The following is a 72,089-nucleotide window of genomic DNA, read 5'->3' as shown; positions in this document are numbered from 1 at the left end:
GGCCAAAAGGGTTGCCCTTGTGCGAATAAGTCCAAATCAGACCCTCCAATCCGCCCATGTGTGGCCGCCCTTGAGAAGACAAGACCGCTTTTAAATTCGTCCACCGGCCATTGACTTTTGACCACCGGCCAACCGACGGTTGTTTTCCGACCACTTTCCGGCCGCTGTCCGGCCATAATATTTCGACGAAAAGGAATATTCCGGCGAGGCCCCTAAAGTTGCCCCTGATTCTTGGCCGTGAAAATTTTGGTTTCCGGTGAGTGATTTTCCTTCACGCACGATGGCTTCTCCTCATAATGGGGGCCTTACAAATGTACGCTTTTACCATAGAAAATTACAAGGGTAAATCAGGCTCCATACTTAACAATCTCCCACTTGGAGACTGATCTCCAAACCAAACCTGTGACTGCTTTCCATTCTGGCTTCTTATCCTTGAATGCAGATTGAAGATGAGCAAAAGCTCAACTTATCCTTGTTGACCACCTTTGTAAACATGTCTGCAGGATTTTCACTTGTATGCACCTTTCCTAGCTTTAGCTGTCCCTCTTCCAAAAGAGTGCGTATGAAGTGATATCTTACCTCAATGTGCTTTGTCCTTGAATGAAAGGCTGAGTTCTTCGCAAGATGGATAGCGCTTTGGCTATCACTGTACAAGACACAATTGTCTTGTTTGAATCCAAGCTCTTCTAAGAATCTGTGAAGCCACAGAATTTCTTTGCTTGCCTCCGTCATTGCTACATACTCTGCTTCCATGGTAGAAAGTGAAACCTCTTTCTGCAGCTTTAAAGCCCAGCTTACTGCTGTGCCTCCAACTATGAACACATAGCCAGTAGTGCTCCTTCGAGTATCTTTGTCACCTGTCATATCTGCATCAGCATACCCTTCTAGAAAAATATCAGTTCCTCCAAAATACAAAGCATTTGTTGTTGTCCCTTTTAGATACCTAAGTATCCACTTCACAGCTTGCCAATGCTCTTTACCTGGGTTGTCCATGAACCTACTCATAACTCCCACTGCATGTACAATGTCTGGCCTTGTCTAGACCATAGCATACATTAGAGAACCTACCGCTGCAGCATATGGAACTTTAGACATATAGGCTATCTCCTCTTGTGTTTTTGGACACATATCCTTCGTTACTTTAAAATGACCATCCAAAGGTGTAGAAACTGGTTTTGCATTTTGCATTGCAAACCTTTCTAGTACCTTCTTGATGTAATCTTCTTGAGATAGCTTTATTGTCTTCTTCGTCCTGTCCCTTGATATTTTCATACCAAGTATCCTCTTTGCAGCACCTAAATCTTTCATTGAAAAAGATTTAGACAGCTCCTCTTTTAGGTCTTTGATGTCCTGCATGTTAGCACTTGCAATCAGCATGTCATCAACATACAACATTAGGATGATGAACTTCCCATCTCCCAAATTCTTCGTGTAGACGCAGTGATCCGAGTTGCATCTTGTGAATCCATGATCCAACATCCATCGATCAAACTTCAAGTACCATTGTCTTGATGCTTGCTTTAAACCATACAAGCTCTTCTTTAATCTGCAAACCATTTTCTCCTTACCTTTTACCTCATACCCCTTTGGTTGAAGCATGTAGATTTCCTCCTCTAAGTCACCATGAGGGAATGCCGTATTTACATCCATTTTCTCGAGATTTAGATCATGAGCAGCCACAAGGCTTAAGACAAGCCTAATTGAGTTCATTTTTACAACAGGAGAAAATATTTCATTGAAGTCAATACCTTTCTTTTGAGAAAACCCTTTTACCACAAGCCTAGACTTGTACCTTTTCTTCCCACCTTCTTCTTCCGTCAGCTTGGACACCCATTTGTTTTGAAGTGCCCGCTTACCTTTAGGCAACTCAACCAACTCCCATGTTTGGTTGCGATGTAGTGAGTCCATCTCCACTTGCATGCTCTTCGTCCATTCTTCTTTGGATTCTTGTTGCATAGCTTCTTCATATGATTCCGGCTCTCCAGAATCTGAGATCAAGAGATGGTTGAAGGAAGGAAAAAACCTTTCTGGAGGTCTACTTGCTCTTGTAGATCTTCGGGGAATAGGTTGAGGCTCCTCATTTGGTTGACGTTGTTGCACATTGTCACCGTTTGCAGTCTTTGAGTCTTCACTGTCCTCAAGCTCCATGTACTCATCACCTGTTTCTTTTGTTTGTTTTCTTTCCAAGTAATCTTTGTACATATTTTGTTCGTTAAAAATTACATCCCTACTCCTTAAGATTTTACCATCTTCAGGATTCCATAGGCGATACCCAAAGTCACCTTCTCCATAGCCAATGAAGAAACACTTTTTGGACTTTGCATCTAGCTTTGATCTTAGGCTTCTATCTATGTGCATGAAAGCCTCACACCCAAACACTTTGAGAAATGCATAATTCACCGGTTTACCTGTCCATGCCTCTTCTGGAACTCCCGCATCCAATGCCGTTGAGGGTGACCGGTTGATTAAGTACACATACGTACTTACAGCTTCCGCCCAAAGCTCAAGCGGTAGGCCTGCATGTAGCTGCATGCTTCGTGCTCGCTCCATGATTGTCTTGTTCATCCTTTCCGAAATCCCATTTTGTTGAGGTGTCCTTGGGGTTGTCCTTTGCCTCTGAATGCCATTGCTAGCACAAAAGCTTTCAAAAGCTTGGCTACAATATTCGCCTCCATTGTCGGATCTGAGGCATTTAACCTTGGTACCTGTTTCATTCTCCACAAAGTCTTTCCACCTTTGAAATATGGAAAATACATCGGATTTATTCTTCATGACATAAAACCATGTTTTTCTAGTCGCATCGGCTATGAATGTTACATAGTACAATGAGCCACCAAGTGATGGTGTACTTGCAAGACCCCAAACATCAGAATGAACCAACTCAAGTTTTTTAATTTTTTCTTTCATTTCCTGATTTTTGAAATTTTACCCTCTTTTGTTTACCATAAACACAATCTTCACAGAACTCTAAGTCCACTTCTTTCAAACCTGGTAGAAGCTTCTTTGTTTGAAGGATTTGCATTCCTTTGGCACTCATATGCCCAAGTCGGTAGTGCCACACCGCACTGTCAACTTCTGTAGTTGCTTCACAAGCTGAAGGTTGCGTGCTAACAGTACACAAGTAAAGTGTACCAACTTTTTCTCCCTTGGCAACCACCAAAGATCCCTTTGAGATCTTCCATCTTTTGTTTCCGAATACAATGTTGTGACCTTCATCATCCAATTGTCTTGTAGAGATCAAATTGTTGTGAAGAGAAGGAACATGCCTAACATCTTTAAGCTTCCACTAATTTCCATTGGCAGTTTTGACAGAAACTGTACCTTTGCCGACAATCTCACAAGCTTCATCATCTCCCAAGTATACATACCCAAAATTACCTTTGGTGTAGTCTTGGAAATGTTGCTTGTGTGGTGTCACATGGAATGAAGCCCCGGAATCTACTATCCAGGAATTAGACACATTGTCTAATGAGAGTTAGAGCATCTTGTTGTACTTTACCTGCCACATTGGCCTCCGATGTTGGCTTGTTGTCTTGAGACTCTGCCTCCTTCTTCTTCTTGGACCAGCAATCCTTCTTGACGTGGCCCTTCTTGCCGTAGTTCCAACATTCAAGAACTGACTTTGTGCGTGACTTGCTCCGCCTTGAGCGATCACGACCCTTTTGGTTTTTGAACCTTTCCTTAGGCCTTCCTCTTGTTTCCACTGATAGTGCAGCACTTGGTGATTCTCCTGTGCTTCTCCTTTGTATTTCCTCGCTTAGGAGAACACCCACAACATCATCAAACTTAAGAGTATTTGTGCCAGAAATAGAATTACTTACAGCCATCACAAGGCTGTCCCAACTATCCGGTAGAGATGATAGTATAAGGAGAGCTCGCACTTCGTCATCGAAATTGATTTTCACCGATCGAAGTTGACTTATATTTGTGTTAAAGTCATTTAGGTGTTCTTCAACTGAACCATTCTCTGCCATCTTTAGATTGAACAAGCGCTTCATAAGAAATACCTTATTGGATGCCGATGGTTTCTTGTAGAAGTCGTCAAGTGACTTCATCAAGTCCTCCGTGGTCTTCATCTCCGAAACATTAAATGCCACCGTTGACGCCAAGCTTAACCGGATTGTTCCCAGTGCCTTTCGATCAAGGAAAATCCATGCTTCATCTGCCATTGTTGCGGGCTTCTTCGCAAGACCGCCTAGTGGCAAATAGAGATCTTTCTGGTAGAGATAGTCTTCAATCTGCATCTTCCAATGTTGGTAGTTTTTGCCGTTAAGCTTCTCAATCTTGAGCTTCCCTTCCTCCGCCATAACTCCCACTCAATTCAAGGAATCCTTTCCTTCAGATAATTTAGCTACGAGCAAACCTTGCTCTGATACCAGTTGTTAGGAAATAAGACGTAGCTAAAAAGATATTTGACTAGATTACTTAATGGAGAGAGATAGATTTCACACACAAGAGATTATAGAGTAGAGAGAGAGAGAGAGAGAGAGAGTACACACGATATACGTGGTTCACCCAATGTGGGCTACGTCCACGGGAAAGTAGCCTCTCAATGGATTTAGTACTTCAAAAGAAGAAGTAGTTTACAAAGGGATTAAACCCTTAATAGAGCTCCCGCCTTGCTTCACTCTCACCACCTCACACTCACCTTGTTGCATCAACTTCACACTATGAAATGTGTGTAGAAATGGCCTCCTTTTATAGGCCAAAAGGGCTGCCCTCTCTTATGAGAGGCATCCATGTGTAGCCGCCCTTGTGCGAATAAGTCCAAATCGGACCCTCCAATCCGCCCATGTGTGGCCACCCTTGAGAAGACAAGTCCGCTTTTGAATTCGGCCACTGGCCACCGGCCATTGACTTCCGACCACTGGCCACTGGCCATTGACTACCAGCCACCGGCCAACCGACGGTTGTTTTCCGACCACTTTCCGGCCGCCGTCCGGCCAAATATTCCGGCGAGGGGAAAAAAAAAGTCTCGGGGGCTTCCGCCCCCGGGGTCCCTAAAGTTGCCCCTGATTCTTGGCCGTGAAAATTTTGGTTTTCGGTGAGTGATTTTCCTTCACGCACGATGGCTTCTCCTCATAATGGGGGCCTTACAAACGTGCGCTTTTACCACAGAAAATTACAAGGGTAAATCAGGCTCCATACTTAACAGTTTTTTGAAAAACATTTGCTTTGGGGGGTTTCCATATTCCCAACTGCTAACATGGCAGCAGTTTTGTGCCAATCACCCACTCAGACAACGCTTGGCCTGAGATAGGCACTCGTCCATACCCTTCTCAAGATTTTGGCAGGCGCGCGACAACCACAGAAATACTATGTTATCTGACTGAGTCCAAGTAAGAATAATTCTGCATCGTTCCGTACATAGTAGGTGACGTTATCACCCCCCTTTACTTTGTCAAAGTACAATGTGTTTAAATCTGGGGGTTCCAATCCTTTGCGCTTATCATGCACACAAGCAAACACATTGTTGAAGTCTACAATTACTGCCAAATCTCTATGGACTGGGAAGTGAGACATTGGTTCGTAGGCAAGGAAGCTGGCAATCAATGTGCTCTACCTCATCAGTGGGGCGTTTGGGGTTTTTGAGGCCACCACACTACAGAGCACAAATGGAGAAAAACTAAGAGAGAATATTTAAATTTATATTTTCGGGGAAAAAGATACAAAGTTGCAATTTAAAAAAGATAGCATGAAAAAAATATATACAAAGATTCAAGAGTATGCGAGTACTCTTTTCGGGATCTTGGGATAGGTAGTCCTCCATCTGCTTCTTTCTCTTCTTCCGCATCTCCATTGCTACAAATTGTAGGGTTGATTCCATTTCAGCATCCTCTACCTCAGCTACAATGTCCTCCTTACAGGCATCAGTACATGGGCAGCATATTGTGACCACAATGAACATGGTGACCATGATTCAGACATGGGAGGAGACAGATATACAAAACAACTGAACCAACACACACAATTAGTCTCCACAATAGATTAGCATACGTTTTCTGTTGAATAAAATGAACAACCTACCTTCAAGCTCCTCATAAGAATTCCCAAGTGCCCAGAATCTTGCTATATGGGGTATATCCCATTTACAATCTGGTACAACACACTTGGGATCAGTCGCCCTGACCACTGAAAAGCAGAACGGATGGTATCTATGGACACATGGCAACTGAAAGACACCAGCCGCATATTTTCTTGATAGTTCTTGACCACATGCCACACAATTTCCAGACAATAAAACAACATCCACACTAAATTTAGACTTGGAAGGTGGAGTGGGCACTAGAAGGGCCATACCCTCTCTTTTCATGAACTTGCTGGATCCCTTCATGAGGCCTACCTTCTGAACTCACCAAGCTCCTTGTTCATTTCTTGAGCTATTTTTTGTACAAAATTAAAAACAAAGGAAGATTATTGCACAACCAACCATGATGGGGGACATGCAAGCCCTAGCAGCAGCAGGCACTTTCAAGCACCTTGGAACACTTGGTGGAACATTCAAGTACTTGTAGACACTTGTAAGTGCCTGCAATGCTCTATTTGTCCACTTGCAACACTTTTAAAGAAACTTGCTAGCACTTGGAATCTCTTTTTAGCACTTTGAAGCACTTTCAACCACCTACAAATGCTTGCACGGTCTTAAAAGAGGTTAAAAGTGCTTGAAAGTGCTTAAAAGGGCCTCAAAGTGCTCTGAAGTGATTGTAAAATAAACTTTTAAGCACTTTGAAATCATTTTGAAGCACTTTGAAGCATCTTCAAACACTTGCTGGACTTTGCAAGTGGTTGAAAGTGCTTCAAAGTGCTTTAATTTGCCTGCAAGTGGTTTAAAATGCTTGCAAGTGCATAAAAGCTAGGCACTTTTTAGCACTTACTGGCATTTGTAGGTGTTTAAAAGTGCTTGGAAGTGCTTGCAGGTGCTCAATCTGTCCACTTCCAGCACTTTGAAAGGAACTTTCTAGCACTTGGAAGCTCTTTTTAGCACTTTGTAACACTTTCAACTTCCTGCAAGTGCTTGCAGGGTCTTAAAATTTCTTCAAAGTGCTTTAAAGTGGTAAAAAGTGCTCTGAAGTGATTGCAAAAAGAACTTTTAATCACTTTGAAAGCATTTTGAAGAAGTTTTAATCACTTTGAATCTTCTTCAAGCACTTGCAAGAGTTTGCAAGTGGTTGAAAGTACTTCAAAGTGCTTTAATGTGCCAAATGGTGGTTCAAAGTGCTTGCAAGTGCATAAAAGTTAGGCACTTTTTAGCACTTGTTGCAGGCATTTTTTGGTGTTTAAAAGTGCTTGTAGATGGTTTAAAGTGTTTGCAAATGATAAATAGTCAAGCATTTTTTAGCACTTGCAAGCACTTTTAACCACTTTTATGCACCTGCAAGCACTTGTAGGCATTTCCAGGTGTTTACATGTGATCAAAAGAGCCTGTAGGTGACTGAAAGTGCTTGCAAGTTCTTAAAAGGTGACCACTCTCAACCTTTTTTAGCAGTTTCTAGCACTTTATACACTTTAAAGACAGAGAAGGCTGGAGTACCTGCATGGTTGACACCTCCCCCTTCATCCTTGCAGTATCATTGAATCCAAAGGACTTGGAGAGTACCCTTGTAAGGGCCCCGATTTTAGCCTCCTTTTTGGCAATCGCAGTTGCATTTTCTGTTGGAGACGCTTTCAATTTCTCCAGCTCCTCTCTGAGGCTCTCCACCTCCGCAGTGATGGGTGCACAAGCTAAGGATGTACCTTCGTTGCACAACCATAAGTCCTGCTTTGCAGCCACGAATGCCTTTACAGACAGACTTCACCTTCTCTTCTGCCTTCACTGTCTGCTGCTCAAGATCATCGGGAAGATTATCCACCCATGCTGTGTAGAGGGGATGAGAGGCTGTCCACATGTGTTGTAGAGGGTGGTTGGACACCCCAGGACCGTCCACAACATTCTCTATTAGTCCTTCAAATGTGGGGGCTTCTTTCACGCCATAATCGGACATGAACTTCTGTATTTTTCGATTGAAGCCCTCTTTCTGGCTCTTGACATTTTCTAATACTCGATCCCCACCGAAAGCCCATACAATCTTATGGCTATCAGGGTCTGCTTTGGCAACATCACAATATTCGTATGCAAACCCCCTCGCAAACCTTGTCATGAGCTCGCCGTTGGAGGGGGTAGCCTGGTAGACCTTCTGATACAGAAGCATGCATGCATCGTAAAGGTGGTCATGCACTTGGTGGAGGAAGATCTTAGTCTTCTTCTTCTCTGGAACCTTGAACACTATCACTGTTCAGGTGGCAGGTCCTTGTCTGCTAAATCCTTGGGCAGCTTGCCCTCCATGCTCAGTCCATATTTCTCATGCAACTATAATGCAGAATAGCAAAACCTAGAAAGTACCGGATACTCCACTGATGCTGCAAACAAAGACATAGAGAAAAATGATTTGCAACCAATGCTAAAAAATAGGTTCTTTGGCCATGCATTGCCATGAAGCGCAAAGACACGACCAAAAAGCGATGTAGAACTCACCTTTCTAAGCATATTTTTCAACCGACAACATGCATTTGGAGAGAGAAGTTTCGACAGTCGTGTTTGTTACTGGGGTCTGTAGCGTCGTGTTGGGTGCAGGGGACTGCTGTGTCGTGGTCGTTGAAGGCGTCTGCTCTGTCGCATTGTTGCAAGGGTCTGCTGTGTAGTGTTGTTGCAAGGGTCTACTATGCTGTGGTTTTTTTTGCAGGGACCGCCTACCGTACCACCTCCGTGCTCTGAGTCGGGGTTTTGCGCTTCCTGGAGGGAGTGTTCTTCTTGGGAGTCATCTCTGTAGAGGGTGCTTCCGTGCCGGGCAGAGCTCCACTAGGGCTATGGCAAAGTGGGAGCCAGATGCTAGGAGATTTTGTTGGGTGTTTTACACTAGGAGATTTTGTTGAGTCCCACGTACTATTGTATAACAAGTCTTCTTTACTCGCTCATAGTAAGATACAATTTCCCCATCAAGCGTCCATTCTAATTAACCCTAGTGTATTTCCAAATGATCATCATATCAAGCCCAACTCCCTAACTCCCTAGTGTCTTCATCGTATCGCTCCCAATCACCTGGACTAAATAATCTCTCTCAATTTCAATTATAAAGCTCCACTGAGTACCCATCACCTAAAAACCCCAATGATTTTCTTTTATATAAGAGTTCAAATAACAAGCTCGCAAGAAACCTGTTGTAGGAAAGTTGGCCCATGTTCGAACACTAGACTTTGGATGAATATTCTCACCAAAACTATCAATTCTAACTAGCCTTTTGATTGTTATCACGCTATTGGTCTCATTTTTTTTAAAGTACAAAGAGGCGGACCTTTTTTAGTTTTCGTTTCATAGCACATAGCTTTATTGGTCTTCTCAGTCATGATCATGTATTGGTTTTCAGCCATTTCACACTTTTGTTGTGTGTGTGTGTGTGTGTTGGTGTGGGGGGGGGGGGGGGGGGGGGGGGGGGGGGTTGTTGTTAATGTATAAGGGTGAATGGGCTTTACCTAGGGTAAAGGGGCCAATAAAAAACCGGCCCCCTCTAATGGGACCTTGGACCCCCCAAATTTAAAATTGTAAAGGTCCAATATTGGGACACAAGTGGCCTTGTGGTGAGGTGGTTAGCTCAGCTCAACTGTAGATCATAGCCGTTGGATCCAGGCTGGCTGCCATGTCTCATAATACCCCCTTGGTGTGGCTTTTAACTCACGTCCGCTTTTGTTACACATAAAATCTTCGACGTTATTGCGCGTCGTCGTCGAAGCACCGTTTGTGGGTGAGATTTTTACTGTAGGTAGGCATTGATGAGCTCTTCCAATTGCACACATCCAACCTGAAAACGATGGAGTATGCTGGCAACATTTTGCAATGCCCCTTAGGTGGCCTTAAGTTGGGGGTTTTACCCTAAGTGACCTTAATATAGTTTACGACTTCCTTGATTGAGTGGACCTACCTACCTTCCCTAGAATTACTCACCCTTTGTAAATTAAACGTGTAGATCTCCTATGTAAGATACTCCCCACACGGATTGGATAATCGTGAAAAAACTATCGATGGGATTGATATGACCTCAGGCTTTATACCACCACTAAAATCTTGACACACAAACCCCAACAACCACAACCCCCCCCCCCCCACAAAAAAAAAAAAAAAAAACATGAAACTACAACATGGGGCCCTATCCACATTCCAAAACTGTAAATTCTTATTCTCCTTTTGTATGGTTTTATCTATCTCCTTAATGAGAGTCCCAAAAAACCCCTTTTCTTTCTCTTCAACATATCATGCAGCGACCAATAGCACCACAAATTAGCATACCTAGAAACTCACATACAGGGTCTGCGAAAAACTCCTATACAAACCAATGAAATTACCTACATACCCAAATTTTAGCCGTGATTTCTTGTTGATAACCGGTTGTGAAGGGTGAACCATAATACTATCCGGTTTTGAAAAGAAAAGGTTAAATCTTATCCCTTTTTTTAAAGGCTCAAATATCAATAAAAACAACATCAACACGAAAAGCGTAAAAGCAATATCAATATGAAAAGATATAGAAAGGAGGGTAGCCATACTGACTAGACATACTGAATAGAACCGCGAGACCCTAAACAAACTGAATGGTCCCGACTCCTCTTTGTCTTGATTGTAGCCACTGGCGCATTCACATCCTTTGACACCACATCTCTGATGTACATCAAACACCATGCCATGTACTTTCCATGCCAGTACTTCTGCCAACAGCATGAAACACAAGGAAACCTTGAAGCCCAGTGCAATTGTCGCCAACTTTTGGATGTAGTCAAGGCAGAGGTCTACAATCTCTTTTCCAACCGCATTCATTACAAGTAGTTTAGATAAAGCAACAAAGCCAAAACGAGTTCCCATTATCATATGCATATAGCTTTGCAAAGCAAACTAAGTGACATGAAACACAAGAGAGGGTTGCGGTTGGTAAGACACCTTCCTGGTGTAATGATCGTGAGCTTGGCAGCATCCTTCTTGCCATTACTAAGTTGCCTAGGATGGAAGAGCTCATAGTAAGTGCCTGTCCTCACCTCATCTATCACGTAGGCTCCATATCCAAAACCACAACACGTGGCACATGCTTTCCTGCCCCCGTTTCATTGATGAATGTGTTAAAGCATCCACCTCCAATTGTCAACAACGAAGCCATTATTGAGTAAACTGCAAAAAAACGGCATTACAAAGCACAACACGTAGTTGGCACAGATTGTAAGAGCTAAAGAATCTAAAAAACTTGGAAAACAATTCCATATCAGGTAGACAATTGTGGGATAGAATATGGTTGTAAAATAATTGCCATTAAAGCTCCAAAAATGATACTAGCATTGCAAGGAAGACAAAGCGAAGCCAAACTTATGATTCTACACCAAACAGCACTACAAAGAACAATGCAGGTCGGCACAAATAGATTTTTAGTTGAAAGAGCTAAGAACCTAAAGAACCAAGCTTGATCATAGATGTATACCTTGCACTATAGTCCACCGCTTGTACTCAAGTGACCTAGAGTATGGGCAACTCAACTTGTTTTTGAGCGACCTTGAGCATGGAGTCAAAAGAGAGTTGGGGATTTGAACCCCATGACCATGGGTTAGAAACCAATGGCTACACCATGCTCTCTGCGGGAAGAGGATAGTGGGCCTACTCGCAAAGCGAGTGAGACAACTATCCTCCCCCCCACTAAACATAACAGAACATCAGTAGGAAAATGAATTTAACAAAGAAACTAAATTACAAAACTTAATTAAAAAACTTACCACCATTACTCTTGAAGAACAAAGAAACTATGATTTTTGCGCAGCAGCCATGACGACAAAGCCTCTTGAAGAATAAGGTAGTCATGTTTTTTGCATAGTAGCAAAAGAGAATGTGACCAATTACTATTGTCAAGTGTGATTAGATGCCTCTTGAAGAATAAGGCAGTCATGAGTTTTGCATTACCAAAGAATAGCCACACCAAGAATGTAACTCATTACGACTCTAAAGCCTCTTGAAGAATTTTGCAACCATGAGTTTTGCATAAGAGAGTGAAACCAGTTACTCTGCTCAGATAAATCTGATCCAAAGCCTCTTAGAGAGAGTAAATATGCTCATATCAAATCTCATACACACGATTGTATTCTCTCTATTGCAATCAAGAATTTTTTGTGAACCATAAGCAAGAACCATGTGCAAACAAACAACCATGCTTAGTGCAATAGCCAGGGTAGCTTAGCAAAACCAAACAAACCAGGAGATCAACATCTCCTCGAGCACTAGTTTTTACCTATAATCATTAGAATCTTGAGCAAAATGTTAGGAAGACCAAAAGTCGAGGAGACTAGCATCTTGGTAAGGAGACCAGCATCTTGACTAGGAGACCAGCATAAAAGATAGGGAGATTAGATCTTGCATACCAAAAAGATCAGGAGACCAGCTTTTCAACTCCAGCATCTCCTTAAAAGCACTAGTTTTTTACCTGTAATCCTTTAGAAGCTGAGCAAAATGTTAGGAAGACCATAAAAGACTAGGAAACCAGAAGCTCGACAAGGAGACCAGCATCTCGACCAAGGGACCAGCATAAAAGACAAGAAGACCAACTCTTGCACCAACACATTCTCTAAAGCACCACCATACCAAAATTAGAGTATCTACTCAAAAGCACCAGCATACCAAAATTGGAGCATCTGCTCAAAAGCGGAGAATACCAAAATCAAACCATCTTCTCAAAAGCAGCAGCATACTAAAATCTTACAAAAACTGTGATATATTGACAACCAGTTGTGTGACTAGCATACCAAAACAGCAGCATATCAAAAGTGTGAACCATCGAGTAATACTCCATTTACCCTGCAAAATAAAATAACACATGGTGAGCTCTAAATTTTCTACAACATCAAGAAAAAAATAATTTAATACCTTTTAGATTCACTGAAGATGTGACGACTAGTCTTTTCTCCATTTCTCCACATCAAAATAGCATCATCAAATGTACAAGCTCTCAAAGGAGGACCTTCAATGGATATGCGCATGAGTGCATCTAAATTTTGAGTACTCAAATGACTGCGCAATCTAGTCTTTATGAGGTTTTGAACACTAAAACCTCGCTCACATGCAGCTGTGCTAGAACATTGTAACATAGCAAGTTCAGCTAGTTTCAACAGCATTGGATACTTCTCTCTAGTGGTAGGATTTCTACCAATTGAAAGCCATGCATCCCTCAAACTTCGACCCTTCCATTCATACGGTGCTTGCTCTCTAAAGACCTCAAACTCTCTATTTGCACAAACCTTGTCAATGAGAGCCTCCATAGGCTCTCCATTTAACATCTTTTGCTCACCATAGAAAGCTAAGAGCTTGTCAATCATGTCATACCCAAAGTGTTTGTATGGAATCCCAGAAGGAAAACAACATGGTGACAAAGCTTTAAAGCACTCAAGAAGACCCATATCAGGAAACCGCTCATGGAAATTTTGAATCAAAAACTTAGAGAACTGCATTTGGAAAGCTATTGCATTTTCCATATTCTTACCAGATCTTACCCTTTTGATCTCCACAGATCTATACATGTTGCTTCGCATGGATGCATGTAGTGCTGCAAGCTGTCCATTGCGTGGTCCATAATCTGGAATTATTAGATATTCTAGACGATCAAGAATGCAAGCATTCACATCCATGATAGGCATTTCTACAAACTGTGCAGTGATTATACGCATTTCTGCTTCAACAAGACCAACCACAATTGTTACATCAACAAATGCACTCTGAAAGATCTTTGACAAAGTGGCCAACCATTGCAAAATGTCAGCCATAAAGTGCAAACTGTACATAAATTGAAAGTTTCTAACCTTCTCAAAGAGAGACAAGTTATTCTCTTTCAAAAAGATTAACAATGGCTCAAGAGACTCGCACACTTTATGAACGCATAGTGATTTGCTCAACCATCTCACCTTATGAATGCGACTCATCTGTAAGGCTACACATCCAAACTCAGACTCTAACTTTGCCAATTTTGCGCTTTTAGCAGAACTCTTACTAAAAGTCGCTGCAATTTCATTTACGACCTGATCAATAAATTGTGCATATTCACTTGCTTTCACAGCATCAACAAGACATAGACTAGTGCGATGAGAAATACAATGAATGGAAGTCATGAATGGATTCTCTCGTTTAAAACGGGTTGTCACCCATTATGCCAACCAACCATGGCTGAGGCACCATTAGTGCCTATACATGCCATTTTGGATCGATCTAATTGCATCTGCGACAAAAAGAAACTTGCACGTTCATGTAAATGGTGAGAAGTACCTTCCTCAATCTCTAACAAACCTAGAAAAACTGTAACAGGCTCTAAGTCTTCTATGAAAGATGCATACACAATCATATGCTGATCCAAACTTACATCAAGTGACTCATCAAGCATGATGATGTAGAAATTTGAAGCCTTAAGATGTTGCAAGATTTTTCTTAGCAAATCCTCACTAATATACCGCACAAAAGAGCTGCATGCTTTATCATTTTGATAAAGGTCTCTCAACAACTGAGGACACTCGCAATACTGTAACAAGTCAAGAGTAGATATGAACTTACTAAAAGCCAAATCTTCTTTCGCAACATGATAAGCTGCAGCAAACAATTTTCTAGTGCTTACCATTCCAACATATTGATGCCTTTGAATCCCATCATCCACAGTCATCTTGGTTTTTCCAAACATGTAGCGTGCATCCTCATGAGATCTGGTAACTGCATGCTCTGTTAATGCACTATGGTGTATATTGATGGATCCATTCTTTCCAAATTCACTTCTTGAATTTTTTACTTGCTTACAATACTTACAAAAAATTCAAGCACTTACTGACTCAAACTCTGCCCATTCAAAAGCACCATTGCTTCCAGCCCAAGCAGGATTCCATGCAAGCCTACGTAGTGCTTTTTGAGATTCGGTATCTTTTTCATGAACATTAGGTGCATTCTTACTATTTGTGGTGTCATCATTAGTTACTCCTAAGCTATTGCTACCATGGGCAAGCAGCTCTGTGTCCTCCTCAATAGAGAGACCGTCTTTGATACAGCGTCTTTTTTTTGTTTTCTTTGGAGGTGGTTGTTGTTTTGTGAAACGGGGCATAGCCCACAACGTTCTTTGAGACATTGCAAAATCTAAAAGAAAAAGCCAAACACCCGCATCAAAAATCCAAACTTTAAGCTTGAGAGCAATTTGACAACCGGACACAACACATGAGATCAACGCAATTGCTAATTGACAAGGCTGAGGGGCACTCACAATATGAGGATTATGCACAATCAGCCAAAAACAACGCACAAAGTCTCTGCAATCTGCAAGAAGGCACGCCTCTGCCCAAAAACAACAATAGATAAAAACTACATTTCATTTTTTTGGCACACACTAGCATTTTTCTTTTCCAAGAAGATGTCACACTTCCAAACAATACAAGCAGATTCATAGTACAAGTCATGATGAAATTGCCATACCTTCTCCAAAAAATGTTCACAAGATAAAGTTCAGACAAGTAGTAGCGATTCAAAAGAATCTGCACATGCAAAATCAACTCAAAAGTTTGAGAAATTCATCATGCAAATTTTTTATTTTGCTAGTGCACAAATTTATCAAGCTGCCATATCTTAGATTTTGCTGCCATACCTTAGACTTTGCGAGAAGCAATAGTTGTCATCCGTGAGAATTTTTTGCACTATGTTTGTGAAGTGCAAGGGTAAAGAAGGACTGAATCGCAAGAGTCTCGGGGCTGAATCACAAGGGAGACTCAAGTTACTCGAGATGGACTCATGCCTTGAGCTTGCTGATTGCTGTGACGTTGTTGTAGTCTCCAGACCAAACTTTGTGTTTGTGAATCTTAGAGTCGGTAAGAAAGGCTTGATTGGTTGTGTTGGTGTCCCTACTTGCTGAGTGAGGACCCTTGAAACTCCAGCATCTAGACCAACTACCAAAAGGCCATTATAAGCATCAACAAAGTAGAGATTGTCATCAGCCTTGTTGAATTGCATCCCCAATGGGCTAGCACATCATTCCTTGTATTTTGTGCGTTCGTTGTCTCTCGTCGATGACTTGCTTGGGGCCTTGGGTTGGTGAGGCAGCTTGTATTCCTACACCATTCCCATGAGAAAAGAACTCAACATTGGTATCCTAATCAAGGGATGACAAGCAATTGACAGTCCAGAACGAGTATGCAAAAGCGAATATGCATTGAGTGGCGGATTCATCGCTTTGCATCATGAGACAGTCAAAAGCAAGATAGGTGCTTAGTGCTCACTACTATCACACTTCAGAAAAATTGTTCACTTACGTGTATTAGAGGATGTGCCATGGACCATGAACCAAGTTGAATATCATAAGAAGGTGAGTAACGGGTTCAACTCCTAACTGTGTATCCATGTAGAAGCTCCTTGCCACAATAGTCTATCATCTCATTCAGTGGCTACCTAATAGCATGCAAACTCCAAAATGCATCTGCCGCCTGTGTTCTCATGGGCCTCCTTAACCACCTCCCCGAGCGCTCGCTGTTTCCTTTTCCAGCTCGAGCTCCATGTGGCACTTTGGGAGCTTGACTTCCCTCGAGTATAATCTTGCAGAGTCGCAGACTTGCCACTCTTCAAAAAGGACAATGCAGGTCACGACTCACAATGATGGCGGGAATGAGTGTCCCCTTCATGATCGCACTAGAGTCGGAGTCTAGACTTTGGAGTCGACTTGAGCTCAAGCCTCAAACACCTCCTCTAGCTACAGCCAGGTCGCTCATTCTCCCCGTCTTCTACAGCCAACCCGGGTCCCGACTCCCGTTACCCACTATGGTGAATATGCACGTAACGCTATGGCTAGCAGAGCTGCAAAAACAACGTGTTTGTCGTCGACTCGTCCCGACTCCCCACTCTCCAACTACCAGTAGAATCGCAGATGTATCCCAATTCCCATGCCTTCTGAAGTTCTGAGTCCTCAATGCTCACAATTGAGGATTCATGAGGAGCTTTCTTACTCCAGTCAACCTGTCAGGCTGTCACGTTTTGAATTGAATTGCATGTCGCAAACTTCAAAAACTGTTAGCGCTGAAGCTCCAATTTCTTCAAAATGAGCATTCTTTAGTATTTAGTATTTACTAAGGCCTTGTGCAGCTGGACGACAACCTGAAGTTTACAATTTACTTTGCCACCTACAGCTCTAAATCGAGACCCCTACCTCTAAGCTATAGGTTAATGTTACCTGCCCCTTCAAGATCTAACCTTGAAAATAAAGACATGCTCTTAAGAAAACCATTTAAATAAAGCGTTCATACCTTTTGGCGTTTAAAGTAAAGGTTTCTTGCATTTATGGGGCAGTTGTATGGAAGGGCATCCCCTTCGGAGATCCGGTTTTGAAAAATTTAAGCCGGTTATTTTACATGTAACCCCGGTTTTTCTCGAACACTGCTCACATACATGCATAATCCTTCTTGAGATTAATCAGAGAGATAGAGAGTAAGATTAAATACAATGAAAGTGTGTGCATGTAAACCTCCTAGAGTAGAGTGTTATCTATGCATGCAAGAGAGAGGAGAGGGGAGAAGAGAGAACCGGGACACATAGCACTAGGTACAATCTCCCCAATGTAAGAGTGATCATTCTTTTCTTGCACATATCTATAGATCTCTTCAATGTTCAAAATAATTACAAATATCTAAATGTCCACCCAAACATAAAATTGATGGCCCATAATTCAAAGTGCCCCCCTAAACTGTCACCTAGAGCCTTGCTATATCGCTCTCTTCGTAGTTACCAACTCCACCCCACCGATTCATTAAGCTCTAGGAGATTTGTTGAGTCACACATACCATTATATAACAAATCTTCTTTACCCACTCATAGTAAGATACGATTTTCCCCATCAAGCATCCATTCTAATTAACCCCTTAGTGTGAGTGTGCCGTCTTTTGTTGTGTAGAGGTAGCTTGGAAGTAGATTGTACTTGCTAAGTACCTTTTAGGATTGTAGGATTGTAGAATTAGATTAGGATCTTGAGAATGATTAATGGACGAGACAAGTCTTAACATCAAGTTTCATAAAACCATAAAAAACAAGAAAACGAGTGTTTGTGGACACTTCCCACAACCCCATTACAGTAGAACCTAGGAGTAGGGTAAGTAGAATCTGAAGTTGGATCTCAGAACATTGCTCTCTCCAAAAGAATCAATTGTGAGTTGTTTATGTGAAGTTGTAGAATTTCAGGTCTACGACTGGAAGCAACACCAAAAGACTGTCAACCATTGAATCCAGCTAGAGATTATGCTTTAAAAGTTGTATGAACCAGTGGGTAAGCTTAAGGATGCATTTGAGGTAAATTTTCAAGAGTTTGCAAAAACTCAGATTATTTACTTCTTCTAGAGATTTTAGGCCAAATTAAGTTTTGACTTGACTGACTCAGAGGCTTAAAACAGGTCATAAAAAGACTGTCCACCACTGAAAAAATTGCAAAAAGTGTTCATTTTAGGCTAAAAGTAAATAATCGTGATTATTTATTTTCAGTTCAAAACTGACCAAGGTTGATACCAAAGACTCTATCTATGATTACAAATATCTTTTGTAAAGGCTCATAGAGTTTGGATCACAAAATAGACCAAAACCTTGATGAAAACTGAAATTTTTATTGATTGTCGAGAAATTGATTTTGACTTGATGAATCTTGTTCAAATTCTGTGAAACTTGACTCAGAGGCTGAAAACATGTCACAAAAAGACTGAGTATTGGCAAAAGTGCAAAAAATGTTCATTTTAGGTCAAAAGTAAATAATGGTGATTGTTTACTTTTAGCCCAAAACTGATCAAGATTGATACCAAAGACTCTATGCATGATTACAAACATCTTTTGTGAAGGCTCATAGAGTTTGGATCACAAAACATGCCAAAAACTGAAGTCTGTACTGATTGTCGAGAAATTGAGTCTGACTTGATAAATCTTGCTCAAACTTAGTGAAACTTGACTCAGAGGCTTAGATTGAAGTGTTAAACATGTGTATATGCTCTGATGACCAAAAAGATGAAGATATTTTCCTGAAACAAATAATCACGACTATTTACTTTTGTCCTAGTTTTCAACTTTTTTGACCAACCTAGCATACCACCAGTTTTATCATGTTATATTGAGCACACAAATCAAGTTTGGTAAGATTTGGATCTATAAAGTAAAAATTGTGTCCAGATTTGTAAAGTGAGTCTGCAGACACAAAACTCTTGACCAATTGAACAGGGATTATCCAAACTTGGTGAAACTTGGCTAGCAAGCTTAAGTTGAGTTGCTTAACCAGTTGGTATCAACATTTTGACAAAAAGTTGCAAAAAATGCGAGAAGTAAATAATCAGAATTGAATATTTTTGCACGTTTGGGTATACCACAAGGTCAAGCATATCAAATAGACTCCACAAATCAAAGTTGGTGAAATGTGGATCACAAAATTGAGCCAGATTCTTGGAATCAGAGTCTGCGGATACTAAACTGTGGATAGCTTGGGAAAATCTTGTTCAAACTCAACCAAACTTGTCCAGAGACTACATGGTAAAACAAGCCTAAAAAGTGTAGAAACTGAGAAAAGTAAATAATTGTGATTATTTACTATTGGGACCCAAAGACATAACTTTGGACTTTTGAGCTTGTACAATGTTTGAACAACATAATACAAGACCACTGGTCAAATTTGGGTTCAATCGAATCCAAATTGGTATATGTTAACTCAGTTTTCAAGTTGCAGATTAGTCCTTTAGTTCCTTGCAAGGATAGAATTTAAAAATCTCATTTACTGACTCACTTAGCTCAGATTGAAGAACCAGGTTGCAGGTAAAGGATTGGGAGCTTGATAGAAGCTGAATTCAAGTTGTCGAAAAACGGATAGCAATCTAATCTGCAGGTTAGGTTATTCAAGACCTAGATTTCTATCATTTCAAAGGCTACAATTAGTTTTTATAATTTCGAGCTAGAGTTAATCAACTCTTGTGAGTCTAAGAGCAATCAACTGCCAAAAGTACTTTGGAAAAAGCAGTCTTATCAAACTCAAGCTGGAGTAATTCGGCTAATCAACACCAGGATTTGCTAAGAGATAGTTCTTAGAGACCAAGAGGACATGGAGTCAAGTTGAGGTGAGAGTTCAAATGCACAAGAAAAAAGCTAACCAGTAGTAGTAGCAACACATGCACAACTGCAACGGACCAAATTTTATAGCTCTATGGATACATTGGAGATAAGGTTTTGTATACATATTCGGAAGGCCATAGATACTCGAGCAGCAAAAGAAACACATGAGCCATGATTCTATTGATCAGAGTGCAACCCGATTCAGAGAACTCCCAGATGTTCACAGACTTCAGTGGATCTAGGTATTGCAAGCTCAAAGATGAAGTGCAGATAGAAATTCAAAAATTCAACCCAAGTGATTATCCAGAAATCTGCACAAGGCAGCAAAACATAAAATTGGTGCATATACAATCAGGGTCATTGTACATCAATTACAGTGGTCAGATCTAGATCATTCGAGAATTAGTAATGGAAGATCCAACAGATCAGTCAATAGAAGCAAGTCTAATGGGAGAACCAAGCCAAAGACAGTACAAAGGTGAAGATGGAGCATTCTACAACCTGATACTCAGTGTTTTAAAAGAAGATTCCGACAACTTGGCAAGCATAGAAGCTCCCCAGAAAGAGATTGACATGATAGCACCAAATAAAATACCACTAGCCATGGCGTATTGCTCAGATTGTGGACGAAAAGTTGGATGTTTTTCTAAAGATTGTCCAAGAAATCCAGACAACAAGGACACATCAACTGCCAACAAGCAAGGCATAGAGCAAATTGGAAATGTGAATCTCGATGTAAGTGCATCTAACTTGTCACTTTTAATGCAATTAGATGATTCTACATTACCGTTAGAAGCAGTAGTAAAAGCACTGCAAGTACAAAATAAGCATAAAGATGCACAAAAACCTGAAAAGCTTAAAATTGATTGTTTGAACAACAAATTCTTGCACGAATTTGGTTAAGGTGTCCAGATATCACCGAATGTTGAAAAGACTATTAGTTTTGCAAATGATTTTTCATCCACTACCACAAGTGTGCAATCATTTACAAGTCTAAGGGACACATCAAAGCGAATGATGTTAGCTTTGTATGGCACACATAATTCATATGCACACTATGTAGACAAAAAAGGACAAGTGTACAAAAAGGATCACCCAGTGTTTGAACGGCCCACATACCAGCTCATAGAAGTGCATCCAGTGATAGATCAGAAAGGATGGTTCATTTTAGAGAATAGAATCTATTATATCCCATCCTATCTAGAGCTGAAGGATATTACCCGAGTGAACCCAAAAATCTGTTCAGAGCCAAACTCTCCTCCATCAGAAATCAAGCTTCGACTTGGTGACCAAACGAGCATATGCTTTGACCAAAACAATCGTAGATATAGACGAGAGTCTAAGATCTATGATGACTTGGGTCCTGAAACCACAGAAGCTCATATCATAGGAGACCCATGGGATAGACAATATCAAGGCAAAGATAATGCTATCTGTAGCTTGATTTGGGGAATAATTTGTCATGTTTCATGGAGATACATAGGAAACTGTGCAGAAAGTTTACGGATGTCAAATGTCAACAGTGCTACCCAAAGTGTGTCTTCACAGTCCCAAAAGGTGAGACTAAACCAGAGACAAACAGTTTTGAACTCTCATAATGGAGTAGGCTATAGTGATCACCCTAGGAAGGGGGGAGCTACAAATCCATCAAGCTTAGCTCTAGTACCAGGAAATGCTACACCAGTTAGAAGCCCAAGAACTTCTATCCAACACACCCCTTCAAAGGAAAAACCCATTGGAAGATCATATGGTTGTTGGAAGTTTCCCACTGACCTAGATCCTATCAAAATATACAAAAAAATTCCTCTATGAAGATCATCAAGGGCAAAAGTTTCACTTGATCTCCACGAGTCAAAGCCAAAAGCCAACAAATCCCATAGTGCTCAAGCAATTGCATGAGACCAAGCTCGTACATGCATATTGAGATGAAAATGGCAATGATTCTCACCAGGTTCATGACCTTGTACAAGCCCCTACGGATGCTAAACCTGAAGTCAAGAACTATCTGAAGATGATGCAAAGCCTCAAACTGCAAGAACACTCAAACTGCTAGAACAGGTGACAAAAATCAATGAAAGCTAAAGTCCAGAAGGCTACACACCAAAATCTCCTCCAAAGAGATAGATTCTGTCACACAGTATAGTGGATCTTCTAAAATTAAAAGTTACTCAAATGCAGGCATACAATGCTCAATAATTACAAGAAAAAGGTGCAGTATTACAACAAAATGAGCCAACATCAACGGAAGCAGGTGATCAAGACAACGACAATGTAGAAAAAGCTCAACCCAAGGACACTGCCACAACAGAATCAATCAATACAGAAAGAAATCTTGAGAAGATCAAATGCAACATAACCAGTGAAAACGAAGAAAAGCTGTCAAGTGAAGTAAAGCTAGATTTTCAATTAGACAAGAACCTCATGTCTTTTCACACTAGGAAAAAATGTGGCCAACCACAACTGGAAGATGCTCTTGAATTTGTGAGCATATCTAGAGACCAACGAGCAGAATGCTGGAATCATCTCCACCGCCATTCAAGTAGGTCCACAAATCATCATCGCCCAATTCCACATGATCACAACAAAAGATATACCAGACAACATCATACTGGGAATGCCATTGGCCCAAAAGCCTAGAGATACAGAGTTCAATGAAGATGCAGTTGGCAAAGAAAACAAAGAATGAAGACCAGGATTCATCACCCTTGGACGATAGCACAGTCTTCAAGAATAGTTAAAATGGAGATCGATGCCAAAGCAAAGCTTATTGAAGATGATTCATCTCCATTGGACATAACCTCAAAAGAGCTTAAATAAGACAGGCATCAAGAAGTGCAGATCAAACAGAGCAAAGAGCAACCATGAAAGCTATTGAGCAGAAAATTCCACCAAGAGTAAAGAAGATCAAAATTGCAAACACCCAAGAAGCAATAAGAAGTCCAAAAATCCAGGCATTGCCAGCTAAATCAGTTGATGAAAGTCAGATTGAAAAACAGAGTCTCAAACCACCCTCCATAGAGACACATTTAGATCAAGATGAGACCTTGACAAAAGCAAGACAAAGATCTTCAATAGAACCTCCAATGAGAATACCTATAGTCCTTATTAATGCAAGTGGAGTGAGTGTCAGATGAAATGCTGTACTGGATGAAGAAGTAAAGTGCAATATGGTTGCAGACAACATCTAGAGCATTCTAGAGATTACTCAGGACAAGCTGGGTAACATAGAAATCATGGGTAAGGCTACAAGTCAAGAAGAAATGGTTGCTACCCTTAGCATCCAAAATCATGAAGAGTAGGTAAAGTTTCAGGTAAAGTCTTCAAAAGACATGCATGCAGATGTCATACTTGGAGATCGGTGGTTAGACCAATAGAAGTCCTGCAAAGAAGATACAATCCTAATACTCTCTTTTCCAAAAGGTAGCCTGCAATATTTATAGGTACCGTTAATGTTAGATTCAGAGTTGCAGAAGTCACAAGAATCAAAGACAAATCTTGCAGACAAAGGTAAATCTAAAGTGTAACTTCCATCGACTAGCAAAGAAGGTGTGACAGCATATGCCTCTACACCAAATAACCCTCATGGATCAGCTTCTTCAAGCAAGTCACGCTTTCAAAACTTCAAGTCAATTATTGACCCAACTGAAACCTCTAAGGAGACACCCAAAAAAGCAAAGATATTTTAGCCAAAGTACTCAAGAAAGCAAAAGATAGTCAAGCAAGTGTTTGTTCTGAGTAGTTTAGTCAAAGTCAATAGTCAAAGTCAATGATCTTGTTTGGATTAAATACAAGAAATCAACACAGAAAGACAAACACATGGGATGGATAGCATCACAATGGAGCTTAAAGTAACATGAGTACTATAGAGGTAACAGATAGATATGGATACCAAAACCTTAGGTAAGGGCATATGAAGTAACGTCAAGTCCCTCCCAAGAAAGAAGGCCCACAAGGTCCTAGACAATATCCTAGGATACCTAAGAAGCAGGTATACAACAGAACAACATCAAAAGATGCTAAAGTCTACCACAAATTTCAAGAGGATATAGAACAAAGAAGGATCTCAAAGAATCTTCCTCTTGGACAAGGATTCTACACTAGTCATACAAAGATTTGTCTACCAGTCAACCAAAAGCCAATTGCAACTACACCAAACCTGCATGAAGATATCAAGAACTCAACAAGACCTAAAGCAAAGCAAAGTCAACAAAGGAGATACAAAATCCATCAAGAGATTTGGATTCCTAAGTCTTCCAATGATCCTAGTCAAAAGCCAGATGCCAATAGCCAATGGAGTTCTACAACAACATCAAAGACTCCTATCAACAGGCCTAATTGGAGAATAAAATAGATAATGGAGTCTTCACAGTTAAAGATGCCAGGACAAGGGCAAGGCTAGGGAGTTATGGACTGGGCCAGGGGGTCATGGACTGGGCTAGGGGCGAGACTAGACAGTGTGGACAAGGGAATCCGGCTAGGAGCTTGCCTATATAGTGGGAGGTTGGGAGGTGGATTCCAGGATCTAGTCACCCCAAGCATTACACTGGTATCAAGAGCGAAGTCTATTCTAGGCAAGTAGGTTGGGTCGTGGACCTCCACTTTTAGCATACACATGCAAACCTAGAGGGGGAAGGAGATTGGAGGCGGGCATGGCCGCCTACTAAGCAACAAAAAAAATCAAACCAAAGCAGCGTGTGCAGGCGGGCTTGTGCTGAGGAGGAAGCGAGCTTGACCTCTGCCATCTCTGGCGCCGTCGACCTCGATGGGTTTGTGCTGCCCCTATGGACGGTTCAAATCTCTTTGGTGACCCCGTTAGAGAACCACACAGGGTACTCAGAGCCTCCTCGTCTAATCCGCCCATGTAGCGCCATAGCCATTCACAATGAGTGGTTTTTTCATACTTGCTTGCCCTAAGGTCCAAAAATTGGAGAAGTTTTTTGGAATTAGGGTGCATGCACACCCTGGCACACACCCTTACGAGACGAAAGATGTCTCGGCATAACGCAAGGGAGTCACCCACTCAATTCACAGCATTTCGTTCAGCGGGAAAAGAATAAAAAATTGTAGAATTTTGCAATTAAATTCCGGTACAGCAAAGGAAACTGTCAATTTTTTGTTCCTCCTTCCAAACTGCAAAAGTTGCCGCATCGCATCAACATTTGTTAACGACGACTCTTTCACATCAGTCTCCAACACAATTAGCAAGGCCACTTATCGACTGTGGTGCCAATTACGATTACGGGATTCTTTTTCGACTCCAGGTATTTTTGTTTCTATTGAAAGCACACATTCATGATGATCCAGATGAAAAGAAATCACATAATAATCACGTGCCTGCTAATACACATGGTAATACACGCCACAGTATGGACACAATAAAAGGAAATTTATAGTAGCCAATTTTGAAGCAGCTAAAAAACCCAAGGGGTCCCGTGGTCCTCTCTCTCCTGAGGACTTTGATAAGGCTAAAAAAGAGAAGTTAGGTTTTCAATGCTTGGGAAGCGGTCATGGCAAAAAGGATTGCCAAGGGGAAATCTGGTACTCATGGCAAGGAGAAAGCAGTGCACACGGTGCAGGTGCTGCCTCTTGAGTCTTCCTCACAATTCTCTACGGTGGAAGTAACACACACCGAGGTGGTGCATGAATGCTATCTCACAGCTTCCATGTGGCAATAGACCTTCGGACCACATGAGTTAGTACGTATGCACGGATCTTTGCAAGGGAACAAGGTGTGCATCTTGGTAGATGATGGTGCTACTCACAATTTCATTAATTATAGATTGGTGAAAAAACTCAAATTGCCTCAAACTCCGAGTTCCCACCACTACAAGGTAGCAATGATGAATGGATATGATGCGGAAATTTGGGATACTCAAGTCCGAGCTGTACCGTTGGACGTACAAGGCTACTCCACATCCTTGTATTTTTAGGTTATGAACATGGAGAGGGTAGATGTGGTCCTTAGTAGGGAATGGTTGCATAGCCTAGGATCATCACTGAGCGTAGCTATGAGCACAACAGCTTGATGTTTGAATCCCATGGCACACATGTGTTGTTGTTAGGAGAGAAGGATGTGCCTTCTTCACCACTGATATGTACAGCTGAGCTTATGCAGCTCGTTTTTTATAATGAAATAGATCAAGTTTTCTTGTGTTACTCATTGTCTCATTTTCTCTCTAACATTGAATCTGTTGAGAACATTTCTCAACACCACATGCTTCTCTCTCATCTCTTCCATCAACGGCTACTTCTCAACAAGCAAAGGTTGCTAGTGATTTAAAAAATTTATTAAAGGAATTTCACGATGTTTTTCTTAATGATTTGCCATCAGGATTACCGCCCACACGATCAGTGCAACATAGCATCGATGTGGTTGCAGGCAATAAACCAATCACTAAACCATCCTACCGCATGAGTTACTCTGAAGCTGATGAGGTGGAACGTCAGCTTGCTGATTACCTTAGCACAGGGTTTATCCAATCGAGTTCTTCACCATGGGCTTCTCCTATCCTATTAGTGAAGAAAAAAGACGGTAGTATGCACATGTGCCTAGACTACCGTGGCTTAAATGCGGTTACTGTTAAGAACAAGTACCCATTGGATGAGTTGTTCGACAAGCTCACTCATGCTCCTATTTTTACGAAAATAGACTTGCGGTCAGGTTATCACCAAGTACGTATTTGACTTGATGATATACCCAAAATTGCATTCCGAACAAGGTTTGGACACTATGAGTTTTTGGTTATGCCTTTTGGGTTAACCAACACGTTCGCAACATTCATGACACTTATGGATAGTGTCTTGAAGCCGTACTTGGGGAAATTTGTCATCATTTTTCTCGATGACATTCTAGTATACAGTGCTTCTAAGGAAGAACACTTACACCATCTGAGGTAGGTGTTCAAACTATTACGAACAAATCAATTATATGCCAAGGAATCTAAGTATGATTTTTTGAAGGAGGAAATTCACTATCTTGGGCATGTTATTTCGGCTATTGGGCTACACATGAATCAATCCAAAGTGGATACCATTCGGTAGTGGCCTTCTCTTAAAAATCTGGAAGAGTTATAGATTTTTAAAGGATTTGCAAGTTTTCATCAAAGGTTCGTTAAAACTATGCTAATATTGATGTTCCCATGATGGACCAACTGAAAGGAAAAGGCAAAGCTTTTCAGTGGGGACCCGCTCAACGACATAGTTCTGATATGCTCAAGGATGCATTAGCTACAACTCCAATTCTAGCTATTATAGATCCTTTGAAACCATTTGTTTTGAAAACGGATGCGATGACCATGCTATTGGAGCAGTCCTACTATAAGAAGGGTGGCCAATTGAATTTGAAAGCAAAAAGATTGATTCAACACAACAGAATTGCTTTGCTTATGAACGCGAACTCTATGCAATAGTGTCTGCCTTGAAAACATGGAGACATTATTTGTATGGCACTCAGTTTGAGATTGTGTTTGACCATGAAAGCACTAAATGGTTTACACAACAAACCAATTTGAAGGGTCAAAAAGCCAGGTGGGTTGAGATTCTTCAAGAATATGCCACAAAGCTCCGGTATTGTAAAGGACGATCCAATGTGGTGTTTGACGCTCTTAGTCGTATGCCTGAGATCAATTCTCTCTTGTTCACGGAACTTCGTAGTGAATTTTTTGATTCTCTAAAGGGAACATATGAGCAAGATGATGCATATTCCAAAGTGTGGAGCCATGTGTGTAAAGAATGAGGATGCAAGAGAGCTACACAAGACAAGCACAAAGCACACAGAGATGGAAAGCTTCTTCTTCTTCTTACAGAAAAGAGAATACAAAATGACTAAGTGCTAAAACTGAAAAGTAGCACATATGTACATGCGGTCACTAAGTGTGAACTCGCTAGAAGCATACTAGGTTGGCACTATAAGTGTAGTCCAGCTATAGAATCACTGGCAGAGATCCTCCGTGTCGGTCACCTAACGCGCGAGTGAGTAAATGTCGTAAGCGGCCAAGACCCGTAGTGGATGCCAGCTCATGATGTAGAGCTCGACATCTCAACACTCCCCCTCGAGCTCTGCATGTTGCAAAGTCCAAGCATAGTCCGGAAACGTCGAAGCTTCTCAGCTCTGAGGGCCTTGGTAAAGATATCCGCTATCTTCTCCTTTGTGCTGACGTAGACCAAGTCGATGTCGCCCGCCAACACTCGCTCTCGAACGTAGTGGTAATGGACCTCTATGTGTTTGGTCCTGGCATGGAACACTCGGTTCCTAGACAACTGCATGCTGCTGAGGTTGTCACAATGGATGACAATCTGCTGGTCCACCTGCACTCCCAAGTCCTCAAGTAATGTCCGTAGCCAAGCTACCTCGCACGCTGCAACTGCTGCACCTCTGTACTCGGCCTCTGTGCTCGATAAAGCAACTGTAGGCTGCTTTTTGCTGCTCCAAGTAACAGTAGCACTCCCAAAAGAGAACATGAAGCCACTCGTAGATCTCCTATCAACAATGCTACCTGCCCAATCTGCATTTGTATACCCATACAATGCTAATGGCACATCTGCTGCATAGAACAATGCGTAGTCAAGAGTCCCTTGCACATACCTAAGTGTGCGTCGTACTCCATCCAAATGTGGCTTCCTCGGAAGCTGCATGAACTGACTCTCCAAGCCTACTGTGTAGCTCAAGTCTGGCCTCGTGATAGTCAAGTAGATTAGACTACCCACAATCTTCCTGTACATCTTGACATCCTCAACAACATCACCCTTCTCTGCACTCAGCTTTGCATTCACATCCAAGGGAATAGAAATTGGCTTACAATCAGCCATACCATACTTTGACAACATGTCCAAAGCATATTGTCTTTGTGACAGCCATACACCCTCTGGAGTCCTGATCACCTCAATGCCAAGAAAGTAGCGCAACTCGCCCAAATCTTTCATTTCAAACTCCTGTTTGAGAAGACCCTTCACATGGTCAATCTCCATAGCATTGTCACCCACAATAATAAGGTCATCTACATATATGGTAATGACCACAATCCCCACATCACTCTCACGTACATAGAGTGAATGATCTGCATGAGCTCTCCTAAACCCAATATTGACAAGATACTTGGCAATCCTGTCATACCATGCTCTAGAGCCCTGCTTCAAACCATACAAAGCTTTGAGAAGCTTGCATACATAATCTGGGTAACCTGGATCGACATAACCAGGTGGCTGATCCATATACACTTCCTCTTGCAACTCACCATTCAAGAAGGCATTCTTTACATCCATTTGATGCATAATCCATCCTCTAGATGCAGCCACTGCTATGACAGCTATCACAGTCGTCATCTTTGCCACTGGAGCAAAGGTCTCCTCATAGTCTATGCCATACGTCTGTGCATAACCCTTTGCGACCAGCCTTGCCTTGTGACGCTCAATGTTACCATCAGCCTTATGCTTGGTTTTATACACCCATTTACAGCCAATAGCTTTCTTGCCACTTGGCAATGGCACCAACTCCCATGTGTCGTTTGCTTCCAATGCAGCCATCTCTTCATTCATTGCATCATCCCAATGCACATTTCCTACTGCATCCTCAAAACATGTGGGCTCCACATCCTGTATCACCATAGCCATGTAGGCTTGGTGATGCGCTAGATACCCATCATAAGTCAATTTCTGAACTGGATTTCTGACTCTGTTAGATCTGCGCGGTCCTGGGTCACTCCTTTGCCCTTTAGCATCTTCTTGTACTTTCCTTACACCAGGTGTCCTGACAGCCGGAATTCCAAATTCCTCATCAAGACTTTGTTCAGAACCATTTGAATCCATGTCTACATGTGAAAAACCTGATGATGCATCAGCCATAAGGGGAGGTTCATCAACCTTTTCCTTTCCTTTTCGTGATACATTCCCTGTACCTGTTGGTGGAGTAACCTGCGTACGTAGTCTACCATTCCATGGCTTCTCAACATAGCCATGAGAAGAGGACTCTTGTGGTCCACTCAAAACCTGTGACTGTGGCCTCACATTTTGTACAACCACATCATCTTTTACATCAGCCCCAATAGTGCCATGTGCATTACTGTACCAGCTGCTCATCTCATCAAAGACTACATCTCTGCTCACTCGTAATTCTCGTGTAGTAGGATTGTAGCACCTGTACCCCTTTTGTTCAAGGGAATATCCCACAAGAATACATTTCTCTGCTTTAGGATCCAATTTCCTACGCAACTCATCTGGTACATGCATGTAAGCTATGCAGCCAAACACTTTCAAGTGTGCCAAATCAGGCTTTGTACCTGTAAACTTTTCCTCAAGCATTACATCATGCACCGCAGCTGTAGGTGTCCTGTTCATAATGTACACAGTTGTATTTACAGCTTCAGCCCAGAAATGATGAGGCATGTTCTTCTCATTCATCAATGCACGTGCAACCTCTGCAATGTGCCTGTTTTTCCTTTCTGCGACCCCATTCTGCTGTGGAGTATATCTGCATGTAAACTGCCTGCGTATACCATGCATTCGCAGAAAATCTGAAAAATCATTGGAGAAGTACTCTCCCCCTCCATCTGACCTCAATGTCTTGATTTGCATATCTGTCTCCTTCTCAATCATGACTTTGAAGTCTTGAAAGTGACCAAACACTTCACTTTTGTTATGCATGAAGTAGACCCATACTTTCCTTGTATGGTCATCAATGAAAGAGACATAGTACCTACAACCATGTATACTTGCAGTGTCGGTTGGACCCCAAACATCTGTGTGCACCACCTCAAGTGGCTTTTTACATACATTGTGCTCATGTGGAAATGAGCCCTTTGACTGTTTTGCAAATTGGCATGCTGCACACACTTTATGCATACCATCCACCTTGAATTTGGGCCAACCTTTTACAATCTGTTTTGATTGCATGCTGCGCAATCTCTGCTCATTGACATGGCCAATGCGTTTGTGCCAAATGTCAACATCAGCCACAACACCTGTGCCCTGTGCAAATAATGCAGCTTTTACCTGAGGCATGTCTACATTCAGTGTAAACATTCTGCCCACACATTTGCCCTCTGTGATCAGCTTACAGCCATTCTGGAAATCTTCTACATAGCAGCCATTCGGATTGAAACGAACCTGCAAACCCTGCTCAACCATTTGTCCAACAGAAACAAGATTCTTTGTAATGTTTGGGACATGAAGTACATCTGCTAAGTACTTTGATTTGCTACTCTTCGTATTTAGAGGTATGTCTCCTACATGAGTAATGGGGTGAGCTGTGTCATCTCCTGTCTGCACATAGCCTGGCACATCTGGTTTGCGCATATCTCTAAACCACTCTCCACGAGACGTCATGTGATTAGAGGCACCTGAATCCACATACCAAACATCATCTTGGGTGGAATTCTCTGCAATCATTGTATTCATTACATGCTGCATAACAAACATGCGCTCGTTTTTGCTGTCATCTGCATCTCTGCTAGTAGATGCATAGTTGCCATGTTCTCTCTTTCCACTTGCTTTTCCCTTTGGACAATCACGTGACATGTGACCTCTTTCACCACAAGTCCAACATTCTCTGCTATCTCGAGTATGTTGCTTCCTGCTTGATCCTGCACCACGACCTCTTTGACTCCCCCTGCCTTGAGACTGGTTTCCCCTGCCACCCGTATTGTTTTGATTTGATTGAACTTCTTGAAATTGGCCCCTGCAACCTCTTGGGCCTCGACCACGACCTCTACCTCTACCTCTGTTGGAGTTAGAATAGAAGGCCTGTTCAGAATTACTTCTGCCATGAGAAGAAGATGTGTCAAGGTTCTTCTCCTCAAGAATAAGCATAGAAATCAAATCTTGGAACACGGGGATGTCGTCTCTTGTATTCATGGAAGACCTGAAATGTACATACTCATCTCCTAGACCATCCAAGCATGCACGGACAATGTCATCGTTTTCCACTGAGACTTTAATAGATCCAAGAGCCTCAATGATACTCTTGATCTTCAAGGCATAATCATTGATTGAGAGGTTGTTCCTCTTAACCTGATTTAGCTCCGACTTTAGTTGAAGCTTGCTGGCCTTGGTGTTCACCTCGAACACTCTGCCTAAGTTTTTTCATGCAATGGCGGGGGTTTCAGCATCCTGTAGATAGCCCATCATGCCATCTGTGATGCTCATAGAAAGGCAATACATCACTTTGCTCTGGCCTTGTTGCTAGTCCCTCAAGGATTTCCTTTGTTCTGCTATAGCATTTGCCTCGGGAATCTCTGGTTCCTTTTCATTGTCTCCTTCTACATAGTTCCAATAACCTTTTCCTTTTAGGAAATTTGTTATTCTGAACTTCCATGCAGGGTAGTTATTTTTCTCAAGCTTCTCAGTGACAATCTGACTGAAACCGTCAGACATCTTGAAGCACTAAGACAAAATAGCTGCAATCTGCAAAAACCTGTAAATCTGCTGAACCTGCTATCGTGGTACCTGTAACGCTTCCTACACTCAACGAGTGTCCACAATCAAGCATACATACAACCATTGTACTTGTACAGTAAATCTCTGTGTACTGGACTTTGGAGACCTGCTCAGAAACTTGGATGAAAAACTCGGCATCTGGTTGTGGATTGCGAACGAAGGGATTGTGATGCTCTTGCTCTCTTAGTCTCTCTTGCCTGCACCAGGCTCTGATACCATGTAAAGAATGAGGATGCAAGAGAGCTACACAAGACAAGCACAAAGCACAAGGAGATGGAAAGCTTCTTCTTCTTCTTACAGAAAAGAGAATACAAAATGACTAAGTGCTAAAACTGAAAAGTAGCACATATGTACATGCGGTCACTAAGTGTGAACTCGCTAGAAGCGTACTAGGCTGGCACTATAAGTGTAGTTCAGCTGTAGAATCACTGGCAGAGATCCTCCGTGTCGGTCACCTAACGCGCCAGTGAGTAAATGTCGTAAGCGGCCAAGACCCGTAGTGGATGCCAGCTCATGATGTAGAGCTCGACATCTCAACAATGTGCAAATGAGGGATCCTTCTCACTTCAATGTTGGTAGTGTATCGTTAACCTCCACACACAGTTCTCCTCTGTCGAGTGATGAACTACAGCGATGGAAGAATTTTACCATTAACAATGGGTACCTACTCCATAAGGGGAGAGTTTGTGTACCAAAGGACACAGAAATACGGTGCCAAATCCTTTATGAATTTCATGACAATCCAAGTGCAGGGCACTCGGGTATTCGAAAGACTTGTGCTCACGTACGACGATAATTTTACAGGCTAGGTTTACATGGCTTTGTTCAAGATTATGTCTTGCATTGCCAAAAATGTGAAGTTAACAAAGCAAAGCGCCTGAAAGCAGGAGGACTCTTACATCCTTTGGAGATTCCCAATGGTAAATGGGAAAGTATCTTTATAGATTTTATTGTGGGTTTACCAACCACTATACGAGGTCATGACTCAGTATGGATGGTCGTAGACCCGTTGACTAAACTAGTAATTTTATTCAAACCAAATCAACGATTAAGACTCCAGAATTAGCCAAGTTATTTGTGGACAACCTATACAAGTTGTATGGCTTGCCAAGTAACATTGTCAGTGATGATGATACCAAGTTTAACATTCATTTTTGGAGGGCTGTGTTTAAACGATTGGGTACACAACTAAACCTCAGTACATCCAATCATCCAGAAATAGATGGTCAAACTGAACGAGTTAACCAAGTGCTAGAGGATATGCTACGCACATATGTTAGCAAGAAACAAACAGAGTGGGAAGAATATCTACCTCTTCTTGAGTTTTCTTACAATAGTTCTAAGCATGTCACGACTGGATTTAGTCCTTTCATGCTCATGTATGGTTTTCAACCTAGGTCATCTGTTACGGTGGGGTTGGCAACCGAAAAACTCCAACAGGTTAAGGATTTTCTCCAAGACCACATTGATATGCTGAAACTCGCTCGTCAAAACGTCCGACAAGTGCAGGATCGATATAAGAAGTACGTTGATGAGAAACATTGGCAAGTTACCTTTGAGGAAGGGGAGGAAGTATTTTTACGTGTGCCAGAGCATTCAAAAAGTATGAAAACTGGGTCAACATCTAATTATATCCACGATTTGTGGGCATTTCTAAATACTCAAGCGAGTGGGTGATCGTGCCTACAAACTATCACTACCTACACATTCTCGTATTCATCCGGTGTTTCATGTAAGCCGTTTACATGGGGATGACAATGTCATTAACCAACAGATTCTGGTCGATTTTGTTGAACCCCCTACCTTACCGCATGAACCTGAACAAATTCTTGACTATCATGATTTACGTATGCGTCATCATGTACGTTGACAAGCTTTAATCAAGTGGAAAGATCGACCTGAGGAAGGTGCCACTTGGGAAAACATTAGTGCTCTTAAGAAAAAGTTTCCCACTTTTGTTTTCAAGGACGAAAACTCTTCTTTAAGGAGGGAGTAATGTCAAGATAAGGGCAAGGCCAGGGAGGCATGGACTGGGCTAGGGGCCAGACTAGCCAGTGTGGACAAGTGAATCTAGCTAGGGCAAAAGGCTAGGAGCTTGCCTATGTAGTGGGAGGTTGGGAGGTGGATTCCAGGCTCTAGTCACCCCAAGTATTACAAAAGAAGGACAATCCAACACACACAACTGCAAATTCGAAGAAGATAAAATAGGTATGGCAAAAAAATCTTCAATGCCAACTTGGTCCTTCACTAATCCTCTTTTTGAGGATTCAAACTTACTTTTACCTAAAGAAATGTTTGTAGTAAGCACCAGAATGTATAAAGTCAAGTAACCAGGGTGCAAAAAACACTCTTTGGCATAGTCAGAGTCGGGCTACTGAGCCATAAAATGAGCAAAGCATTAGTCCCAAAGCTTCAAGTCATAATAAAATCTGTGCTAAGAGTCGTAGTCATTAGGCTTACACTAAAGCTGAAAAAGTTGAGCTTATCTAAGTCCTCTCGCTCATGCTGGATGAGATGAGCATAAGACTTGAAGTCTATTAACTTACAATTGGTGGAGTGTTGTAGAGTCAACACTCACGCACCGTGCAGAGTAAGATGAGAGCACATATCCATGACAACAAAAACCATTCTTAAAGGGGTGCCAGCTTGCAAAGCCATGCTATATGCTTTTATAGCTACACCATCTTTCTGAAGAACCCCTCAAAATATTTATTGCACAACATATTATTTCCCATGCAATTTTGTGTATGCATATATAGGAAGTCCCACCATTGGACAATATGCATTAGACACGTTTTTTTGCTTCCACCTATACACCTTGAGTGGACTACAACAAGCAAGCCAATGTTCCATCATGCTACCTTCTCATATTTGCTATCTTTTTAATTCCATACCTACCAGCAATAATCCCTTGAGTACTTTATTAATATTTTCCATGCTAATAAGTAATCCAATAATGCGCGTATCACAAAGGCACTTTTTTCCCACTGGTTTTTTTTTTCCCTTTGGTCATCCAGGTATTAGACCCTAATTTAGAACCTCATCATTCTACTTCCCTTGTACATACTTTTCATAAATATAAAGTAGCCTCATCATTATGCTATTTTAACGGACAAATGCAACATCATCTCTCACATCAGACATATTCAGACCAATCAAAATGCTACAGCAAATTGAACCTCATCAACAAATTCAATGACAAATGAAGACGATCAGCCCATCAACAACCAATCAAAAACCTTCCACAGCCTCCACAAACACTTTTCAATAGTGCCCGAGGATGGGCACTAAAATCGGAAGGGGGGAATGTTAACTAAGGAGTCGATGTCAGTTAACAGAAGCTGCTAAAGGCCCAATCCTTACAAATGCACATCGAAGATCAACATGAAGAAGCAGTAAAGATTGGAGTTACACATTTTTCACATTTTTTCAAGATGATCATGTATTGTAAATTCCCAATTTATTTCAAACCATTGTAATATTTTTAATGTGTTACGAGCTTAATGGGAGTTTTAAGATATAAAAAACAGGTCAGTTAGTGTACCTAGGTTACAAATACAATAGGTCAGTTAGTGTACCTAGGTTACAGATACAATAAGTTGTGGAGCCTCAAAGGTCTTGGGTGCCGGACATTATTCATTTTAAACCTTGGCTAAGGTATAAAACCCAACTTTGTAAAGTCCTAATAAAGTTTTGGATAATAGAACTGTTACGAGACTGGGTACCCTCCAGTTGTAGTGGTTAGCTGTAATTGGGATAGCTGGGCGTAATGGTTAATTATGTGCTGTCTATTTATTTTACTAATTGAGTTGATGATGATTTTGTAGAGTGGAATGCGGGGAGTTGATGAAGAGGCGACGGCAATTAGTATTTTAGAACATCATTGCAATAAGCCACTATGGCTCTGTAAATAGTTGTAGTGGGAACTCCCCTTATGGGTCATGCAAGAACTAATGAGCTTCACTCATTTGCAAAAGTAAAGTGGTTGTAAAAAGAGGGGCCTCAATTTTTTGCACCTTAAACTCAAAATAATATATTAAATACCAACTCCACAAGAGAGGTTCCGTGGAGTTTGGGGCTAGATTTAGGCCTTTCTCTTGCAGATTCTCTTCTCTACTCTCTTATGCTATGGTTATTTGTTGTGTACTCTCTAATCTAGTCTCCATCTCTTACACATCTCTGACACTCTCTTACAAGCATGTCTATGTCAATTCTATGTTTACTGTGTGTGTGTGTCATAGTCTAGGTGAGTGTGTGTGCTTGGAAATTGGAAGAAGAGGTGGACAGGTTGATGGTGATTGCTTGGAAGCTTGTGTTGAATATTTTAAGCGGTCGATCTCCCCCTCTTCTCCCAACATGTCTATGCCAATTCTATGTTTACTGTGTGTGTGTGTGTGTGTCATAGTCTAGGTGAGTGTGTGTTCTTGGAAATTGGAAGAAGAGGTGGACAGGTTGATGGTGATTTCTTGGAAGCTTGTGTTGAATATTTTAAGCGGTCGATCTCCCCCTCTTCTCCCAACAGTGGTATCAGAGCTTCAGGTTTGAGGATAAATCGGCACCAGATTTAAATTTTATGAAGGAGTTCCTCTAATTGACAGAATCCCAATTGCAATTCATCGACCTTGCAATTCAAGGATTCAAGGACTCGTGGAAATTCAAAGTATAATTGATCGAATTTGCAGAAGAAAACTCGCATGTTAATTGGTGGCTATTCAATGACGACTGATTTCCAACTCGACTGCATAACGACCCAAAATATGGTATGTCGAGTGTTCACCTTCAATTCTAATGCATAATTATTGCAGATTGTGAAGGCAAGAAGAAAGCATAAAAGCTTGGAGAATCGGAAGATTTTTTACTTCGAGCGAGTAATTATTTTGTCATGATAAACGACATCGGAAGGCTTAATTAAAGAGGAAGGAAAAGAAGGATCGAAGATAGAAGGAAGGATGGAAAGAGCCATCGAAACCCTCGGAGAACTGCCGTAATTCTCCTGCTTGAAAGCCTCAAGCTCGGTATTCCCCCTTGCCTTGTGCTTCCTCGATTCAACCAGAGTACATCCACAAATTCCGCCATCCGGCTCACCCCTGCTGTGGGAAGGGATGCCTAGCAGCGACTCTAATTCAAGTTCCGGCCGTGGGAAGGACCTCCAACTCGTGATGTCGACCTGCACAGAAATGCCCGCAGCTGCCACCGATGCTATCGCCTAGGCCTGCTGGGTAAAAGCCGTCACCCCCTCGCGGTCCGAAACTCACCCTGCACAGCACCCTGAACCTCCCTTTGTATTCGCGCGCTGCCCACAGCTTTCCAGCACGCCATGCAGGCTATTGAAAGCCTTTACACACCTATTTTAAACCAAAAAGTTGAGGTTTAAATTTTTGGCTGGCCGCCCACTGCAACAATTTACAAGCTTTTCCATTTAAACTTGGCCAGCCATCCAAATTAAGAAGCCAAGTACCCCCCTTTAATAAGAACCAATACACACCCCACTCCAATTCTCTTGGTCGATTGCTGCCAACCCAATCATTAAAAGACCTCAAGCCACCGACTCCTTCGGCCACACAAGCACTCTCTCTTGCTTTTCAAAGGAAAATATGGGCTGTCCATTCCTCGTCGACCATATCTAACTACATTTGGTGGTTCAATTTTTGTTATGATAATTTCCAGAATCATGATCTCATCAAAGAGAGCCGATTTTATGAACCAAATCTTACAGTGAAAGCTAAAATTACCATTACCTTTTTGGGGATATGGGAGATCGGGCGCTACAAAATTTGACCGGCTAGCTGACGCACTGTCGGACCGTCTACTCTTTGGCAATTTCCTAGCGCATCGCCATTCCGGATTGGAGGCCACCGCTATTTCTCAGCTAAGTACATTACATTTCTGTTATTTATTTTATTTTATTCCGCATATTGCATCTGTGAATATTACAAAATAGCCTTTTTCAGCATTACCATTTAAGTAATTATTTTTAAAAAAATAAAAAAAAAAGCACGCAATCATGGCACACCTTCCTCAGGAACCCACGATTGCATAGCAACTTCAAAATTTGCAGCAGTCACTCACATATGAACACCTGCGAAGGCAAGAACTTGAAGATAAATTATTGCATTCTGCACGTACCGAATCTGCATCGGCACCCAAGAAAAACAAATTAGCAGAAAAGCCTTCACTTTCAAAGATTTTGATGGCACTAAAGATGCTAGCACGGTTCTAGCATGGGTTAGTCAGCTAGATGACTATTTTCATGATGAAGACTTTCCCGAGCGTGAAATGGTAAAGTGTGCATCCAATCATCTCACTAGCAGCGCTGCATTGTGGTGGAATGCCACCAAACAACATGGAAGAAGACCACGCACCTGGAATGCATTTAAAAAAGTATTTTTACCCCAATTTTTGCCCACACAGTACAAAGCTAAAGCACGACGTCAATGGGATTTAATTCGACATGGTAGAAATGAAGATGTACAGGGTTACACTGACCGTTTTTGGAATTATCTAATTCAATTGCAAGCTATTGAACATGTTAGTCGCAGGAAATTGAAGCGAAAGTACATATCAGGCTTGGCACTACAAATTAGTGCTGAGGTAGATATGTTCGAACCAGATTCTCTGTCAAAGGCCATTAATTTGGCTCTCAACGCAGAAAAGAAGAAAGGTGGACATTCCTCTCACACTGATCAACCTGTTAACACTAACCGCAACAAGAGACCCCCTTTCTCTCCTAACTTTGACAGAAGCAAACACCAAAGCCGTACTTTTTTCAAAAGACGTAGATTTGATAATCCTCCTACAACTGCTCAACCTCATACGAGCAACAACAACAACAACACCCAGCAACGAGGCAACCAACATCCTTCCAACCAGCGTTCTCCTCCAAATTCTAATGGTAACAAAAAGGTGAAGTGTTTTAAATGCTTTCAGTATGGTCAGTATGTAGATAAGTGCCCCAATGGTCATGCTAAGGGCAATGGTCAATCCAATGGCCATTCAAATGGAGTCAACAGGAATTCAAATCAGAAACCCTTCAACAACCGCCCCAACGGAGCTACTCTTAACCTCATCAAAGATACTATACCCGATGAAAACGAAGTGGAAGTTAACTACGGTGAGGGATATGATCCTGATTATGATAACGATGACAACCCATCCTCAGGTACTCCTATATCTCCTCACACTTTGTTTAAAGTGCAAGGCACTGTTAAGGGTGAAAATGTCACCATTCTGCTAGATGATGGTAGTAGCCATGATTTCATTTCCACACGATTGGCACAACAACTATCACTCTCTGAAATTTCATCACCTCACAAGGTCAAAACTGTTTTTAATAATCAACGTTTTAATTGTAAAACTCAAGTCACTGTTGAAGTTTGCATTGGTGAATTCACACAAGCACGTACATTTTTGGTAGCACCATTGCATGGTCTCGATATGATTTTGGGAATGCCATTTCGTCATGAATTTGACCCATTGATTAATTATAAAACACGTACAATGTCTCTCACTCATAATAATAAAAATTTCTCCATCCAAGCAACACTGGCACATCAAAAATTTCCACTCCTCTCTCACACTCAAGCCAAACGAGCAATTCGAAAAATGGGAAAAACATATCTAGTCTTGGTAAATCAAATTTCTGCTGCAACGGAAACTTCACATAACTCCACCCATGATGAATTCCTCTCTCAATTTAAAGATTGCTTCATGCATGATCTGCCACCTGGAATTCCACCATCACGCCCAGAAGACCACAAAATTGACATCATACCGGGTAGTGAACCTCCTTGTAGAGCACCTTATCATGTAAATCCTACCGCACACAGGGAAATACAAACTCAAATCACTGATTTACTTGACCGAGGCCTAATCCGACCTAGTAGTTCACCATACGGAGCTCCAGTACTTCTTGTCAAGAAGAAAAATGGAACCTTTCGTATGTGTATCGACTACAGGGCTTTAAACAAGATCACCATTAAGAATAGGTTTCCTATTCCTAGAGTGGATGATCTACTAGACAAACTAAAAGGGGCAAACATCTTTAGCAAAATTGACCTTAAATCAGGATGTCACCAAGTCAAAATGTTTGAACATGATGTCTACAAAACTGCTTTCAGAACACAAACTGGACACTATGAATTTCTTGTCATGCCATTTGGTTTGACAAATGCACTAGCTACATTCACACGCATGATGAATCGAATTTTCATTGACCATCAAGATTTTGTGATTGTATTTTTTTATGACATTTTGGTATTCAGTAAATTTGAAGACGAGCATAAGCAACATTTAACACGTGTATTTGATCTACTTGCACAAAATCACTTGTATTTGAATCTTGAAAAGAGTTCATTCTTCCAATCTGAAATTGAATATTTGGGACACATTGTATCGGGTAATGGAATACATGTCGATCCAAAGAAAATTGAAGCCATTCAATCATGGCCTAGACCCAAAAACTTGCATGATCTACAATCTTTTATTGGTCTTTGTAGCTATTACAGGAAATTCGTTCGTGATTTTGCTTACAAAGCACATTATTTGACTCTCTTATTGAAAAAAAACATGCCTTATGAATGGGCTGATTTGTAAGAAAGCTCATTCAATGCACTTAAACATGCTTTGACTAATGCACCTGTATTGCAATTGCCTGATTTTGAAAGACCATTCTTTGTGGTAGTCACTGATGCTAGTGGAAAAGGTATCAGTGCAGTCCTTATGCAAGATAACCATCCAATTGCTTTTGAAAGTCATAAATTCAAACCGTCAGAAACAAAGTTTAGTACGTATGATAAAGAGTTGACTGCTGTGGTACATGCATTGAAAATTTGGAGACACTATGTAATGGGTACTGACTTGATCATTAAAACTGATCAACAAAGTATCAAATATTTACTCTCTCAGCCCTTAATAGATGATAGAAATATTAAGTGGGCCGCTTTATTCAAAGTTTTTAGCCCAACATTCAATACCAACTTGGTAAAGAAAACGTTGTAGCTGATGCTTTGAGTAGAAGACCCTCACTTAATCATCTATCAACCATTATGGGAACTTCATTGACACTATGCCTGACACTTATGCACATGATGATGACTTCAAAACGACATGGTTGCACATTCTTGATAATTCTGTACACACATTTCTCGAATACACTATTCAAGAAAACTTCCTTTATTGCAAACAAAAATTGTGTGTGACTAAACCTTTTCGTACATTAATTATTGAAGAATTGCACAAACCACTCTATGCTGAACATAGAGGATTTGCTGCAACTTTTCAAAATTTATGTCGTGATTTCTATTGGCCTACTATGAGAATGGATGTTAAACAGTATGTTTCAACTTGTTTGATTTGTCAAAAAATCAAAGCAGCTAGACTTTTACACCCTCTCCCCATTCCTGAAAGACCTTGGGAACATATTTCAATGGATTTTGTTACTGGTTTCCCACTCACAATGCACAAACATGACATGATATGGACTATTATTGACAGTTTATCTAAACAAGCATATTTCATTCCTTGTAAGAAAACACTCACAGCACATCAAGCTGCACTTTTGTTTCTTAAGACTGTTTTTCCACATCATGGTTTGCTTAAAGTGATTATTTCAGATCGAGATTCAAAATTTTGTAGTGCTTTTTGGACTACTGTGTTTGAAAATCTTGGCACTACACTTGACTTCACTTCTGCATTTCATCCTGAATCCAATGGTCAAACAGAAGTCACCAACCGCACTATTATTGACTTGTTAAAGGCTTATGTTTCTTCTCAACCTAAGAAATGGGATGATTACCTTCATATTTTTCAATTTGCCTATAACAATACCACTCACACTGCCACGGGTAAGTCTCCATTTGAAATTGTCTATGGTCACTCACTTCCTACTCCTGCTTCACGTCTTTCTAATGTTGTGCCTGCCGCTGATGATTTCACTACTGACTTTCATGATATTTATGCAAGTGTGCATTCTGCCATTAAACACTCACAAGAACTTTACACCAAGCATGCTAACAAGCACCGCAAGGCACACCAATTCAAAGAAGGTGATCATGTTTTACTTCGCATTGAAAAACACACGATCAAAAGTGTTGATACAAATGTATTTGTGAAGCTTGCTCCTCGTTTTTATGGGCCTTTTAAAATTTTAGCTGTGATTAATGATGTTTCTTTTTTTTTAGACCTACCTGCACATTGGCACATTCACAATGCATTTCGCATTAGTCTTTTACGACCATTCAGAGGACCCCTACCTACACATCATATTTATGAAGATCCACCTTCACTTGTAGACCAAGAAGAGCAACTCATCCCCGATAAAATAGTTGAACATGAGACCACCACTGCACGCACTCGAATGGTTTATAACCGTTACCTTTTGACTTTCAAGGGCCACCCTAGAGAGGATACTAAATGGATGCCTGAAAAGTTTTTTCACAACTATCCCTGGTGGGAGGGATGTTACGAGACTGGGCACCCTCCTGTTGTAGTGGTTAGCTGCAATTGGGATAGCTGGGCGTAATGGTTAATTATGTGATGTCTATTTATTTTACTAATTGAGTTGATGATGATTTTGTAGAGTGGAATGCGGGGAGTTGACGAAGAGGCGACGGCAATTACTCTTGGCCATTTTATATTTGCACAGTATCTTAGAACATCATTGCAATAAGCCACTATGGCTCTGTAAATAGTTGTAGTGGGAACTCCCCTTATGGGTCATGCAAGAACTAATGAGCTTCACTCATTTGAAAAAGTAAAGTGGTTGTAAAAAGAGGGGCCTCAATTTTTGGCACCTTAAAATCAAAATAATATATTAAATACCAACTCCACAAGAGAGGTGCCGTGGAGTTTGGGGCTAGATTTAGGCCTTTCTCTTGCAGATTCTCTTCTCTACTCTCTTATGCTATACTTATTTGTTGTGTACTCTCTAATCTAGTCCCATCTCTTACACATCTCTTACACTCTCTTACCAGCATGTCTATGTCAATTCTATGTTTACTATGTGTGTGTGTGTGTGTGTGTGTGTGTGTGTGTGTGTCATAGTCTAGGTGAGTGTGTGTGCTTGGAAATTGGAAGAAGGGGTGGACAGGTTGATGGTGATTGCTTGGAAGCTTGTGTTGAATATTTTAAGTGGTCGATCTCCCCCTCTTCTCCCAACAAGAACATAGCGTGAGCTAATGATGCTCACTTCTCTCCTTCTCGCGCTTCCTACTCCCTTCTTGGTTTTCACATTAGAGTGCCGTTTGGTGCCTTGCAACCGTAGGTAAGAGCTCTACGCATTGACGTAAGCATTTCATGGTAATCCGTAGCTTTTGGCGTCACTGACCTGCGGCCGAATCTCATCATAAGTAGAAATTTAAGCGTAAAAAACATAAAATAATTATAGGCAAGGTATTGGGGCATCATTGCTAAGCATTTAGATGCATTCTGGGCCGAAAATGACTAGGGCAAAAACTCATTGCTGTTAATAATCGTGAATTTTTCACTTGACCTAAAGTGATATTTGAGACCATAAGCATGTGTGCTTTGGTCTTATAAACATGTCCTAGAAGTTTCGTAACGTTTGGATGTCATTTGATGCTGTAACGGTTATGATTTGTTTGCTAATTAGCAACTAGCTTTTGCTCATTTGAGTGTAGCTTGAGTTAGATGCGAATTGTTTGTTGTTTTCCAAGAGATTGACAACCTCTTGTAGCCTCTATGCACTAGTCGAGTCAACTTCGTCCCATGGATTGACAATTATATTGGTGGTTTTTGCTATGTCAGCAATAAGATAGGAGTGAGGTTAAACACCCGTACCACAACCTCAAATAAATCAAAGGAACAATCAAAGAGAAAGTAAAAATGGAGGACATAGAAGAGCACGAGAAACAGGAGAAAGAGATTACTTAGCTATGGAAGAACCAACCTTAATGAGAAAAAATAATGAAAGATCTATGCTTTTTGTTGTCAATAACAATTGTGAAGCTTGACAATAATATGTAGCCAGCAAAACCATTGTATACTGACAAGGTGAAAAGTTTGAGTTCTAGATTGTAGTAGTAATCACGTATTTTTCTCTCAAGAGATTATAAGTAGAACTAGAAAATTCAAAAGAGTTTCTCTCTCAATATCTAGCCAGGAAGGTAGAGTTTGATCTCAAAGGAACCAACTTATTTTTTGTACCTTTATAATAGAAATCTATGATGGCATCTTAAGAATGGATTAGCTATCCCAAAACAAAGCATATATTACTTGCACAAAAGGTAGTTTCTCTTTCCAAAATGATCTAGGAAAATAAGTACTAAGGCAAGGAAATAATGGAGAATCTAAGGCTCATTTAGTTGGGGCAAGTGAAATCCTAAAAGGTTTACATTAGAGACAACAAAGTATTAGGTTTAAGTCCCCGTGTGGTTAGGTGCCACCCATCTTTACATTATCTTTGGTTATAATGTCTAATAAGGAGTTGAGAGGGATAATCTCAATAGCTCCACCAAACACCTTTGTGTTCTCCTCATCTCCTTCCCCTTCTCTCGTTCCCTCTCTTGCACTCACCATTGCAACCTACAAGTGGTATCATAGCCCAAGAGCGCCCTCCCGATCTCTGTTCCCACCCCGCGCGTGCAACCCTCCCTATTGATTGGAAGCTTGGAGGATCTGCAGAGCATTTGAAGGCTTGGGAGTGAGACCAACAAGTAGGTCGAGTTGCAAGCATAGAAACCAAGGGCGTGTGAATCGGTAGCATGTCAAAAGGCTTAATGCTTAAGGGAAATTTAGCAACAAATCAAGCCGGCAACATTGAGGTTGAAGGAGTCGAGGCCATGAGCAAGTAGAATTACAGCAGCAGATAGAGCACATCGGATTGAAAGAATTGAGCAAAGGGGAGATAGGAATCAGGGAGAGCTCAACAAAGCATTGCAAACTTGAAGGATTGTGCAAGACTTGAGGGCTTGAGCGGGTCGAACAAAGGTGAAAATCGGACATCGAGCAGGAGCCTGTGAGCAAGGGAAAGCAAGTGAGATGCGAGGACTTGAGGAGGCAGTGAGTAGATAACGCAAGAACTAAGCAAGGCATAGAGTTGCAAAACTGGGAAAAATCAAGCACACACACACATTATTCGTCACACCCATTCTCCCTCATCTCAGCAACTCGTTTGACAGTCTGTAGGTTTTCAGAGTCTTGGCAGAAATCAATTTGTTTTTTTAAAACCATTACACACTTAAGTGTCTGCAGGGGATCGCTCCCACAGGACCATCCTAGCCCTCGACAATCCAATCCTCCGTTCACTAGCCATTGCCCACACATACCCATGAGGGAACTTGAGAGATTGATAGAGAGAGAGAGAGAGAGAGAGAGAGAGAGAGAGAGAGAGAGAGAGAGAGAGAGAGAGAGAGAGAGAGAGAGAGAGAGAGAGAGAGAGAAAGCCATGAAAAGATCAAAAGAGTGTGAGAGAGACAGAGAGTTGTGAGAGTTGCACAATCACTCATGTACGTTGAATTGCAGACATTGCCTATTGTACTACATGTGGAGCCATTTTTTTTTGGCTATTTTGGTAGTTTTCTTGGCCGTTTTTGAGACTCCGATCGAAAGAGCTCTTTTTGAGACTGTGGCTAGTTGTTTTGTGTCTACTTTAGCCTTTGGAGGGTCGATAGCGTGAGGTTTTCTTTGAGCTGTAGTATTCTCGAATGTTGAGAGACCTTCAGCGATACACGTAGTTGGAGTTTCCCTCTTACAGTACCCTCACCATAGGATATGTATCGAGACGGTTTCTTATGCTTTTGATGTCGAGTTATCGATCACACGACAGTGACAGTGTCAGTTTTTTGATACCCAGTTAGTGCAATTGACATATTCTATGCGTTTTACTGTTCAGCTTTGACTCCTCATATAAAGGAGACTGCTATATTTTTCTCGCAAGTTGCAACTTTCATTGTTGGCCTATTTTAGTTGAGGTTTTTCTCCCAATACAAAGGTTACTCTACCCAAATTTTTGTAGCTTCTTGCCATAGTTTGGCACCTCTCAAACCCTCTTGTCAATGATGACTTCTTCTTCAAAAAAGAAGGAATATTTCATCTGCAAGTTTGATGGTAGCAACTTCACCTTGTGGAAAGAGCGAGTGAAGGATGTTTTGACTAGCAAAGGTCTATCAGAACACTGAAAGAGCACAAAATTGAAACCGTTCCAAGTAGTGAACTGGTTTCAAAGAGACCTTACAAAATGTCTATTCCCAAATCTATAGAGATAAAAGAGAAACTTCATCAACTTATTGAGAAATATTTCATATGGCGAAGCAACTCATCATGGGGAGAATTTCAAAAGAAGAAGGATGGATCTCAACGTCGCTACATTGATTATCGAGGTCTGAAGCAAGTTTTGTAAATAACAATTATCTTATTCCATGTTTTGATGAGCTCCTCTTCAATAGTTCACATGGACTCAAAATTAACAAAGATTAATCTCAAATCAATATACCATCAAGGAGTTAGACATTACAAGCCCGCATTTGATACACATTTTGGGCATTATAAATTCATAGTTATACCTTTCACTCTTACAAATGCTTTGACAAATTCTCATCAGCTAATGCACGATGTATTTTGAGAATACCTAGATGATTCTGTGTTGGCACTCTTTGATGACATACTGATATGCTCAATGATGAAAAGGAACATGAAATTTATGTGCACAAACTACTACACCTCCTACAACAACAACAACTCTATGTCAAGCTGAGAAAATGTGTTTTAATTTCTTACCCCTACAATTACTTATCTTGGAGTTATCATATATTCTAAGGACATCTCTATGGATTCTACAAAGGTTAAGGATATAGTAGAATGGCCACAACCCAAAACCATTAGTGATAATTGATGATTTATAGATACTACTAGACCTATGTGGGACGTGTGTTTAATCTCACTATCCTATCTTATTGCAGTTTTAGCAAGAACCACGATTAAATTGTCAATCCATGGGAGAAGATGACTCGACTAGTGCATAGAGGCTACAAGAGGTTTTCAATCTCTTGAAAAACAACAAACAACTCGAATCTAACTCAAGCTACACTCAAGTGACTGAAATCACTAAAAGCCAATCGCTCGTAGGCAAACAAATCACATCTATTATAGCATAAAATGACATCCAAACGTAATAAAACTTATAGGACATGTTTATAAGACCTAAGCACACATGATTATGGTCTCAAATCCCACTTTAGGTCAAGTGAAAAAAATCATGATTATTAACAGCAGTGGATTTTTGACCTAGTTGTTTTTGACCCAGAATGCACCTAAATGCTTAGCAATGATGCCCCAATACCCCGCCTATGCTTAGTTTTTTATTTTGAAGTGTAAATTCCTACTTATGATGAAATAGGCCGCGGGTCAGCGACGCCAAAAGCTACGAAATACTGTGATATGTTTACGGCAATGCGTAGAGCTCTTACCTGCGGTTGCAATGCAACAAACACGCCTGCAATGTGACAACCGAGGAGGGAGTAGGAAGCGCGAGAAGGAGAGAAATGAGAGTTGTTAGCTCACTTTGTGTATTTTATTTTCCAAAAACTTGCAAATAACTTAAAAAATTTGGCTTTTATACCTTAGGTAAAGTTTTTGGTAGTCAAAACTAATAATTTGGGAGCTCTAACTAAAAATAGGTAATGACAGGTTGATACAATCTGGAAGCTTGTAGCCCCGGCTCATCAATTACAAAGTTTATCCAAAAAATAGGAGTTATAATATTCCCAATTTATAAAAAATAATAATTGTTTTTACAATAAGAGTTCCAAAAAATGGTATCCGTGTTAGCTTGCTGCTAAATTCCCCCCCCCCTCCTCGCCTGTGTCGTCCCTTGACATAGCTTTATGAGTTGAAGTAGTCTTCGGGTTGGCGGCTGGCGAGGTGGTCTTTAAGCGCATTTAGTGCCTTTTGGTACCTGATCTTCCTCTCTTTATCTGGCACTTGCAAGAACTGCATAGTGACTTTGTTTTTCAGCTCTACTACTGAGTAGCCTACAAATCGTGATGTCAGGTTGCTGTTTACTGACCCAAATATCTTTGTTTGCCAAGTGAAGAACCCTGTGTAGAACGCTTCCTCAAACGCCAGCATATTGTGAGAAGGTAAAAACATACATCTGGCGTAGAAGCCACAGAGGAATTCTTAGGAAGGTTGGCCACTGAGATCGTAGCATAAACCTTTATTACCCTCGAGGAATGACATCCAAGGGGCACCTACTTGCTCTGGCTCATGGAAAACTTCGATGTAGGTGAGCAGCATTCGGCAAATTTTATATAGCATTGCACATGATAAATTTGGTAGAATTTTGAAGAAGGACATGGTGTCTGTTAGGGTTTTCACCATGTACTCTTTTGTCGGTGGTCCCTTTTCTGGAGCAGGCAATCTGGGGTAGTTCAGCCAAGTTGGCCGCTTCTTTGTTAGTGCCTCATGTGCTTGCCAGGTCCTTACTCTTGGTACATGGCAGAAAGTAGGATCCTTTTGTAGGGCCATAGGTGCTCTTGTGAACAGAATCAAATACCTTGGATTCTTATTCAACCAACTCAGCCTCCACTTTGGGTGGGCTTGATCTGCACCTTCTACTTGCATGTCTTTGTAAAGTCTCCCTTTGACTTGGAATGACTCCACCTTTATCAAAGGATAGGGCAGGGATTGCTGGTGTCATTGCGCATTGATTTGATTGGGAGTGAGTTGTTAACGTTGACGGAGTGAAGAACTCTCAACTCCCAATCCATTGCTGCCTTCCACTGCTCATCTAACTCTTGTGTAGTCTTCTCCTTCAGTGCATCTTCCTCAACCTTTGAGAGCGGACCATTGGCATTGTATTTGTTTTGGTTATGTGTACTTGAAATTCCTCCTCGCCACTTAGCTCTTCTGATGGCTGTGTCTCCATCTTAGTGCATGAAATTGAGGGAATCTCTATCTGTGGTTGCTTTGAAGTTCTTGCCTCTTCTTCTGTTTCTGGTCGTCCCTCTATCAACAACTGGTTGACTCTTTTAAGCTCAGCTATTTCTTTCAGTAGCTCGTCTTCTCTTTGCAACCGAATTAAATCCAGGTCTTTGCGCTGAAAGTGCTCCAGTTTTAGCTCCAGCTCGAGGTCTTTATTCTTTTTCTCTAATTCTTTGTAAACCTCGTCTATTCCTTTGATCCAGGCCACTGCGGGATTTTCTCTTATTTGCCGCAAGAAAATTGCCTGATCATTTATTCTCTGCTCTGAGTATTGCAGGTGGCATTCGCTACATCTAATTGTATTTGCATTTTTTGAACTGACAGGGTTGTTGTTAGAAGTTTGTTGGTAACTTCTGTCAGCTGTTCATCTTTTTCTTTGCAAGCATCTGACAACTTTGTAAGCAGATCACCGAGATCCTCCATCTCTTTCTGCTGTTTATCCCTTGCTAGTTGATGTGGTTCAGCTTCAGCTTTCAATTCCTGCACTTACCTTTTAGATTGGTGATGACATTTAATCTGTTGTCTAGCTCCCCTTGGAGTGCGTCAATCACCATGTCTAATTCTTTGGCCCTTGTGCTACGGCTAAGTGCGGCTGCTTGGAGTCTTTCAGTCATGTCCTACATTTTCTTGGCATACTCATTGACTTGCAGGATCACTTCATCGTTCGATTGCCAATCTTCATTTCTTGCTAGCTACCTTGATGTTTCTGCAGTCTCTTGTGTATCTTTCAGTCGTGTCATGGCGGCTGGTTGCTATTTCCCTTGAGGCCTGGCTGGTCTTCTTCTGTTGTGTCACCTTGAGGCTTTGTGGATTCCTCTGCCTTTTCTTGTTGTGGTGAGGTAGAAGGTGTTTCTCAGACTCATGTTCTCTTGTTTGTTGAAACTTTGTGTTGTCCTCTAGTACAGGACTTGCTACCTTTTCTGGCTCTTTTTCTTGCTCTTGTGTAGATTCAATTGCCTGTTGTGAAGATTCAAATGCTTCTCTTTGTTCAGACTCTGTCTCTTTTCTGTGGCTTTACTTGCTGGTGAAGGTGGTGGGCTCAGCATGGGGTGATCATGGTGCTTTGTTCTTGCCCCTTTGAGTTCAATGGGTACCCACTTTGGTCCTTGCCGTGTGCTTGGCGGCTGTGTTCGCGTAAGAGTGCTTTTCTCTTTCAAATTGGGCTTGTTTCTGTATCGGTTCCTCCTGGTATGTTGCCATGGATTTTCTCTTCATTTCTTCGATCCGTGCTCTTCTTTCCTCATTATCAGAGCTTCCACTCATTAGGAAGAGGATGGGGTCTAGAAGGTCCTCTTTATTTGCCCATGAGATTATGGAGGTGATTAACTTTTTGACGAATAGATGTATGCCATGTGTACAAGAATGGTGGGTGTGTAAGAGAGGTGTAAGGATGGTCAAAGAATGCACTTCCCCCCCCCCCCCCCCCCCCCAAAAAAAAAGAGGGTGGACAACTTTATGATTTTCGGCCTTCCATAACTCCTACATATGATCTCCGATTTGAGAATCTACACGCCAAGCTCATTTCATAGGTATGCTACGTGATATACTTTTGCCTGCTAGATTTTAAATTTCATTTTGGGGGGAAAATTTAAATTCAAATAAATTAGTTGTTTTTCCTGTTTGAATTCAAAAGCCGTCCTTTGATTTCTTTCTTAATACGAAAGTTTTGACTCCCGTAGACTGCCAAATAAAGAGGCCCTCCTAGACTCCATTATCTTCCTAATGGGTATGCCGTTCTAGCGAGATCTCAGTAGACTCTTCGTCAAACTTGTATGTTCTCCTGGAAGATCTTGTAGCTCGAGGGGAGGGTTGTGCTGACACTATCCAAGTGTTCTGATATGGGGCAGGCGGCAAGTTGTCGGCCATGCCGATAGCATGGTAGGAAATCCTAGTCAAAACCTCTGGTGCTCCCAGATATGTGATTTTCCCTTCTTTCTTTGTCCCTTTCAATGTGGACAAAACATACTACGCATGGTCAATTGGTTGCCTGGTTGTTGGTTTGAGAACTCGTGTAAAGGTTATGGCAACTGCATGATTAGGTGTCATACACCTTGGCGGTCTCTTGGCGAGGAAGTGGAAGTGCTGGTGATATAACCTTGCGGTTCTTCCACCTGTTTTTGGATGAGGTCGGCAAATGCCACCCCGACGGTTTCCTTGGTGAAAGTTCCTGTCGTCTTTCTATCTCGTGCTCATGGTCATTCCCTATGTTGGCAGTTTGAGTGCTTCTGCCACTATCTCTTTGGTAATCACCACTTCAACTTTGTTCCCTTGCTGGTCAGAGATTTGAGTGGTTCCATCTTCTTTGATTGTGCACAAAAGCTCATAATCTTTTTGGAAGTCCACTCCACACGGCTCTTGTTCACAAAATTCTTTGAGACCTAGCCTCCTGTTGGCTTCTTTGGTCTTGGGCTTTGTGGCGACATCATATACTTCTTTTGGTAGAAGTTGCAGCTCTACTTGATGTCCTTCTTTGTTCTTGAATCTTCCTGCGAACACTGTGTTGTTATGCTCTTCAAGCTGTTCCTTCGATAGGTATGTCGCTTTGGAAGGCTTGACTGAATCGGGGTCCAATTGGTATGGTGGTAGCTTTTGCAGCTTCTCCTTTTGCGAGAGCTTCTTCTTTGCTCTCTCTGTGGCTTGCATGGCTCCTGTTGAGTGAATAGAGTGTGAAAGTTAGCAAATTTAGCAGGAATTCTCTGAAATGTACTTTAGTCTGAAATGCTAACAAATTTGGTCCAATTTGCTTCAAATCAATTTTTGAATATGCATAGATGCATAAAAACATGTAAAGAACCAAATTATGAAGTCCCAACAAAATTTGAAAAAAAAGTAAATAATCGCGATTATTTACAGTTGAGTAATTTTTTAAATTTTTTGCAAATTTGGCATTACAGGCTTTAAGTATATACCAAATAGATACTTTGAATAAAGTATGGACTCATTTGGATGCACAAAGTGAAAATGGTGCCAGATTTAGGCTTTAGGTCTTTGAAACAGTAGATGTAAAGAGATTTTGAGCTCCAAGTTTGTTCAAACTTGGCTTGTGGGCTTAGGACATCATGTACTTTGGATCTATGATGGCAAAGTCGCAAATTTCTTCCTTTTTGGGCAAAAAGTAAATAATTGCGATTATTAACTTTGTACAACTTGGTTCTAGGCATGGTATAGACCCTGTGTATGTGATATGAGGTAATTTGGATCAAAAAATCATAACTCAGAATTTGGCTTGCAAAGACTTCTTTGCGTTTGTTGACAATTTTCCAAGTTATATTTGGTCATTTTGGCTCATACTTGAAATTTGGCATGTAATAGGTGTGTACAAGTGATAGGTGAGGTGATGATGCAATTTTTAAGACAAAATAGTGCAAAAGTAAATAATCATGATTATTTACAGCAGTCAATATTTTCTTGCAAAACTTGTTAATTTTGATTTAAACACATTCTACATACCTAAAACAAGTCCTAAATTGAATTTGGTAAAGTTTGGTCACTAGCCGGCATCACTTCGTGCTTTGTCGACTTTGAAATCACCGATTTCTGTGACTACACTGCCTGTTGAGTTGGTTTGTCACTTTTGAGGCTATGGACTTGTCTGCAACATTGTCGTGAAGCAACTTATCCAATTTTGGCCCAATTGGAGTCAATTTGACCTCGTATGTCGAATTTGACGCTTTGTAGCCTTTGAGCCGTTTTCTGATTTCCAAGGGCTTTGCTTGATTGATTTTACAAAACCAATCATATACATTGTATATAGACCTCACAGGTAAGTTGTCTATAAAGTCAGAGTCCAATTTTGGCATCTGCCACAAACCTAGCTTTTCTACTTGGGGCCCCCTTGACCCTTGCCAAATGGTCAACTATTGCTATAGAAGTGTTCTATTATGTTGGGGCATGCTACAGTTTAAATCTCGTCCAATTTAGTTGAGCTGACAGGCCGCTATGGTCGATTTTTGGTCGTAGGTCTTCGTGCACTGCTCGGATTCTAGGGTTTTTTCTAGGCTTTAGACTAGCTACCGGCCGTATAAAATGGATCATTGATAAGTAAAGAACTTACCCCTCATGTCTCGTGTGAGACGGCACTGAAAACAAGTGATTGTGGACTCTGGAAAATGTGCACGAAGAGGGTCGAAAGATCTCTCTCTAAAGGCAACAAGTGGAAATGAGGTGATTTTGGCCTACATTGGTTATCTATACTCGGACTTCCCGAACCAAATTTTCCCAGATTCCCTGTTAGTCCTACTAAGCCGTGAAATCTATGTTAGACTCAAAAATTTCCCCAATCGGATTTCTGTAGCTCATTCTGCAAGAATTCTGCAAAGGTAGGTCTGGCCGCCTAATTTAGGCTTCCCGCTTCCATCTGCCGATTTGATTGAAAATTTTTGTGCTTGTCCGCCTTGTCTTTTTTATCACCACCGTGTCCTCAGTTTTTCCATCTGAGCTCCTTTGCCATTTATTATTGATTTTTTTGACCTGTTTATTGAAAAAATCAACGAAAATAACAAAATGCACTAAAAAAGCAAAGTGAAAAATTTGCAAATCTGAGCTATGGTCATCAATGATACCATATTTTCCGACCATCGATGTATCATTTAAACGGAGAATAGATATGCATCTGGTAGATCATCATCTACTCTTTAGGTGATTCTTCTAAAACAATCCTTGACAAATGATCTGCTCTTTGATGTGTATTGCCTTTTTTTACAACCACAGTGAAATCAAATTCTAGAAGAATGATGAACCATCTCATTATTCTTCCTGTGTTGCATGGCTTGTTGACCAAGTACAATGAAGCTTGGTGGTCCACAAAGAACACAAATTTGTTTGCTATAGGTAATGTCTATACTTTTTTACGGCATAGATCATTCGTAATCCTCCTTTTTTGTGGTGGTATAATTCTTTTCCGCCAGGTTCAACTGTCAGCTAGCGTAAGAAATAGGAAATTCAATTTTCTCGTCTCCTGGTTGAGCTAGTATACACCCTATGGCAAAATTTGAAGCATCTACATGTATGTGGAATATCTTATTCCAATCTGGTGCTTTCAATATTGGAGCTGAAGTGAGAGCTTGCTTAAGCTTCATGAAGGATTCTTCACACTCATCAGTCCACTCAAAGTGTGTAATCAAGCTATACATGGGTTTTGCAATTATAGCATACATGTAAATGAACTGTCGGTAATATCCACAATGTCCCATGAAGGCTTGAATCCCCTTGACTGTTCTTGGTCTAGGCAAATCAGCAATAACACAAATTTTATCCATATCAGTAACTATGCCATTTTTAGACAATATATGTCCAAGAATTTTTCCTTGTCTACCCATGAATGTGCACTTTTCAGGATTTAGGAAAATCCTATAAAGTCTACATTTTTCGAAATACCTTTTTGAGATCTTCAAAATGATCAGCCCAGATTGATGAATATACGCATAGATCATCCATATATATTTCCAAGATTTCCTAAGATATTCTTTAAAAGCATGACTCATCAATATTTGAAAGGTGGCAGGAGAATTAGTTAACCCAAAAGACATATCCCAATAGGCAAAAATACCCCATTCCGTTGCAAAAGCAGTTTTATGTTGATCTTTTGGGTCAACCAAAAGTTGATTGTATCGCGAAAATCCATTTAAGAAGCTACAATCCATTTAGGAAGATACATCCATTTAGGAAGATACATCCATTGTCGCTAAAATTTGAATTCACTCAAATGGCTCAAACAAATGTTTTGGAAAGGGTTCAGGTACATAGGATTCGTTTGTGCAATCCCTTTCTAAGATACATTCTTCTCGTTTTAAGCTTCCATATTCTGAAGCTCCACACATCCAAATAGGAGTGTCTTTGTTCAACCACGAGGGAAGCTTAGTTTCATGACATCTCTATAAGTGTGATCTTTTAGATTAACCCTTGTTATAGATCCCACCTGCTTCAAGTACAGATAATGTTTTCCCCAATCTTGGATAAGTTGTACCTGTCACATGAAAGATCTTCCCAATATTATTTCATAATTGATTTTTTTCCCAAAGTCTACTATGGAAAAAGTGTGTTGATATTCACTTTTTCAAGCAGTCCTAAGGGCCTTTCAATGTGTCCATCAACCAATTGCAATTTCATTCGAGTTTTTCTAATGGCTAGTTGTCCCCAGGATTCCCATACTGCTTTTGTGGCTATGGCTATGCCTGCCCCACTATCCAGTAGTGCCATGGTTTCTATGTCATTATATTTCACTGGAAGGGTGGTGTTTCCTTATTCCCCTTCGTAATATTCTTAGACTTTGTTCATTGGAACATATCGAATCTCTTTGTTATCCATTTCGTGTTTCAATCTTCCCAAATTTTTGCATGAGCCCCGTTATCCCCACCTTCTCTAGGGTTTTCTGTAGATCATTCCATAAATATGGTCTAATTTTTAATAGTTCTTTCAGAGTAAGAGTGCATTGGATGGGTGTAGACATGATCGAATGAATGTTGTCTACTTCTAGGGTCTGTTCCGCTCTTTTTACCTGAGTGGTCTTATACACAATGGATTCATCTTCGTTATCTACCAAGTAAGAGGGTAATGTTTTCAAGGTCAATGGTTTAGACATTCCTGAAGCTTCAGATCCGCAATCCCCATACAAGGATTGTACATCCATGTCCATATCAGGAGGTAGGTTGTCTAACCAAACTTCCTCTATAGGAGATGACTTTAGAGTTAGGCTCCCATCATTGATCTCTCTAACTTTTGCCCATAAGTATCCTGGCCAGTTTTCCTCCACGAATGGAATTCCATCTAAGGCATCTTCACTATCCGGCACTATAAGTTCTGGCTTATAGTTTTGGTCTGCTTTAAGTCCTGCTTGGTAGGCTTCCAAGGCTACATTAATAGGATCAAAAGTTTTATCAACCACAATTGATCCTCCAGATTTCATGGTTGTTTCTTTGATTTATCTTCCAGTTTCTTTCACCTTTTCCTGGAATAGTTGTTTTGCTTTCTTCTCGATTTTAGCTCATTGTTTTTGTTTTCTCATCTCATATCTTTTGCTTTTTCTTCTTTTGGTCCTTTGAGAGGCAATTTTGTATTCTCCGATCATCATAGGAGTTATGTTTCTTTTTCTTAGCCTGGGCTCTAGTGATTACCTTGATTGGAATAATCGGTTCACTCTTAGATGAGCTACTAGGTATCACTTGGACTACATTTACTACTATTTTACCTTTGTTGAAAGGATTTTCAGGACAATCTTCTAGGAAGTGTCCTCCGTTTTTACAACATTGTACGCAATAAGCTTCAACCGGCTTAAGGTTCTTGTCAGGCTTTGGGAATTCTTTTTTCCAATGATCGTCTGCACCACAGTTATGAAAATTTCCCGTTCTGGGCTTAATTATGGGTCTTACCATAGGAGGTCTAACACCTTGATTAGCTACATAATACATTGGTGCAGGCTCTGGTGGAGTATATATAAGTCACAGGTTCTTCCATTGGTGGTGGATGTGAATTAGACCAATCTCCTTCTACCATTACTGTAGACGGATTAGGCTCAGCATAGGGTGTAGTAGGCACTAGTGCTTGTTCATCTATGACTCCTTCTGAATTCATGTACTTTATAGGCACTGCATTATGTATTGGATACGGAGGTTTTTGACCCAAGACGGGTTGAGGTCTCTCCATACCCATCGGTGGTCTTTGAGCTGGTGCCATGTTAGGCTGATATCTGTACATGGGTTGTCCTTGTGGCCTCATGGGCATGTACTGTACATTCCCATCATACTTTGGTCGGTAGTAGCACTCATTGGTCTCATGGTTGGTCCATTTATCCTCGATTGCACACCATTTTTGTGGTCTAATTGGTTTTCCTTGTGTTGAGGTATCCCTTGTCTTGGTCCCCTCATAGGTGCTTTTTGCATGTTATTCATCATGTCATTCATCATTTTGAGCATGTCTTCTATGGCTGAAAGTGGTGTTGCAGTAGCTGTTCCCACTTGTACTAGTTTAGTGGATGCTGTTTTCTCACTTTGGTTATCCTTAGGACATCTTCTTCGTTGAAAATATCACAATTGTCTCCTAAGTCAATAGCATCTAACACACACTCCTTTAGGGTTGTATGCTTCTTGCTATACAGTATAGCATGAAGTTCTTTGTTTAGCAGTCCCTCTAGAAACAATGATATTAGTCGTTCTTCTGTAGGTATCTCTATCTCTGGGCATCTGGCAATGTATTGTTTCATTCGAGTCGCACAATCCCTAACAGACTCACCTTGTTTCTATTTAAAGTTGTAGATTTAAGCTACTGTATTGTGTTTGATCCCTGTTGTGAAACAAGCAACTACAAATCCTTGAGCTAGTGTGTTCAAGTCCATGATTGACCTTGGTGGAATGTTTTGGAACCATGTCAATGATTTTCCTTCTAATGTCATTCCAAGCCCCTCGAATTGAGTATGGAAATCAAATATGCGTTCTGCTCTTAGCACTTGCTTAAAGCTTGCTAATGGTCATATGGATCCCTTGATCCACTGTATTTTTTGATCCATTTTTGAAAATCAGCTGGTCTGACACGTCTATTTGGTTCAACTCCCGGTCTCTTGGCAGTTGGTCGTGTGCCAAGTCCTTTAAACTAGTCTGTTGGAAATACTGACTCATGTAGCCCTGGACTAGCCTTAGTGTCACCCGGTTTTTTTTGTGATGAGGTGGTTTCTCGTTTCTTAACATTACTCTCAAAAGATCTCTCACGGTGTTCATCTCTCATCTCTGGCCCAATATCCAATCCCTTATGGAATATCCTTGATCTTTGGTTTTCCACCTCCTCAGGAGTCATCATAACAAAGTTGTTGTCATAAAAATCCCTAAACATGTAGGTTGGTAGATCCGATAATCCCTTTTCCTTGATCTTGAAGATATAGATGATCTTCATGGGCGTTAGTTGTCCTGATTTGACATGTGAAGTCCACAGAAGATCTTTTACATTTCTATCCTCCCAACAATAGACTCCGATCCTAAGATTATGAGTACTAAGCCGTTTCAAAGGCTTTAAATCAACTTGATAGTATCCCTCGAATTCTAAAGTTGGTGGTCCGTCTTTTGCGGCCATATCTAGAATTATGGTATTTACTTCTAGCCCCCATTTGTCTATCACGTCAGGGTTTTCGACTTGTAAATACCGAGTTCCCTTTCTATCTATGTACATTTTTCCTTGTTTGTTTGCCCTGATTTCCTCTTCGAAGTCAATACTATGGTCGTCAATGCAAATAATGTACTCTTCGTTAGGATCCAGGTAAACCTGAGCTCCATGCCAATTAGTCTTATAAACAGAGAGTATATGCTTATAGCGCATTGTCGTTCCGATTTTTGAGTGAGTTGAATAAGAAGACATTTCGGATGTTGAATCAGAAAAAGTGTCTGAGACTTCTTCAAGGATAGTGTGCAATGAATTGCCTTGATTCACACTTTCTTTGGTGGATACTCTACTGAAGGTTTCTCCAAATATGCCTTGATTTCCTAGTACACGACCAGATCTAAGGTTCATAAAGACTTGTGAAGTCCTCGTGAAGCCTTGGATAGAGTACTTACCTTTGGATTGACTTGTTGTCAATTTCTTCCACTTGAATGGATTGCACTTTCTGTCAAGCTATCGATTCCTCATCTGCAACCTGATTCCTGTACAATTTTGATCTAGTTATCTATTCTTTCACAAAGACTGTGTAATTTTTGCTAACTAATGTGTTTGGTCTATGTGTATCACTTCAAATTGAGCTAATTTAGTCAACAGTTGAGATTTTCAAACTCGACTTTGGCAAAAATCAAAGGATTAATCTGCAACCTGGAAACTAAGTAGACATGTACCAATTTGGATTAGATTGAACCCAAAATTTCTCGGTGACTTTGTATTATGCTGGTCTAGCACTGTACAAGTTCAAAAGTCCAAATTGGTGGCTCTGTGTAGCAGTAGTAAATAATCGTCATTATTTACTTTTGTCAAATTTTTACACTTTTTGGCTTGTTTTGCCAAGTATACAACCTGTTAAGGTCCTTGGACAAGTTTCAAAAAGTTTGGACAAAATCTGTTCAAGTTTATCAATTGTTTCGTGTCCGCAACTTTGATTTCAAGAATCTGGCTTAAGTCTCACTTTTGTGATCCAAATCTCATCAAAATTGATTTGTGTGGTCTACTTGATATGCTTGACCTTGTGGTATACTCAAATATATAAGATTGTCAATTTTTGAAGCAGATGTAAATAATCGCGATTATTTACTCTAGGTAATTTTTTGGAAGTTCTTGTCCCAAACTTGACACAGATGTGTTAAGCACCTCTACTTAAGGTCCCTAGTCAAGTTTCATCAAGTTTGGACAATTTTTGGTCAAATGGTCGGTCATCAGTTTTCTGTCCGCAGATTAACTTTACAAATTTGGTCACAATTTTTAATCCAATGATCCAAATATTTCCAAATTTGGTTTGTGGGATTATTACAACATGATAAAACTAGTTGTATGCTAACTTGGTCAATAAAGTTGAAAAATGAGGCAGTAGTAAATAACCATGATTATTTACTTTTGGTAAATTTTTGCATCTTTTTGATCAACTAAGCATGTACACATGTCTATCACATCAATATATGCCTATGAATCAAATTTCATCAAGTTTGGACTATTTTTTTCCCAATATACACTCAAGTTCGCGAAAGTCAGTACAAACTTTAGTTTTTACCCAGTTTTTTGCCAGTTTGGTAATCCAAATCCAATGTGCCTTTACAAAAGTTGCTTGTACACATGCAATGAGTCACTGGTATCAACCTCGACCAAATTTGAGCTGAAAGTAAATAATCACGATTATTTACTTCAGGCATGAAATGAACCATTTTTTGCACTTTTTTCATGGACAGTCTTTTCATGAGTTATTTTAAGCCTAGGAATTAAGTCAAAACTTAATTTGGCCTAAAATGCCAAGAAAAAGTAAATAATCTGAGTTTTTGTAAACTCTTGAAATTTTTACCTCAAAGTGTCCTTGAGCTTACCCACTGGTCATACAACTTTTAAGCTTACTCTCCAGTCAGATTGAGTGGTTCGGAGTCTTTTCGTGCTATTTCTAGCTGTAGACCTGAAATTTTGCAACTTCAAATACAACTCACAATGATTCTTTCGGAGAGAGCAATGTTCTGAAATCCACCTGGGATCCTACTTACCCTACTCCTAGGTTCTCATGCAATGGGGTTGTGGAAAGTGTCCACAAACACTTGTTTTCTTGTTTTTCTAAACAATTTTTTGAGCATTGATCTTAAGACTTGTCTCATCTATCAATCATTCCCAAAATCCTAATCTAGTTATATAATCCTACAATCCTAAAGGCACTCGACAAGTAAGATTACTTCCAAGCTACCTCTATACAGCAAAAGACGACAATCTTAGGCTATCCTTTTACTGTAGGAGATCCTAGAGGAAGATAAAGGATAACTTCACAATACGCTCGTGTTTTTTCCTACTTTAGGTCTCTTCGATCCCCGACAGCGGTGCCAAATGTGGGACGTGTGTCTAACCTCACTATCCTATCTTATTGTAGTTTTAGCGAGAACCACAATTAAATTGTCAATCCATGAGACAAAGATGACTCGACTAGTGCATAGAGGCTACAAGAGATTGTCAATCTCTCGGAAAACAACAAACAACTCGAATCTAACTCAAGCTACATTCAAGTGACTGAAATCACCAAAAGCCAATCGCTCATTAGCAAACAAATCACATCCGTTACAGCATCAAATGACATCCAAACGTAACGAAACTTCTAGAACATGTTTATAAGACCTAAGCACACATGCTTATGGTCTCAAATCCCACTTTAGGTCAAGTGAAAAAATTGCGATTATTAACAGCAGTGGAGTTTTGACCTAGTCGTTTTCGACCCATAATGCACCTAAATGCTTAGCAATGATGCCCCAATACTCGGCCTATGCTTATTTTTTAATTTTGAAATGTAAATTCGTACTTATGATGAAATTAGGCCACGGGTCGGCGACCCCAAAAGATATGAAATATTGTGATGTGTTTACGTCAATACGTAGAGCTCTTACCTGCGGTTGCAATGCAACAAATACGACTGCAATGCGACAACTGGGGAGGGACTAGGAAGCATGAGAAGGAGAGAAGTGAGCGCCATTAGCTCACGCTATGTATTTCATTATCCAAAAACTTTCAAATAACTTACAAAAATTAGCTTTTATACCTTAGCCAAGGTTTTTGGTGGTCAAAACTAATAATTTGGAAGCTCTAGCTAAAGATAGGTAATGACAAGTTGATATAATCTGGAAGGTTGTAGCCCCGGCTCATCAATTACAAGGTTTATCCAAAAAATAGGAGTTACAATATTCCTGATTTATAAAAAATAATAAGTGTTTTTACAATAAGAGCTCCAAAAAATGGTATCCGTGTTAGCTTGCTGCTAACAAGCTACTATAGAATATCTGTTAAGGATTATGCACTCATCGTCGCACTATTGATCCGGTTGCCCAAGAATTCATCCAATCTTATGTGGCAATCAAAGAAAAGATTGTTTTCTTCAAAATAAGGCTTATTTGGAGCCTTATGAACCCATTTATGTTTTGTTTTAGCTTATCATCTTCAAAGAAATGTCTAAATGAACAAGTAAATCAGGTGCTTAAAGAAAATCGTAGAGCATATTGCAACAGTGAAGCTCATAAAGGAATAAATTTTGTCCTTTAGTGGAGTTGCATATAACTCTTCTTTTCATAGAAGCATTGGAATGTCACCTTTCAATGTGCTCTATGGGCATGAATGCATATCACCTTTAAATTTTCTCTGATCCAACTATAAGGATAGAGGCTTCTAGGAGAATGTTAGAAGAGAGGGAAGCCCAAACGAAGGCCACATACAAGATATTGAGGATGCTAAGGACCACCATTAAAGGAATTATGCTAATCAAATCCAACTAGAATTTTAAGCAGGGGGGATAAACTATTTCTTGAAGTCTGACCCAAAAGAAACACTCTATACCTATAAAACTTCAAAAATCTTAGCCTTGGATATTTTGGTTCCTATGTAGTCAAAGTACTCAATGATCAGACTTATAATCTAAAGCTACTCGAACATATCAAAAGCCCATGATGTGTCCCATATTAGTCTTCTAAAGCCTTATATTCCAAATCCCAATCATGCCTTGGATGTAGTGATTCCTATGTAGTCAAAGCACTCAATGATCAGGCTTGTCAACTAAAGCTAGCTGAACATCTCAAAGCTCATGATGTGTCCCATATCAAGCTTTTAAATCTTATATTTCAAATCATAATCATGCCTTGGATGATGAAAAGATCATAATAGAAAATCCAAGAGTGCTTCAATTTTAACCAGATTGTATGTGCAAAACTAAAGAAAGAATCCTTATAAATAGAGTGATCTTGAAGGGGGGCTCCCTACATATATGCTATGTGTGAAGGGGTGATCAGATGAGTTAAGTCACATGTTGGGGCTAAATCTTGCTTGAGTGGTGGGATGAGGTCATTGTTGAATCTAGATTGGGCCTAATTACAGACTGGTTGGCTTGTTGTATTTATTAACTAGCAAGATAGCATAGTCTCAAAATTTATTATGTACATATCTTTTCTCGGCATACCTCTACCCCGTGTAGAGGATGGTGAGAATTGTTACCATCCTTGCAAGAGTTGGAAGTTCTGAAGCTTGTTGGCAAGTATGACAAGCAACAAACTTTTGTTGGTTCATGCCAGAGCAAGAGAGTTTACTCAATAATTGCTCATGTTGATTGTATTTTCACCTACACTTGGTAAGAGGCAATGAATCTCAAATGTTAGATTTTGTCAAGTTTTTTATGTTCAATACATCAAGAGTTCCAAATGGTTGGTCTGTAAAATCATTAGAAAATATCTCACACTTTGCAATCTGTGGATCCTATACTGAGACTCTGTGTAGTTGACCCTTGCCTTGGATATCAAAGAACATGGAGGCTGCAAACTCTAAGCAAGCGCGAACTGCAATGAGGACCTCTAGTCATGTGAAGGATCCCATCCATTTGGGAGATTCTATCTCTAGAGGAGTGATCCACTCACCTGGTAAGGTCTCTATGATGTCTTGGCACATGCTCTGCCCCCTCTCATGCCCTGTAGTAGCTATATGCTTTGTACCTTCTCTAGAAAACCTAAAAATTGATGCCAGTAACCTAAAGTGCGTGGTGGACCTACTACCATGGGACCCCAAGAAACATGAGGCCTAATACCAACCAAGTGGCCTCTCTGAGTACTAGCCATGGGGTTCCAAACAAGGGGCTGTCTCAACGCTCCTGCGTGCACGTGGACTGGTGCTTCTCGAGGCCACTCCGCAGTTGCTCCCAAGAGCAAAGCAGGCTCGCAGCAAATTGATCCTCCAGTCTCCTGCTCAGACCAACTCTCGTATCTCTGTAAAGATCCACTTGATGGATGGACTCCAAGGGCGCCCTGCATGAGGAACTCGAGCTCTCATCCACTAAAGCAACAACTCCTTCTAGGAATCTGACAACAAACTTCCCAAGTAGGACTCTACTCTACTATGATGGGTCTATAATCCCCAACCCCCTTGAGAACATGGTAGAGTTTTGACCTACCAGGCTACTTTGACCCGAGATGACTGAGTGTCACACCTTGACCAAAGAAAATTAATGATCGGCCTCTCTAATGGTCTAATATAGGAGCTTGAGAAGATCGAGAAAGATGTAATGTACCACATAGTAGCCAACAACATCTGGTTGGCCACTACAACTCTGCCTACCAAAGAGAGCCGTGCTGAACTATAGTGTAGCAACTTGATCTTGATGGACAAGAGGAGAGGAGTAGTCTGTTGCTAAGGAGACAAGTCTAGGACAACCTGACAACCCAAGTAGCAAACTACAGTCCCTGGGGAATCCATCTAAAATCCTCACCTGGCGAACACTTAGGTGTTAGTGCATTTCCAACCTAGAAAGCAATTGTCTTCCTCCTGTTGATCAGTGCACCTGACTCCCAATATAGCGCCTCAAGATCCTTCTCACACCTGTGAAAATTGGCCTCTTGGACCTCCAAGTACAAGGCTTAGTCATTGGCAAAATCATCATCAAGAAGCTCATCTGCCCTAATAGGGAGCTCAAGGCCACGAAGGCCAGCCTATTGAGAGGTCAACAATCTTCTCATAGCCTCAACATAGAACATGAAGAGGAAGGGGGTAAGAGGGAAACCCTGCCTGACCAAATGTGTGAGTAAGAAGCACTCCCCTTGGCCCCCTTACAAGAGCACTTGACTATGCGCACGCATCTAGAGAGCTGACACACCTCTAATCCAAGCATCTGTGAAACCCGTCCTACGTAGAGTGCCCTCTAGGATGTCCCAATAAACTCTGTCGTAGTCCTTCTCAAAGTTGAGAAGGAGTATCACCAAATCCTCTCCTTGGAGACATGCAAGGGTAGATGCCTCCCAAAAAGTGAAGATGTTGTCAAGGATATTATGCTCCTTGATAAAACATGTCTAAGTCCCATGTATAATTTTGTCTGGTAGTGGATGAATCCTCAAACTCAGAGCCTTTTCTAGAATTTTGTAGGATGAGTTGAGGATGTTAATGGGCCACTACCGAGTCTTATCCAAGGAGCCTCCCTCCTTGGGAATCAGGTATATCAAACTCTCACTCATGCTGTCAGGCATCTCGCCAGTGTGCAACTACTAAAATGTGCTGCAAAGATCTGAACCGAGCAAGTCCTATTACTCCAAGAAAAAGCTGGGGGCAAACCATCCTCCCTTGGACAACTACCATGGGGGAGTGCTTTGAGGGCCTCATGGAGCTCCTCTAGATGGGAGAGAAGGCTCGAGTATCTTTCGCATGTCCTTGGTAACAAGGCAAGGCATATGTGTCCAAACCTGCTCCGTACATGCACCGTGGCACTCTAACTCAGGCTCAATTGACAACATATTATGATAGAATCTAGTAACAGCTGCACACATATCCTCAGGCTCTGAGACCACTGATCCGTTGAATCTCCTCAACTGACTAACACTGGTGTGTGCATGACATGGCCCCACTATCTCAAAAAACTCCCAAGCAACTCGATCACCCACTTGGGTCCATTGAGATGTATATGATGGAAGGAAAACTCATGGCACCGATCTTCAATGCTAGACAACTCCAGCCTAGTCTACTACATCCACTTCTCCAAGCATGGGTTGTCTGGATGTTGCTCATGCATCCTTTCTAAGGAAGCAACACCCCGTTGAAGAAGCTTCTTATCCTCCTTCGCTGCAACCGCAAACAGGTTGCAGACTCCTAAAGGAAGAATCAACTAAGCTCTACCACTCCAAAGGCCACTCTACTAGAAGGGGTGTCTTGCGTGTCCAGACGCTCCCACCAAAGTGCCTCTACTCGCTCTCCAAGGTCTGGATCTAGCAAGATCCACTCCGGGATGCGTAGATCACACCACCCCCTCTCTGTTTGTCTGTCATCGTGAGAATCATTGGTGCATAGTTGGAAAAAGTAGTCCCCGCAAGGATGGAAAAATACCCCCTCATGTTAGAAATGTGGTCACTGCGTAGAAGTGATCTATCCAAGATAGATTCACTCCTCCTACTTTGCGATGAGAGCAAGAGAAAGACAAGCTGTTTGGTGGTCTCACAAAGTCAAAGTGCTGCCAAACATAAAAAACCCTCATAGTCATACATAACCGCTCCTAAGATGCCAAGTGAACCACGTGCACCATAGCATGGCCACCTCCAATCCTATCAGAGGGGTCCTTTAACATGTTGATGTCCCCCCAACGCACCACTTCTCTACATATGGCAGAGACTCAACAATATCAGACCAAAACTCTGCTTGTGCACTTACCACATTGGGCACATATATGTTCAAGAAACCCATGAGGCAACCTTGAACCTTCATAGTAATCCATTGAGATCTGCCTAGCACAATAATACCTCTAACCACAATGGTATCCTGCAAAGAATCCACAATTGTTAGCGGATCACCGCGACGGACGTCTGTAGCATAGCTATCGGGCACTAACATAATGTCAATACTTGGGGAAGTGACTTGGATGGGGCACGGAGACTCTTTGAGATTGTCAATCTCAAGAAGTGAACCTTAACAAGCAAACATACCAACTCAACAAGAAAACCAACACTCAATGATCAGGGAAATTTGTCCTTTCTCATAGCTCTAGGTCATCACTCCATTTTGGCACTCAAATGGACTTGGAATGCAATGAAACTTTAGGAGGAGGTTTAGGACACCTAGGGGCATTATCATACCAAGTCTGGTTGCAATCCAACAAGGTACCAAAATCATGATCCATCATGAAAAATGTCCTAAAAACTACAACAAAACATACTAAAAATGTCACCCTATGGTCTAAGAACACTCTCCTATGGTCAAAACAACTATAAACAATGATTTAAGCACTCAAATCTGAAGATTAGGCTCACTAACATATAGTCGCGAACCTCAATGAAATTGGCAATGCTTAAACTTGATGAAAGAGCAAAGATAAAGGAACACAATGCAAGTTTTGGAATTGAAAACTGAATACCCAATCGTTAGAAAAGTTGATTACAAGTTGGAGCAGCTTTGTAGCTTGAGCGTACGTACAACGGAGCTCTTTTCTTCTCTAAAAATAAGCCTCCTTCAACATTAAGGTTATTGACCTTTATACCTAGGAATTTATAACTGGCTAGTGGCCGGCTCACATGGACTTTTACAAATGTCATGACAGCATTACAACTCATGAAATTGACCTGCTAATCTGGAATTAGGATTTACACAGAGTATCGCTACACTAGCTCACAAAACCAATAAAGTACAAATGTGGTGTTCGGCTACATGTCCGGCTAGGTGGATGCCCGTTCAATGTATCTCTTAACATTCCCCCCTTCCTAAATCGTGTCGTCCCTTGACACGACCTTGTGCAATCTTGCCAAAGGGTTGTCTTCAGCTTTGTCTTCAAGGTTGGTCTTCGGCTCTCCCCCCTTCCTTGAGTTCTTCATATCTGCTGTGTTCTTTTTGATGCGTGTGTTAGAGTTCAATTGTCGAGGGAATTTTGCATCTGTTGCTCATTCTTCTTGTTGGTTCCTTTTTGGCCGTGAAGATTTCGTTTGATGTGTCTGCCTTTGTGGTTGACTTGAAATACTTCATTAGCTTCAACATTGTTGATCTCCTTATGTTTTTTTGTTGAGAGATATCTTGTTGAAGTCATCATTGCTTGTCATTGTAAGCCATTTGTTAACTTGCCATTTTTTGATGGAGCATTGTTGTCAAACTTGGAGATAAAATATTCTCTTAATAAGCTTATGGAGACCTGAATTTTTTCCTCCAAGTTGTTTTTGATTGATTTGGGTATCCATTTCGTTATTGTTGATGTAGAAGAAATTAATACAAGAAGATGATGTGATTCGAGATTAGGGTCTAAAACCTAAATGACCAAAGGAAAAAAACCCGGTGGAAAAAAAGTGCCTTTGGTATACACTCTTATTGGAGTTGAGCATCTGGAGTTGAAGTACCTGCCATGCAAGGTCAGTGCTTTGGAGAAACAAAGGAAGAGTGTCTAATGCAAGTGCCAATTATGGGATACTTTATATGCATATGAAAAATTGTCGAACAAAAGCATGTAGTGTAAGAGATGGAGATGATGGGTGCTTCAAGAAACAAATGTAGCACGTGTGACATCAACGGACGTCTCAATAGCTCTCATGTTTCCAAGAAGGATTTTTGATGTAGAAGATTTTCCACTCATACCTCATTGTGTTGAGTGCATGAGTTTCTTTTGGACTTCCTCCTTCACTTACCAAAATACTACAACAACTTGGACTCTTATGCTCACCTATACTAGCATGAGCGACACAAGGTAATTATGCTCAACTCTTCTAGCTTGAGCAGTACCTAGAATAGCTAAGATGCTTAAACTACAGAGAATGTTACATGAAGCTTTGGGACTAATGCCTCGCTCATTTAGTGGCTTAGCTACCCGACTCTAACTTTTATGCCATGCATGTTTAATTGCAACTCGGACTTACTTGTTCAAGGCCAGAAATCCAATTCCATAAGTTCTGGAAATTTAGGTCTCTTCCATTGTGTTGGTATTTGGATGCCACCATTTTGTCAAGCAGATTGGTAAATTTTGACTCTTCTTGACTTGCTTGTAGTATGTTGTCACTACTTTGTGAAACAAGTTCTTTAGTTGCTGTAGAGACTGAAGGAGCTTTTGCTTTATCTCCTATTAGAAGTGATTGTTGATGCGTGTGGATTCTTTGTGATTGAATTTCTAGTAGCAATTTGGAACCCACCTTGTCTTTGGTCCTTGTGTGACCGACTTTTGCATTTGCTTCTTTTTCTCAATGACTTGATGGACACTAAGCTCTTAATGACTTGATGGAAACTAGGCTTTGATATCCATAACTAGTTGTTTCCGTTGTAGAAGCCCTGATTTTGTAGTTGATGATGAGGTATCCATCTGTAGATTGAAGCAACCTTGATTGTAATTGTCTCTTGTTGGTTGTTGGTTATCATTTCTTGCCTTTGGGTAGAATCTTGTGCTACATGATTTCTCTTGGTTGTTCCAGATTGAGCTATACTTTTTGGTAACCATATTTGAGTGTTACCTGCATAGAATCCTTGTGATTCAAGTAGCTTGATTGGAATTAGTCGTTGCTTCACCTCTGCTTGTTGGGTACCTTGGCTAAGGTATGAATTTGGCACCCATATGTTTTGCATTGCCCGCTTGGAAGGTTTTTTTTTCTGCCTTTTGTTGTTGTTCTTTCGCTTGCCTAAGTTGTTTGTATTCTGTTGATGGATTGGCTCGCTCTTCTTTCTTGAGGTGAGTACATCTAGGCTCCTACTTTAGGATTTTTGGTACAAACATTAATGTTTCCTTGGAAGTAGCCCCGAGCAGTGATTGACTCATTTGATGCTACCTACCCTGTCACCTTTTGTTGCTGAGGTTCAACTTGTGTCTTATGTATCCAAACTGGGTCTTTGACTTGGATGTGCTCTTTGGATACTAATACTTGTTTGATTCTCTTTGGCTTCTTTTGGTTGCTTTTTTGTGATGGAAACTTTGGTTGGTAGACTTTTTGCTTTGGTTCCATTGCATTGTTGATGGTGTGTCTCTTGATGTAGAGGCTTCGTTGGAAGTTTGATGTAGGCTCGTTGAAGGTAAAGTCGTCTTGCAAGGTTGATATAATTCAATGTTTACCTTTGTTTTACCTTTTTCCGCGATGGTTGGTGATTTCTTCTTTGCATGGATTTGAGAAGCTTCATGGAGTCTTACCGTTGTATTTGTTGAATCTTTTGATTGTTGTCAAAAGAAGATGTTCCTCCAGCTTTCTGTCGGAACCAAACTCTCTTTCATGTGATGGGAGTAGATTATGTGAAAAGTATCTTTATACTCCCCGGTACTCAACTTGAGTACAACTTCTGCCACTTCAAAGCTAGGAATTGGCATTTTTGAACTTGTGTACACGATCTCCTCTAGCTCAGTGATTGGTGGCTTTCCCATCATGAACCGTGTTCCATAAGTCATTAGATTCTTTGTTGCTTCTGGATCTATCATAGTTGAACATGTGATGTTGAGTCTTGTTTCTTTGCATATGCTAAATTTGGTTGTCATAGGAGACAATCAATCTTATTCCTTATTCATGTTCTTTTCTTGATCTTGCATTTGTTGAAGATTTGCCGTTGAACTTGGAAACTTTTCTCCTTCATTTGCACTTTTTTTGGAGTTGTCTTTCTTGAAACATCTTTTGTCGATTCTTCAGGTATGTCAATGATGAAATATTATCGTTGTTGATCTGCTTCTTTCATGTGCACTTTGGTATCATGCTCCATGATGTAGCTATTTGTTTCACCTTTTCTGCTTTCACACTTACAAACCTTGTTAGCTCCCTTCAACACCTTTATCGTAGATAAGGGAATTATATCATAGCCATCTTCATCGCAAAATTTGGTGTTGGTCACCTCATTTACGCAGACATCAAGAGTCACCAGTATTTGATCCCATCGAAAGGGTTCAAATAACTCCTGTGGAAATGGTTCCTTGATATAAACTTCATCTTCTACTAAACGCTCTATGATGCAATCTTCCTTTCTAAGACTTCCACACTCCGAAGCTCCACACATTTGAATATGCGCTTTGTTTTGCAACCAAGTAGGTATCTTGGTTTCTTGTTCATCTCTATAACTATGATCCATGGCATCGATCTTTGTAGTGACATCCTCATGTCTTAGCTAGATATAGTCATAGCCCACATCTTGTACCATTTTGAGCTGACGCATAAACAGTCTGCCCAATATGATATCAAAATTGCTACTCTCATTGAAATTCATAATAGCAAATGTGTGTTCGTGTTTTTACTTCTTTGTACTCCACACGCAAGGTCGTGTTTCCTTCTTCACCTTCACAATAGTCTCCTACCTTGTTCACCGGCACTAGCTCATGTTTAGTTTGATTTGAGGTTTGGTTATTCAATGTTTTTGGAGAAACAATTGGTGGCAGAATTACCAGCCCTATTTTCTCTAAATTTTTTCCCACGTCTTCCCAAAGATGAGGTCTTATTTGCAGTAACTCAGATAAAGGTAGCGTACAACAAATAGGGGACAACATCTGCTCATGAAGAGTTTTGGTATCCATCATCTTAGGATTAGCCTTCCATTGACATGATACGTTTTTTTGTATTTTTGATCTGGTTTCATGGTTGCCAATGAATGAAGGTAACGTCTTCAACAACTGAGGTTTGTTGTCTTCCAGCATTTCCATACCTGCATCACCATACAGTGATCGAATATCATTTGGATAGAGCTCATGTTTGAGGTGGATCTTAGTGATAGGAGTTGAGTGCAGTGTTGCACTTCCATATTTTCCTTTTTGGATATCCTCCCATAGATCATGTGGCCATTGTTCTTTCACTTCAATAATTGGCATAGGTACTTTTGTGAATACATTCCATCTGTTGTATCGGCTGCCATTCTCGTATCCAAAGGCGTTCCATTTTCTGAATCTTTTTGGTCTCCATCTTCGATCCCTTGCTCCTTTAACTCTAATTTTTTTCACGGCTTAACACCTCAGTCCTTGGAGCAGTCGGAATTGGTGGTTCCATAAGAGCTTGAGCGGCGTGGATGAGATCCTTGCACATTTGCAACCTCTCTTTTTCATACCTTGGATGAGGATACATTAGTCATCTATCCTCTTGGGTTTGATTGGGTTTTAGACTAGCTTCATAGGCCTTCAAAATTGCATCTAAAGGTTCAAAGACTTTGTTGACCAAAACTGAACCTTCCGAGTTAGTCTTTGACTCTGTAGGTCCCTTTGCACTTTTGTTGCTTTCTTGCTCTCGTCTAAGTTTCTCTTTTGTTTGGTTCAGTTCAGTTTCCAAAGCAGCTTTCTCCTACAGCTTTGCTTTCATTTTATCCCTTTTGACTTTTCATGATTTTCTTTTTGTTCTCACCAGATAAGTTTTCGATTTCTGTTTGGGGTGGCAATGTGGGTTCCTCCTCAACGTCTGCTTTTTTGGTAGCTCCTTGAGCTTGAGCTTGAGGCATTACCTTTAAAGAAACGTCGGGTTGTACCTCGGATCCGCTTGAAGAAGGCATCACGCCTACAACATTCATTATTGCTTTCCTTTTGTAA

This window comes from Adiantum capillus-veneris, chromosome 19, assembly GCF_014529385.1.
Source record: "Adiantum capillus-veneris isolate H3 chromosome 19, ASM1452938v2, whole genome shotgun sequence".
Lineage (NCBI taxonomy): Eukaryota > Viridiplantae > Streptophyta > Polypodiopsida > Polypodiales > Pteridaceae > Adiantum > Adiantum capillus-veneris.
The sequence above is the reverse complement of the archived record's forward strand: the minus strand, read 5'-3'. Positions refer to the sequence as shown.